Source organism: Pinus tabuliformis, chromosome 4_2, assembly GCF_031772625.1.
Source record: "Pinus tabuliformis cultivar Carrire ecotype Pingquan chromosome 4_2, CPIR1, whole genome shotgun sequence".
Taxonomy (NCBI): Eukaryota; Viridiplantae; Streptophyta; class Pinopsida; order Pinales; family Pinaceae; genus Pinus; species Pinus tabuliformis.
This window is the reverse complement of record NC_142304.1, coordinates 274,391,262-274,463,350: the sequence shown is the minus strand read 5'-3', so window position 1 is coordinate 274,463,350 and position 72,089 is coordinate 274,391,262. Positions and strand designations below refer to the sequence as shown.

The window sequence follows — 72,089 nt, the reverse complement described above, 5'->3', positions numbered from 1 at the left end:
AATACTTCCCACGATATATCTATACTTGATTACATCCTCAGCTTCACTCCCTTCTTTTGATGTGTGCTTCAAATTCTATTCCATTGTAGTGGTAGGTGGGTTACTCAACCATACCAAATTTATTTAACAATTCTCTAATGCACTTTTTTATGAAATGAATATGTACTTTGGATGTTGAGTCACTTCAATGCCCAAATAGTAATGAAGATATCCCAAATTTTCCATCTCAAATCATTTCGTCAACTCCTTTTTTAGGATGCAATATCGCTTTCAATGTTTCCTATTATGAACAGATCACCTACACACACTACAAGATATACAACAATACTTCTAAATTTCTTAACAAACAAAGTTGCATCATCAAGATTAAAGTGCCTAAAATTCAATTTCAAAATATTCTCAATTAACTTTTCATACCCGACACATGATGCTTGTTTCAAGCCATATAAGGATTTGATGAGTTTACGTATTTTTTTCTTTTGTCCCTTCACGAAAAAACCTTCTAGATGAGACTTGAAGATATTCTCTTTCAAGTATTCATTCTTCAAATTCTATTCCATTGTAGTGGTAGGCGGGTTACTCAAGTTTATTTAACAATTCTCTAATGCACTCTTTTATGAAATGAATATGTACTTTGGATGTTGAGTCACTTCAATGCCCAAATAGTAATGAAGATATCCCGAATTTTCCATCTCAAAGCCTTCTTCAACTCCTTTTTTAGGATGCAATATAGCTTTCAATGTTTCCTATTATGAACAGATCACCTACACACACTACAAGATATACAACAATACTTCTAAATTTCTTAACAAACAAAGTTGCATCATCAAGATTAAAGTGCCTAAAATTCAATTTCAAAATATTCTCAATTAACTTTTCATACCAGACGCATGATGCTTGTTTCAAGCCATATAAGGATTTGATGAGTTTACATATTTTTTTCACTTGTCCCTTCATGAAAAAACCTTCTAGATGAAACATGAAGATATTCTCTTTCAAGTATCCATTTAAGAAAGTAGTATTCACATCCATTTGATGAAATTTCATCCATTCTGTATTTCTAAGGAAAATAAAGTATGGATAGTAGCTTATTTTTGTTGAAAAGTGTAACTAGGTTCGGTCTTCATAATGACATGTGTAAATTGTGATTTTATGTATTTGATGAAAAAGAAGAAAATAAAATTATTTTTATAGTACTTCAATCATGGGTTTTATGATCAAGGAATTTTATTTTAGTTAAGGTTCCCATTATGAACCTTTAGAATTTGTCATCAAGTCATAAAATTCTATAGAGTCAATGTCAAAGATGTAAGATCCATGTGGGCATGTTGCACATTGTAAAAATAAATTTATTCGTGTCATAAACCCTCCAAGGCCTTGTGTTAGTGTGAAAATTCTTGGAAGGTGTACCAAAAACACTTCACTTAAGTCATTAGGTGAAAAGTGACCCTAACAACAAGTTGATGGCTGCCATTGGTTTAGATCTGCAATACAAATAGAAAACCTATAGTAAAATTAGATACGATCTAGAACCAAAAGCAAGAATATAAAATATCCAATATAGTAACCCCATTGGAAATACTTTTTTGAATAAATAAATATTTTATTAATAACACCTAGTGAAGGAGATCTACAAATGGGTCTGTAAGTCCCCCTACATGGGATGGGTCCTTTGATGTCCTTGATGCTTCAAAAAAATGGCTCTCTCTCTCAATATGTGAAAATCCCAGACAAAATTAGAGAACTCAAAATGTAAGCTCAAAGAAAAAAGACGATAATGTTGATGATGATTATGATCATGGTGAAGAATGAATGAAAAACCCTCCTATTTATAACAAAGTAATCAAAAAATTGACAAAATAAGGTTTAATACTATAAATACATATTGAGAGGCTAAAAATAGCTGTAGAAAATCCTGAAATTTTCTAAAACTTAAGTCACCCAAGAATGTTGTTATTACACCAGTGGACTCGCCATTTGTTAGTGTGAAAATTCTTGGAAGGTGTACCAAAAACACTTCACTTAAGTCACTAGGTGACAAGTGACCCTAACAACAAGTTGATGGTTGTTGTCGATTCAGATCTGCAACACAAATAGAAAACTTGCAGTAAAAGTAGATACAATCCAAAACATAAAGCAACAATATAAAATATCCAGTATAATAACCCAATTGGAAATACTTTTTTAAATGAATAAATCTTTTATTAATAACACCTGGTGAAGGAGATCTACATATGGGTTTGTAAGTCCCCCTCCATGGGATGCCTCCTTTGATGTCCTTGATGCTTTAGAAAAATGATTCTCTCTCTCAATATGTGAAAATCCGAGACAAAAGTAGAGAACTCAAAATGGGATCTCAAAGAAAACAAACAATAATATTGACGATGATTATGAGCATGGTGAAGAATGAATGAAAAACCATCCTATTTATAACAAAGTATAGAGTTAATCTCGAAAATGGAGAATAACAAAATAATATCAACCACATTCAGATCTAACCACTTGGAATACTTTATTATATTTATTGGAGAGGGAAAAGATATTTAAAATTGTTAAATACCTTTATTTAGAAATAATTAACAAATAAAATGATTTATTAATTATTTCGCTAGAATTAAGAAAGGCATGAAATCAAAATAATTATTAAATAGTGATTTAATATTATTCTAATAATAGAAATAAAAAAAATTAAATCAATAGTGATTTATTTAAATATTCCTAAAGGATTTAGTCAAATGTGACAAGGAATAATTATTTAATAATTGTTCATAGAAAAAACAACATAGATAATGATTTATCTATTTTTTTTTTCTAAATAAGACTAAATCTATTAAAGAGACAAAAAATAATGATACATGGAGGCACTAGCCTCTACAGAACCTATCTCAGAGTTTACCAAGTATTAACAAATAGTAACTGAAAAAGACACTGCCCTCAAGGGGAAACCAGTCCAAAAATCATGGTGTGAGCTGCCCACGCAGGGGAACCAGCCTGTAATTCCCATGTATAAGAGTTTTTTGAGCAGACAAAAAAAAAAAAAAAACAAAAAACAAAAAAAAAAAAAAAAACAAACAAAACAAAACAAAAAACAAAACAAAATTGACCCCAAATAACAGCAATTACATCAAAAAAAAAAAAAAAAACAAAACAAAACAAAAACAAAAACAAAATTGACCCCAAATAACAGCAATTACAACAAAAACTACAAAAAAGACCCCTAAGATGGTGATCGGGTGTCTAAAAACCTGAATAAAAAACCATGGCCTGCTAGGTGTCAGCATGTGGCAGAGGTTCCTCCACGATGAGACACCCGTAGGCATACATATCTTCGAAATCTTGCTGTTGTCCACTTGTCATGGCTTTTGTCTAGGTCTTGCCACCTGGAATGCTCGGCGTGGCTTCCATCTTCACATTACTACCTGGAGTGTTGTCCGTCTGGTTCAGAGCGTGATACGTCTGTTCGGTTCAGAGCATCACCAGGAGATCTGCAAGTCCCCGAGCTGCTACCATGAGTGTTCCGTCTGCTAGTGCCAGTCCTGTCCTGAATGATGCAAGCCTGGACGATAGTGCTCTGTGGCTCCTCTCTGAAGGCGACAGAAATGGTGGTGATAATACAAGGGTGCTCCAAAGTGCATCTAAACTGGAACTGGGTTGAATGATAGCGATTCATCATCGGGACAAAGTCATCAGGGGGGTGCTGGGCTTCTGCATCACGCCTAAAGCCAGTCTTCTGGGCATGCCCTTTGCCACTGCGGGTGTTGGGATACTGATCCATGCAATGACCAGCAGTCGAGGGCGAGGAGGAATCTGCAAGAGTCAGGGCAGATGGGGACAGTGAGGGAGCGCGAGTTGCTCTGCCGCTGCTGCTACCCCTTCGACTTCTCATTCTGTGCCTCAAACGAGGCATATTTTCTTGGTGAATATTGGTACGTCGGGTGCTTGGAGGAGCAGGAGAAGGGATGGAATGGATTGTGGAGGCAGGAGAGTGAGGAATTTGATTACCAGAGGTGGAACTCAGGGCCGAAGCAGCAGCTCTGTAGTAGCAAAGCAGGTTGTGTGAGAAGTGGGCACCTTCATTCATCTTAATGCAACAGAGGATCTGGCACCTTCTCCCCGTGTTCATTCGAGAGCTCGGCTCTGCAGTAGCAGGGAGGCAGTTACAAGCCAGAGGAGGTAGAATAGGGCGAAGGCAATCCGCATTCTCAATCTTAAGGATTAGAATTAGGTAGCCTCGACCCTCACCCATCATTAATGTTTTTCAGCTTTCAGATAGCATTAAAACGCCATAAATTATGGTGGTGGGCATCTTGGTTGCACCTCGAGTGGCCATGTGGCCATGCCACTTGCCCACCCGGATGAGCCGCGCTGTACCAGTGCCATTAATCACCCGCATCCGGGAACAATGATTTATCTAATTATTCTCATGGGTTTTTTTATTTAAATCAAAAAATAATTTAATAAAAGTGGTTTAATAGATTATTTTCCACAGCGAAAGAGATTTTACTATGGTAAAATTAAATCTACATGGTGTATTTCGATCCACCTAGTTAGAAATGGTTAGGTGATCACTTTTTGGTGATAACAGATTACCCCCACAAGTATGAGTGTTAGGAGAAAATCGTATGACCGAAATACGTTGTATATTACACTTCCACAAGACACCAAAAAGGAGAGTCAGAGAGAGAGAGAACTGAAGCAAGTCAAGGGGACAAATAATGGAGGGGGTGAGACCTACTAAACTGATAGAAGTGTCCTTTTATGTGGTAGCACATGATCTCAAATGAGGCGGGGGATGCATACCCATACCCGTCGAGATAAATGTGTACAAAGAATAATGATGAGCCCAACAATGTGGGACTGAGAAACAAAGTACATGATAAATTGGCATCAAAGGGCCATAAAATAATACAATGGATCCCATATACATAATGTGCCTGGAAAAACATAGGCCTAGACTGAATACAATAACATCTAAGTACATGAGACATAATTCCCCTCAAGATTACATGGGGAGGGGGGATCACAACCAAGGAAGCCCTGTTGAACAGGAAAGGGCTCTGAAGATATGAATGGATCATCTAAAGGAGATATCCATGTTGTGGGAACTGCAAGCGGTAGAAATCGAACCATCACATCTATAGAACTGCATTTGATGTTGGATCAACATCTGTGGTCATCCAGGCATGTGGGGGGATACCTAAAGGGCCACCCCCTTATGATGTCTGAAACATCTCACACACACCCGAGAATAACTAGGACAATCATCTGGATCACCGAACCATCAAGTGTATGAATCTCAATCGTGCAATAAGGAGCTAATGTCAAGCATGTGAGAAACAAACAAGTCAAAGGGAAATTGTTAGAGCTAGTATTTGCATACTGCCATCAGTGATCAAAATTTCTCTTTTCATATTCATTTTAGGTGTCCCACACAGAAATTTTTCATCATTCCACTATGTCATGCAAAAAAATTAGTCACTGATGGTAGTCCTAGTCCAAAAACATCACTCTTCCCTAAATGTGATTACTTGTTGGCATAGTTTCATATCTTGTTGACTGTACATCATCCATAAAGTTATTTTTATCATGCCATTTGTATCAGTCATGAGGTCATTATGTCATCTTGAAATTTAGTCCTTTAAGGTCTCATTAGGTCTTTTAGGGTGTTTCAAGGTTTCATTAGGTCATTAGGGTTGCCAAGGTTCCATTCCATTACATAAGACCAACAAGTAAAGGGTGATCAAATAACATCCCTTCACCATGTGAAGATGATTTGTAAAGAGAAATGCTTATTTCATTATGTAATTTTATGTCTTTCAAATGTAATAATTTCACCATCCCAAGCTGTTAACTCAGTGTTCCAAAGATTCCAGACCATTAAAAGATCAATTTTTCAAAGGAAATAGTCAAGTCAAAGGGTAAAGTTTCAAAAGTTTAAGTGCATGCCAAAGGGAGTTGTCTTGTCCCAAGGGTGTCCAAATCATCATTTTCCACAAGCACTAAACCCTAATTTCCTCACCCATTGAGTTAGGGTTGGATATGGAATCAGAGACATCTAAGTATATGAGGCATAAGGGAGATAATTTCAGCAATTATGAGGACATTCCAACTCATAAACATCATGTCTCCATCTTTTTTCAAGAAGTCATTCCAAGGGACAAATAATTTGCCACACATAGGGCCAATTTTTCTTCAAACTATGTTTTAGACTAAACAGGGATGAATTTGGAAAAAGTGAGAGATTTTTTTGTCCATAATAGGCCAAGGATGAAAAAACTCCTTCACTTTTTACACAGGTGTCATGGTTTTAGAGAAATGTCAAAAATACAGTTGCTACAAGAGAGTTGTTGCACTTTTGGAGTGACTTTGGAAAAATCACTTTTTCTTCTATCTGGAGTCTCCAAATGACTTTCTTGATGAGTCAAATGATAACTAGACAAAAATATATTTCCAATGAGCTATCATGCACTCAATTTTGAATTGAGGAAGAACTCCAAACGTTTCCTGCAAGAGAACACTTTATTTTTGCACTCTCATTCTGCACTTTTTGACCAGTCTTGGGAGAATTGACTTTTCAGGGGCTATAATTGATCATTTTCAGTGCTTGATAGGTCCATTGTGTAGCCAAGAGAGACCTTTCCAACAAGCTATCATGGGCTCAATTTGGACACCGGGAAAACCTCCAAAAGTGGCCTGCAAAAAGCGTTGCACATAAAGGAGGGAGCGTTACGCATATATACAGAGCGTTGCGCATAGGGCCTGTTTGCTAGTGCATTTTTGCACAGCGCTGCGCAAATGTACAAGGCATTGCGCATAGGGCCAGAAAACACCAAAACCACCCTATCAACCATCTAAATCGCTCTTTTTCTATCTAGAGCCTCTAAACAAGTAAGTACACTCCTTGAACTATCCTCCCGACACTCATTTCATGATTTTGAAGTTTGTTTGCTATTTAAATTTTCAAACCCTAGGTTGCCTAAAAAACCCTCCGTGCTTATCATATCCTTTATTCCCACATTTGGTTTACAAATTCCTCCACTTATCCCCTATACCCTAATTCCCTCAAACAAAATCCATCTACCTATCCTCTATACCCTAAATCCCCAAAACAAAATCCTTAAACCCCTATTTACTAAATAGTCCCTACCAAAAAATACCCTCCTTCTCACTCTCACATCATATATATCTCATCCTACATCACACAAAATCCTCTCCCCTTCCCCTATCCCTATTCACCATAACTCACTTCTTGATTATCTTCTCTAGGGTTTCTAAAGCTTCAAACTCAAAAACATGGATAAAGAGGATATAGAGGTCAAGCAAGAATTGATGCAAACCAAGTAAATCAAGGAAAAGAGGGAGGCTGAGAAGGCCAAGTTTCATCTTGATGAGGCTTTTGGAGATTATGGAGAGCCAGATGATGAACAGGGACAGAGAAAAAGACCCGGAACAAGATTTGTAACATAAGAGTCAAGCAAATGAAGACAAGGTTAAAACAAGCACTCAAAGGAAAAAAGGACGGTAATAGGCTTAGGTTGCTTGCTAAAGCTTCCTTGGCTGACCCAAACACTTGGTGGTGGTGGTCTCCTACAAATTTTGAGCAATTTTGAGCAAGTTTTGAGAATTTTTGCATTTTTGAAGAATTTAGCGATTTTTGACCTAGAAATTTTGGCTCAGTGGCGCTGCGTTTTTCCTAGGGGCATCCAATGAGGAAATGGTCAGCATTTTTGGATTCAAAATGATGATTACATGCACCCTATGCATTTTCTAAGCTTTTGGAGCAAAAATGGTCAACCAAAAGGTCAAAAAACACCCAAAAATGACCTTTCTGCCCTCTTTTTGAGCCACAGAAGCAGTCTCGGGAGAATCCGTTTTTGAGGGGTCAAATGAACTCCAAATGAAAAAATTCAAGATGTTCTGGAAATTAGACTTGAAGAGATTTCCAACAAGCTATTTTGGGCCCAATTTGGACACCGGGAAGGCCTCCAAAATGGCCCTGCAAAAAGTGTTGCGCATAGAGCTTGGGCATTGTGCATAGGACAATTTTCTGCTCAATTTGCACTTTATTATGCCATGACTGTAATTTTTGGGTTTTCTCTCATGGATGATGTTTTTACTGATGTAAATGGTGACTAGGCATGTAAATAGGATGAATATTAGTTACTGGAGGGTAGATTCATTGGATCAAAAGTTATCTTGAAGTCAAATGAATCAATTTCCTCCCTTTTAGAGGCAAGTTGTTAGGGTTGCCTAGATTCCAGTTTCTTGTTCAACCTTTGATGGATTAGTTCCTCATCTTATGGATTCAACCCCTGAGGATGGGAGGAGGTTGAATTTAGGTCTATATCTTCTTTCCCTTTCTCATTGTAAAGGGTTGGACTCAGTTGGATGTTTATGCTTTGAGTAGACATCATTTTGTATCAGTTTTCTATAGAAAATTAATGAAAAGTTGCAACTATTTCTTTGGGATCCATGTAGTATGATGTTCAGTTCAGTTTTCTCTATTGTGATCATATGTTAAAATGTTTTTTGTACTTCATCAATCATTTCATTGCTTTTAACTGGATGTTTTCAAGTTGGTAGGTAGAACCCATCATTTTATGCTCTGTTTTGGGAAAAGATTCACAGTCTATGTTTTCTTCAATTTAGGAAGAATCCATGTTTCTTGCATGCTCTTTCTAGCTCCTCACCTGCCTTGAATCACCTCACCCATCAAAACCTAGAGTGCTAAGCCTTGTGCCTACTTTTCCCCATTGAACACCCTGCAATTTTGACCTAATTTCCTTGCCCTAACTGTTTGGATCCTCTTGATCCAGCAAAACTCTTCGAAATCAAATCAAACCTTGTGCTGCTATACCTAGCCTAATATCATTTTCTTGATCCAGTCATCTTGGATGAGATCCTTACGCAGAGAGCCCTCTCCTAGCCTAGTAGATCTAGCTACTTGGCTAAGCGTGGTTTGTGGTTACCCTGGCATTGCCTTCCTTCAGCCTGAGGTTCAATCCAGGTGCTAACAAAAATAATGAGTCCCTTCGTTTGACCTGAGGCACCAAACAAAGATGAACTTGGAACCAAGGTACACCGTCCTTTAGACTATTCTTCTGGAATAAATGTGTTGTGGTCAACAGAAGATAGCCTGCCAGAGTTAAGACAATGAGGAATCCTCAACTAAGGCACGAGGGAACATAGTAGAGTGACTGATGGACTGACACTAGGGATGATGATGGAGGGAAACAAGATGGGTGGCAGACTGACGACTTCCCTTGTCAGAGCATAATAATGAGGATGGTTTGATCTGACAGCGATTGACTCGATTCCTGAGAGGATGGTCAATGAATCCAACGGGGGTGTGGAAAAGACAGAGAAGTACAAGTGGAGGCCAGATATAAGGAAAATGGGATGTATGCAACATGACGATGTATGAAACACTGTAATGGGGCTCAAGGGGACTTAGAACAAATTCCATAAGTACGAGGGTGACACATCTTGGATGCTCTGAACAAGGGTGACTTAATGATGTTGCCACATGGGGAAGGTTGGGAGGGGACCATGAAACATGAGTAAATGATGGTTACTCATGGCAAAAATCAAAACGTGAGTCAACCAATGCAAAGGTGAAGTGATACCAGATTATGGGTGGCTCAAATGAATAAATTTGGTTTTAATAGGCGTCAAAGTGAGACCTCATGGAAAAAATGGCTTCCCGATGAAGTGTCAAATTACCAAAAAAATAGAGACCCATTATAGAACTCGGTGAGAGCTTTCCAATGGTGCTGATAGTTTGTCAAACGGAGCTACGGTTTGGTCACAATGGGCAACGAAAGAACTAGGGTTTTCCTATAAAAGTGATTTTTGCCTCCAAATCCAATTCATTTGCATAATGAGCTGTGGAGAATTTGGAGAGGAGGAGAAGGCCCTAAATCTTGTGGAGATCATAACGAAAAAACTGACCATCAGAATCAGGATCTGCAAGTTGGAGGTAGGTGGCCTAATCATACTCATTATTTTTGGTGGTTTAGATTTTTCATATTAGGGATTCAACTCTATGTGGGGGACCCCTACTCATTCTCATAGTTGCAATGCACTTTTGGGGGCTTGATCTGTGCTCTGGAGCACATAAATGGGGCCCACAACTATGTCTAGCACAATTTTGAGGGAAAAAATTTCATTTTGGGCTGAGAAGATGGGTAAGATTGGTGGTCTACTGAAAGTTGAAGTTGAGTCCAGGTCATGGTTGTCTTTTACTCTTGACTGAAAAAACATAATGATATCTTGCAGGTATGGCAGAGTTAAATATATTATGGCGAGAATGATATTTTGAGGCCCTACGTGCTGAGATTCAGGGGAATCAAGCAGTGAGAGGGATGCTGGCACGATATGGCGTGCTAAAGTTCTTAGAGAACCCTTTGATGAGGGTTGGTGAGCCCTTGTTATTAAGGATAGTGAGTTACTGGGACCCAGATTAGGAGGCCTTTGTAGTACAAGGGCACAAGATCGAGCTCACGATCCAAGACATATATTTTCTGATAGGACTGCCCCCCTTAGGGGTGGTAGGGGAGATACATCCAGTGCTGCCTCTTGTGAGGCATATTGATGAGTTTGTTGAGCATCATTATGTATTGGGTAGCCATGCAAAGGGCATGACCATTTGGGTTGATGACTTGGAGAGGCATGAGACATGAGCTATAAGCTCATCAATGTTACGTATTTGTGGTAGTCATGCCTTCCACCATATCACTAGAGGGAAGATGATGCTGGTGGAGAGTGTGTTGGGAGGGACCTACTATGGGTGGGCCCAAATGATGTTGTCATTGTTGAAATGACAATTGACATTATGCAGATGGAGGACCAATGATAGTTGTTCATTTGGGATATTTTTATGCTCACTCTTCTTTGAGAAGATCCCCACTATGCGATCTCATGTTCAGATCCATTATGGGGGGCCACAAGAGCCCAGGATGCACTGCTAGGGGAAACTATTGAGATGAAGAGGTGGAGGGGGAGTCAAACGAATGTTCTGACCTAATTTTTTTACTCATTGGGACCAGATGCCACTATACATACAACGACATGAACTATCAAGGGAATCCTGACTTACCACTTCCACCAGGATGAGCATGGGGCCCATATGGTAAGTGAAAGTTGTTATATATTTGATGCATTTTTAGTTTAAGAAATATGTGTATGTGGTACTAATTTATAAATGTTGTGGTATGCAGATATAACACCGGTGAGGCCGGAAGGATATGTGGGACAAGTCACAACACTTGGGGCTACAGATTAGGGGGGACCTCATCACGACAAAGACCAAATGATGGTGCTCTACTAGAGGATCTCCGATGTAGATGCGACATATTACTGACCGGGGTGACAGAGAGCGGGTGGAATGAGCTAGAATATCGATATACATATGAGTGCACGGGTCTTCCCTCGGAGTGACGAGGAATCATGCGACGCTTGGCGATGGCCGGTCAGGGCATACAAGATCTACGAGCTGGGGGAATGGAGTTGTTGGCTTGGGAATATCCAAATGATAGTGATTAGGCATAGGGACATGTGGGTCCCCATTTTTGTTTTATGAGAACATGCTAGTGAGCATGTCAGATATAATTAGAGTAGTGGACTGAAAAAACTATATGACGATACATATTTATGACTATGTATCTTTTGTGACGATTGTGGTTCGCCATTTTTTTATGGATGTCTTCTTACATGTGATAAATGCCAATTTAGAATGTTATTTGCAATGGTATCTACATAGTGATTTTTGACTCTAGGCACGTGATTGAATGAAATGGATTCAAATTCACGCGCCAAAAGCTTAACTCGTAGATATTTTCTAAATAGGACAAGATTATGCACATGATAAATGCCATTCAATTGCATGACAAATAACAAGGAATCAAGACAAACATGAAGGTGAAGGATGCGACGGTCAAGGCCATTGGATAAAAACCTATCAGAACATCATATTCAACTTGGTTATTAGTGGCAGGTCCAATGAAAATTCCGTTGGAGTGGACTAACAAATGCAAGGGGTTGAAAATGGCCCAAGCTATCGAGGCAATATTCCTGGTGAAGCGACTTGCACAATTGGCAAAAACGATATAAGGTGTGGATGATGGATCCATCTAAAAGACATAATAAGACAATGTGTAAGAATGTGGGGGATGCAAACTACAAAAATGCAAGAAGAAAGAAAGATATATATGCATTTCGATGGGAAATATTATGGGTAAAATTTCTTAAGGTAGAGTGCATTTTGAGGATTGCGAAGGATTTCTCCTTCTGGACCCTCTAACAGGTATGCCCCCTTGCCCAAACATTGGGTGTGAATGTAATGGCAAGAAGGTGGATGTGGTTCGAATTCATGGGTTCGAAGTAAGGGGTTATTGAACCAATCAACCTCATCATGGATGAAGTCTTTGGACTCCACAACATATTGGTCATGGGTTTGTTGCGGAAGGAAGTATGCATGATGGTGCATACCATATTAAGGATAATCAAGGGTGGTCATAGCTTCCATGATGTCCTCATCAAAATGGAAGATGGGCAGACGGGAGGAAGAAGGACCAAATGATGGTGAAGAGATACCTAAAGCATATTCATGAGAGACAAGGTTCACATACAAATCATCAAGGTTGGGAGACATATGACTAGTAGATGGAATATCTACCAATGTTGAGACTAGGGTGTTCGTCAAAGAAGGGTCAACATAATCACAGTAGGAGACATCAAGGGATTTCCAAGGCATTGATCTCATGGATGATGACAGGTAGAGAATAGGAACGATACTATCTGTCATATCGACATCAGGGGGAGGGATTGTTAGTGTTCTGTAATTTTAAGTCTAAAGAAAAAACCACAGAGGCAACATCAAAACCGCTTTCGAGTTTAGGGTCTAGCCCTCCTAAACTCAAAGAGGGATCTCTCTATGAGATTTAGCTTTATTTACTGGGAATTTCAGGCTAGTTATTGGGCTCAAAGTTTTGTTTTTGAATTGGTTTGGTTGAAACAACAAGGGAAGGCCATTGGGCAATGGAGTCATAAGAGCTTAGGGTAATCAATTTTTAGAAGTATCAAGCTTAAGTGAAACAAGGCAAGCTAGGCATACTATTGGATCTTTTAGATTTAAATGAAATGAAGTAGAAGAAGGGAAATAGATTCAACTGAAGCTAAAGAGAAATTCATAATTATTTAACTTGATATCAGAGGAAAACATGTAGAATTAACAACAGCCAAAATAGGGTGCTCTAGGTAACAAATCCTATTTATCACAACTTATGTTGATTAATTCAGAATAGAGAATACATAAGCATGATAGACAGAGAAAATAAACAAAGAACAATAGATGCACTTCACCAATAGATATGACACATGAATCCTGAAACAACTTGTCTTGTATTACTACAAAAGGTCACTTGAAATCAGTGAACAACTTTACAATGAATGGTAGTCTTTCTCATTACAAATCCCAACCCTTTCTTACTTCAAATGATGAAGTATTTATACAAATTCTAAACTAAAATATCTTGATAAAAATCTCAAGATATTTTTACAAATATCCTAAATTGTTTTACACAAATAGAAATGAAATGTAGTAAATTAAAAACTAATGTATCTACTTGGCACTATCATTATGGATTTCTGTTGACAAAGAAGAGAAATTCGAATTTCATTGCAACTCTTAGTTGATGAGGTGGCTAACTATCTCTGAACATTTTCCTCCCGAAATCCTGCAAAATAGGGTCTAACTATCCCTTTGTGTATCTCAATCGAGAGGTTATTGTAGATAAATATTTTCTTGAGATAAAACTCTCTTAGTTTCCCAAAATTCAGCTCCAGTTGTTCCCAATATCCTCTGCAAAAAGGTGACTGAAACAAGACTTTTCACAGTCTAAAAAATAGGTTGTAAAGATGTAAATTTATCTCTCATTCTGTAATATCTGTGTAAAATATGAAGTAGGTTATTGTACTTTGGCATATTACGAACACACACCTCCTCCATTTTCTCAAGATTCATCTATTATTGGCCACAATATGTTATGTAAAAGTATCACTAAATAGAAAAATTTGGGAAAATGTGTCTGCAAAGCATCATATGTATGTCCGAAACCATAATAGATGTTCGAAAACTAAGAGAGGTTTTTGTACATGAGGATGTTGGAAGAAAAGCCCTCTTTCATTTTCAGAAAATTCGTCTTCATTGGTTTGGAAACAATGTTTGAAGTCAATGTGGTGTATAGGAAAAAGCATAGTTTCAACTGATCATGAGACGGATGAATGGTGTCGATGCGGGAAAGTTGCAACTGTTTAACCCCATCTCTTTTTTTCATTTTCAACCTTATAATAAAATAAAACTATAGTACCAAGGCATTTATTACAATTTTATTTAATAACATTTAAATGATGTGATTAATTTAATCTAAACATGCTTAATTATCCTCTAATGCTGCATTTCGTCTTGCAAGCATATTTTTTTATTTTTCTTAAGGTTTTGACCTTTTCTAGAAATAATTTACAATACGGAATATTATTTACAATATCCAAAATATAATAATCATTAGCTATAATCAAGCAATCCTATAAAAAATATAGGACCCTAACAGGGATCACAATTGGTGTTTGAGAAACCTCATGTTTCGGTGTAGGAGTGGGACTAGAATCCACAGGTAAAGGAGAGGTGGACTCATTACGAGCAGCCTCTAATTCGAGAAGCACTTGAAGTGTATCACGAAAATATTTGAGACAGGGACAATGATGGGAATAGTGGCCATAGTTATCACACAAAACGCAAGGGTGGTTTGTGTGTAACGATATGATCTTCTTAGATGAATTAGGTAAGGTAACATGGACCTCAGGAATGTTAGGATCAGGAAGGTATCAGGGACCACATCCTTAACATGAGGGATATCAAGACAATTATTGGTGGCATGACCAACAAGATCACACAAAGCACAAGGAGGCAGAGGCTTTGGCGGCTTAGGAGGAGATGGAGTTGCTGGGGGGGGATTTGTCTTAGGTTCCCCTTTTTCGGGATTTTCCTCCATCTCCAAATACTTTTGCAACAAGAGTAGACTCATGTTGAGGTTGTTGTAGAACTGAAGCAAAGGTAGGGGTAGGAACAACTTGTTGGATTGGGGTCAAAGTGGTGTAAGGTTTCAATTGATTGGGTGGAGTGCTTTCAGGGGGATCAATGTACCAGATTGGGTACTCAAGGCAATGTTGGGTAAGCTCAACGTAGCCATGACATGTGTAGAATAAAATCCAGGAGGTGGAAATAAGAATGGTATATGACCAGAAGGATAGTGGCCTAGAGGAACTGCTCCGGGATGGTTAAGGCCCGGGGGACCAGTTCCAGGTGCAAATGGGTTAGGAGAGACACCAGTTGAAGGAAAGGGTCATTGAGGAGTAATACCAGGAGGCACGGTTGAGTTAGGAACAACAACTTGCAGAGGTGCAGTCTGCTGTGAAGGCATATCAGACTATTTGTGGGCGATCCGCAATGCTTGGAGCATGCAAACACTAGACAAGATAGGCTCATAAGGGTTATGCGATGGACCATAGTTAGCACCAAGCAAAGTGGAATCTGTGTAGACTCCTAGAGAGACAGACGAGATGGTCTTATTTTCATCCATGGAAGAAATGTTGGATTGAGGTGAAGTCTGGGATTTGGGGTCATAGTATGTCAAATGATCAATGGTAACGATATTTCCATTATGGGGAAAGCACATATTACGATGAATCATATATGCGACAACTGACATGGAATACGTATAACTACAACCCAAAAGGATGTTATAGTCTAAGGGAGCATCAATGACTTCAATGTCAATACTAACTCTTGCCAGCAACTGTGATTGGGCAGTTGGGGTACAAGCCAAGGGGTTGTGAAGGGTGACGATCCCATGCCCGAAGAGTGATGGTGGACGAGGATAGGTCAGGGGAACCAAGTTTCTTCCAAACACTGGCAATCATCACATAGGTGGAGGCGCCTTCGTCAGTGATACACCACTATAAATTGGTGTTTCTAATGGAGACTAGCATTTCGAATGCAATAGATGAAGGTAGGGGAGGATTTTCAGACTTGTCAACATGATAGAAAATCATATGATCATCTTGAGTATCCACAACACCCAAGGTAGATAATATAGCTTTTTGTTGGGATGGGCACATCTGGAGGACTTCCAATGTTGATATGGCAGCAGAAGACTGCGCCAAGTCATCTACTATGATATATGTATGGGCGGCTTTGGAAGAAGAAACATTTTGACATAGCGGACCCTGGGGATCGTGGGAATAACCGCAACCTTAGGCTAAGGGATCTGTAAGGTACCACTGGATGATGATAGAAAGGTACCACTGGATGATGATAGAGGCTCAGTGGAAACTTTGGGTTGGGACTCAGTCACTGACTTAGTGGGTGGCTTGTCATACTGGTGCGATCGTGTTTGAAGGTTGACTTGCTCGGTATTTACCTCATCACAATTCATCATAAGAATTTGATAATCAAGGTGACCAAATGGGGGAGCTCGTTGAGCTTCCTGACCTTGTGTAGGTTGGGTAGCTATGTATCCTTGTTGAGGGAAAGGATTGGTAAGCACTGTTGGTTGAGGCGAAGTAGGAGGGGGAGGAGGGGTTGTGGATTGCTATCCTCGAGAAGTTGCTTGAGATTCCCATACTTGCTTCATATGAGGTAAAAGAGGACACTCATGGGTATAATGACCATATACGTTGTAACAAGCACACTGTTTTTTCGTATGAAGAGCCTTGTTTTTCTTGGGCTGACCACCTGGTTGTTAGGTTGCACGATTAGATTGAGGACCTTAAGGGGCATTGGGTGGATGACCTTGGTTTCCTTGATTACCTTGAGATTTGTTGATTCCTATTACCGTTCCCCTTATTCCTTTTCTTGGGGTTAGGGGGATTGGGTCCACTCTGCTGAGCATACACTTGTCCTTGTGGAGGAGGTGGTTGCTACAACGGAGGGGGAACAGGCATGGGGGGTTGGGGCGCTGGTGCCAGAGGAGCTGGAGCGCTAGGCTGTGCATATTGATAATAAGGAGATGGGGCAACATTGCTATAAATAGTTAGTGCAACAACTGGCCATGGCATCTGTTGGTGCGGATGGGGAGATGCATATGACGTGTTGGGACCTGGATAAGGGTTGCTCTGAGGAGGATTGGGGGAGGGATAATTGTAAGTGGAACTGATCCATCCCTGAGGTGGACCATAACTCATCTCAGGTGGAACATATGGTTTGGGGTGTGAAATGGTTCCAACTATGCCATCCACAACATGAGATGCCCCTGACACGTTAGCAACACTAGGCCAAGGTAGATTAGGGATGACAATGTAAACATAACCTGATTGGGCATTAATCAGGTCAAATTTTAGAGCTATTTGGAGTGTCTCTTCCTTATACTGGGGGAGGTGAGACGTGATATGTTTAGAAATGGGAGCCAACAATGATATATGGAACCAATCCATATAGACTCGGTCTTCGAAATCAGGGGCTCTACAAATACTCCTCCTTTTACGACATTCCTAAACATGGTCGGAAAGGTGAGTGGCAGAATTTTGATGAAAAGAAGTCAAAAGTTCAGTACCGGTATCATAACGGAGAGGTAACTGAAAATATGAAAGAAAGGCTATGGAAAGAGTCTCTAAAGTGGAATGGGTTGCTCTAGGTTGTTCCACATACCACTTAGCAGCAACTCCAGTGAGCGTGCATTGGAACAAACAAAGACAAATGGAGTCTTCAGTAATGGGATTTGATGAACACGACATGTGGAAGGAGTGAACATGGTTAGTTGGATCTTCTCCGGGATCACCTTCAAACTTTGGGATGTCTGAAGGGATTTTAGTAGGAATTGTTTGCCATGTGGGATTGTGGAGAAGAGGATCATTGATAAGCTGGCTAAAATCTAGGAGACTTAAACCAACCATAAAAGGAAGCAAGGGACTAGGAGTGACCACACGGGCGGGGGTTCTGCTGGTGGGGGTGCCCTGGTTAGTACCGGGGTTACCACCTTGGGTTCCCACACCCACATTGGTGCATGACATGGTGGTGATATGGGTTTGAGAAGACTCGGAATCAGAGGATGAACCAGATGAATCAGCAGAATCATAATGATGCCACGATGGAGGACTAGGAGGATGAACTCTAACTTGAAGGGGAGGAGTAATATGTCCTAATGGGAACTGAGGGTGAAGACCTCAAATTCGATGCAACAAACTCCTAGGAGGCACAATGATGTCTAGATTAAAGGGTGCTGATAGAAATAAAAGAGAAATAAACAGTAATAAAACACCTAGTGTAGTGGTGCCAAATGTAAACTCATTATTTTAATGATGTTACTCTAAGACAAGAAAACACATCATATCAAAGAAAAATACCTCTGGCCTATAGGTGATCTAAATCCTCAAACAATCCTAGATCTACTATTTCAGATGGCCTTCCAAACAACTTCTTACTTGTCGGATTCTGATCCCCACAAGAAGAGTTGTCCAAAGAAAGGTGGGGTAGAGGACCAACTGCTTCCCACAGCCAGTCCTATAAGGTGTTTTCCTAATATTGGTCACTATGGTTACCTTCATCCCATGGGGGTGGTCGAGTCTTGAGCTTCTTGGTAGTCATCCACTATACGAAATTCCCTGCCATGGGTTGGATAGTCACAAGGAGAACTGCTTGCACGATGACCTAGCCTAACCCCTTTGAATCAGGTTTCTCATGCACTCTGGCTTTAACTGTGCGATGGTGAAGGATTTGAAGCTTGCTAATATGTCAACTTCTATGCCTCAATGAAATAAATCGATGGGTTTTATTGGAAGCCTATCCCACCAATCCTACATTTACACTACAAAGATTGTCTGGCCCTAGTGCCCACATGGGCTTAATCTATTTGTGTTGATTTATTAAGGTGTAGTGTTTCAAGTCTTGGCTTGGCAGTGTTAACCAAACTCACATTTGCTTAAGGTGTGAGTGTGTGAAAATAATGCATCAAGTGGATGAGTTAATTAAGCATGTTTCATGATGCCATGTGATGCTGAAAGTAAAATGTTGAAATACTATAAATAAATTTGAAAATGACAGAAAAACAAACAGTCAATCAAGCACACAAAACCCCACCCACCAGGGCTACTAAGCAGCTAAGCAAGAGAGGGAAAACAACCTACTCAAAGACACAAAAAAGGCTAAAAATATCTAATGTCAAGGGGCTGGGGTCTAATGGGCCCTTTAAACTATTGTAAATGATGCAGACAAACAACAAAAATCAGAGGGGAAAAGTGCTGCAAAGGATACGTGTGAAGCTCTAAAATCTAGGATGCTCAAGCGAATCCTAAGGGGGAAAGGAAAACCCAAACTCTACAGGGATAAAAGGTAAAAGAAACCTATCCAACAGATCTGAAAAGTAATGGATCATATCTGACAATCAGTGACTGAAAATGTTGAAAACCCTAGACTCCTCACTCAGCAAATCTCTTCCTAACAATGTGGAGGTGTATTCTAAACCTTTGGGGGAATTTTCCTTCCTCAAAGAGATAAATGAAGTGGATATAGGCTTAAGGGAGACTAAAAATAGAAGTGAAGTACCCAAACTAGTCTGCAGACAACAATCTCGGAAATTCTGTAAAAAAATTGAAAATTTTTTGAAAAAAGTACGAAACGCATGCACTGACCTATTTCAGAGGAAAACAAATTTTTCTGGCCAAAAAGTGTGCTCTGCAACTCACTTATGGCGCTAAAAATTGAACTCTTCTCTCGGGAGTCTCGGTTGGAAAATCTTGCACATTTTTTGTCGTCTCCTGCTCGGCTGGTACCTGTGACTTGCGGAAAAGACCAGAAACCCACTAGAATCCGAAAATTTTACAAAATAGGGTTTAATACTATAAATACAAATTGAGAGGCTAAAAATAGTTGTAGAAAATCCTGAAATTTTCTGAAACTTCAGTCACCAAAGAATGTTGTTATTATACCAATGGAGTTGCCATTTGTTAGTGTGAAAATTATTGGAAGTTGTACCAAAAACACTTCACTTAAGTCACTAGGTGACAAGTGACCCTAAAAACAATTTGATGGTTGTTGTCGATTTAGATTTGCAACACAAATAGAAAACCTGTAGTAAAAGTAGATATGATCCAGAACAGTAAGCAACAATATAAAATATCGAGTATAATAACCCACTTGGAAAGACTTTTTTGAATGAATAAATCTTTTATTGATAGCAATTGGTGAAGGAGATGTACAGATGGGTCTGTAAGTCCCCCTCAGTGCGATTTGTCCTTTGATGTTCTTGATGCTTCATAAAAATGACTCTCTCTCTCAATATGTGAAAAACCCAAACAAAAATAGAGAACTCAAAATGGGAGCTCAAAGAAAAAAGATGATAATGTTGACGATGATTATGATCATGGTGACGAATGAATGAAAAACCCTCCTATTTATAACAAGGTATAGAGTTAATCTCGAAAATGTAGAATAATAAAATAATATTAACCACATTTAGATCTAACCACGTGGAATACTTTATTATATTTATTGGAGAGGGAAAATATATTTTAAATGGTTAAATACCTTTATTTAGAAATAATTAACAAATAAAATGATTTATTAATTATTTCGTTAGAATTAAGAAAAGTGTGAAATCAAAATAATTATTAAATAGTGATTTAATAATTATTCTAATAACATAAATAAGGAAAAATAAATAAATAGTGATTTATTTAAATATTCCTAAGGGATTTAGTCAAATGTGACAAGGAATAATGATTTAATAATTATTCCTAGAGAAACTTAAATAAATAATGATTTATCTAATTATTCTCATGGGTTTTTTTAATTTAAATGAGAAAATAATTTAATAAAAGTAGTTTACTAAATTATTTTCCATAGTGAAAGTGATTTTACTATGGTAAAATTAAATCTACATGGTGTATTTCGATCCACCTAGTTAGAAATGGCCATGTGATCATTTTTTGGTGATAACACCTTGTCACAAAGTCACCTTGAAGTCGGCCCTAAGATGTTTTCAGAAAGGCTTATCGGCCCAAGCACATGATCAAGTCAGCTTATTTTGGATGCACTGACTACTATAAATAGGCTACTCGTCCTTCATTTGGTGACACACAATTTCAGTCAATATGAAGTCGAAATAAGTGCAAGTAAGAATAAGGAAGACAATCATATAACCATCATTAAGAAGGAAGGAAAGAGCGAAGTATTTGACACTGTCTTTGGGCTAGTAACCTCACACATGTGGCTGAAAAGCTAGGGTTTATGTAGTGGTATCATAACAATCCAAGAGAAGGTTATCTAAAGGTCTCCAAATTAGTCCCATAACTATCCAAGTTCATCTAGAGAAGTCTCCAAATATAGAAAATAAGGGAAACACCTCCAAACTTGTACCTACTCCTCACATGTGTGAAATTATAGTAGTACGAACTGCAGATCTATGGAAAAAAAAATCCTAAGTTTCAGGGTAGCCGATAAGTACAGTGAAGGAAGAAGTTATGCGTTGACTTGTGCAAGATGGAGAAGCAACAAAGAAGGATTTTGTGACTTAGTCTTGGAGAGGTCATTTTGTCAAGGGTCTAGGTCATGGTCTTGGTGTTCATCAATTGAAGTTTCTATAAGAAGAAGAATTCGTTTAGGTTTTCCTCTCAAGTGGGAGAGGTTTTGGCCCTGGATGATAGCCTATATTCTATGTCTCTTGTCTCTCTATGGTTTATGCTTTGGTAGTTGTTTGATGAAGAATAACAATATAATAATATAAGTAAAAGAAGATCCTAATCTAAGAAGGAAAGAGCATTCACAAGCAGTTATCAATAGAAGAAAAATCACTTAATTTCGATGCCCTAGATTTCTCATCATGGTTTCAGAGCTAAGGTGACAAAGTCGAGGAAGGGAATCTCATCAAGGGATAGTCAAGGATCAAATATCGAGGAAGTCATAAAAGAAAATATAGAAGATAATATTGAAGTCAAGATCTACAAAAGAAGTATAAAAAACACTAGATCAAAGAAGAAGTCTTGGAACCCTCAAGCCATCTTAAGAGACCTCAAAGACCCTAATTCAAGTTAAAGGTATTATACATCAAGCAAGACCAAGAATGTTGTCATCAAGATTCTAAGGCAATCTCCCTCTCGTTGAAGCAAGGTCCTTACCATTGAATACATCCTCAAGAAGTCATCATTGATCTTCATCAACAAAGACTCCACCATCAAAGGATCCAAAGGAATCTCCCTCTCTATGGGATCAAGGATCATTATTGAAGAAAATTACCTTCATCAAGGAGAACTTTATATTCTCTATATCATCATCAACATCAAGGAAGAAACAAGGAGAAGGAGCATCCTATCAAGTAAGTATATTTATGTCCACATATGAATCTATCAAAATGACTTTTTGCAAGGAAAGCAAAAAATTGGTTGGGGCTTCAAACTATCTTGCATGGAAGAAAATGACAGACCTGAATCTTTTTGAAAATGAGGTTATGGAACATGTCAAAGGATCTATCACTAAATTATGAAAGGAATATGCTCAATCTCTTGCAAATTATATGAAAAGGGAAGTTAGGGCTCAAAGGATTCTCATAGAATCCATCAATGACCCTCTCATTCCATTTGTATTTAAACTCGAAACTTCAAAATAAATCTATGACAAACTGGTAGAGTTGTATTCCGTAAGCACTGCTGGAGAATTCATATCATTAAGGAAAGAACTCTACAACAATAATATGTCAAGGGAAATGAAATAGCCTCATAATTTATGAGGATATCTGAAATCATGGATGAACTTCAAGATTTGGGAGAAGTCGTGTCTCATAGAGAAATGACTACAATTGTACTAAATGCACTATCGGAGGAGTGGAGTAACTTTAGTTCAAGTATTTATGGGAAGAAAGAAGCTACTCCATTCTAGTATCTATGGTCATTGCACAAGATTGAATAATCTAGACTAAAGGTCAAATCTGACGTGGGGGCAGGTGAGAAAAATCAAACTTATGCTACAATGGCAAGAAGAAAAGGAAAATTTGGAAAGTATGGTTATTGGAAAAATAAAAGGGACATGGGTAAGATTTAATGTTATGGGTGTAAAGAATATGGGCACTACAAAAGAGATTGTCCTAAGATCAATAAGCAAAATAAAAAAAGAGGAAGAGAAGAAGCCCATATAACTGAAGAAGTGGAGGAAGCTGAAAAGAAGAAGTCCAAGAAAGAGTAAGTCAGAGATCTCTTCTATGACTAAGATAGTTTTCCTCACCTAAGTTCTTTTCATAGTTCCTGAGTCCTATGTTGTAATATATGACTATTATGATTCATTAAGAAAAATGATGGGATGCATCATGGAACCATAAAAGAATTAAAAGAAATAGCTCATAACATCATTATAGAGAAGCATGAAAAATGGTTGAAAGTGAAGTCCATGGCAGTCACCCATGGAAGGATATAGCTCGTGGAAACCTCGCTAGTAACATAAGTGATACTTATGGGATAGAAAGAAAAGGTCACCTAGTACAGGGCTCATCATAGATCTATCAAAAGGAAACATCTACTAGATTGGGATACTCTAAATCCTCAAGATTCTCTGATGGAATATTCATCGAAAGGTTCACCGATAAAGAGGGGAAGCAAGTGTTTCGTCAAGAAATACAAAATTGTGAATTTTCATGGGATGAGGGTATGATGACATAAGAGGTGAAGCATATCAAGGGATTGAATCTCTTTTCAATCAAGGAAGTTGTTTAAGGAAGTATGGATGACATAAAGAAAAATGAGGTATGTATTCTTGTATTTGATATTGTAAAGTCATTTCATATGGTTGCAGGTCACATGTATGAATGCTCTATCTTAAGAGCATACTCAAAAGTAAGGATCTTCTCCTTCAAAGGCATCCAGGAATGCATGGGTCACACATTCACTAGATGAAATAAACATAATATGTCCTCATATGTAATATGAGGTGGTTGACAACAATTGAAGGAATTCTAATTGGAAATTCTTGGGAAAGAAATGTATGAAGAAAGGAAGGAAGAGATCATGGGATATGCAATCATGAAAGAGGGTAATCAACATCCAAATACCAAGAGACCCGACTCGGATATCTCTAATAAATATATGTAGACTCTAATGAAGTCTGGAAAAGAAAGAGATCCTTGACAATATATATCTTTGGGAGATGTGTCGATATGTATGCAGGATGCTAATGAAAACTGGAAGATGTCATAATAAAAGACCATCACAAAGGAAATCTTGATTTAATGTTCATTCCTTTATTTTTTAATGATATCGAGATCGGCTTGTGCGGGGCTTCCAAGGGAAGATCTATGGATATATTCCACCCATGATGTCCATGCAGTAGGATGAAAGATCCTTAAGGAAACATGACATAAAGAAGGGAGTGTGGCATGAAGGAAGGCCAGATAGGAACTGATGGATCACTTTTCGATGAAATAAATGATAACATGACTAACTCATGGATGAAATGATTGATGGTTTGTTCCCTATGAAGAAGACCCAAACATGAAGAATCCTAAATAATGAAAATAATTTCATGACATCATGAGGAGGAGTTCTTCAAGCAGCTGGTTGTCCCATCATCTCCACCTGAGGAGTTGTTGTAGGTCCCTAATTAAGAGGAAGCCTGGAAACAAGTTTCTTACTTGGTAAAAACTTGGAAGCAAAATTCCTAAGCCAAGAAGGAGCTTTGGTACATTCCTTCCATAGGAATGAGTACATTCCGTTATTGGAATAGATACGTCCTCCCTAATTAAGAGGGAGAGATAAACACATCATTATTGTCTTCACTTGGGAAGACAAAATGGAGGATTGGGTAAACATCTGGCATCCAATGTTGTTTGAGGATGAGTTATGGAATCTAAGACAAGATTAGTCATAGAGGACCGATATTCTTTGAGGACTGGGAATCCAAGGTAAGAATAGTCCTAGTGGAACACACCCTGAGAACCTGGGTGGGGTATGTTCCGAGAGAGAAAATGATGAGGGTGTCTATACATCATTGGTCTTGCCAACATTGAGCTCAGATCTTGTGGAGAGATAGAGTTGTTAGTCAAGGCATTTCTATGTAACAATGTTGGTTGATAGGATGCTAAACATATGTGTTACCAATCCGACTCTTCTTATGAGAATTCTTCAAATTGAGAATGACCAGGTACCATTATGAATACCTCCCTAGTTAAGAGGGAGAATTGAAAAGTGTAACTAGGTTCAGTCTTCATAATGACATGTGTAAATTATGATTTTATGTAATTGATGAAAAAGAATAAAATACAATCATTTTTGTAGTACTTGAATCATGCATTTCATGATCAAGGAATTTTATTTTAGTTAAGGTTCCCATTGTGAACCTTTAGGTTTTGTCATCAAGTCATAAAAATCTATAGAGTGAATGCCAAAGATGTAAGACTCATGTGGGCATGTTACACATTGTAAAAATAAATTTATTTATTTCATAAACCCTCCAAAACCTGTCACAAAGTCACCTTGAAGTCGTCCCTAATATGTTTCCAGAAAGGCTTGTTGGATGAGGCACATGGTCAAGTCGACTTATTTTGGATGCACTGACTACTATAAATAGGCAAATCGACCTTCATTTGGTGACACATAGTTTCGGTCAATCTAAATTAGCAAGAAGTGTGAGTAAGAAGAAGGAAGACAATCATATAACCAACATTAAGAAGGAAGGAAAGTTTTAGGGTAGCCGAGAAGTACATTGAAGGAAGAAGTTCTACGTTGACTCGTGCAAGATGGAGAAGCAACAAAGAAGGATTTTGTGACTTAGTCTTGGACAGGTCATTTTGTCAAAGGTGTAGGTCATGGTCTTGGTGTTTATCAATTGAAGTTTCTATAAGAAAAATAATTCGTTTTGGTTTTCCTCTCAAGGGGGAAAGGTTTTGGCCCTAGTTGATAGCCTATATTCTGTGTATCTTATCTCTTTATGGTTTATGATTTGGCAGCTGTTTGATGAAGAATAACACTATAATAATACAAGTAAAAGAATATCCTAATATAAGAAGGAAAAAGCATTCACATGCAGTTATGAATAGAAGATAAATCACTTAATCTCGATGCCCTAGATTTCTCAACAATTTTGTCGTGGGTTAAAAAGTCTAATCATAATCAATGCCATTCTTTGTGCAAATCTTCTTTCCATAAGCCTGCTTTATAATTTTCAAGTGAGCCATCTAATTTGTACATTCTCTTGAAGACCCACTTGTGGCCAATTAATTTGGTTATGAATGGAGGGTCCTTGCAACTTCCATGTCCCATTCTTGATGAGAAAATCATACTCGTACATGACTTCTTTATATTCATCATGAGAAGTAGCTTCTTCGAAGGAATTTATATTCAAAGTTAGTAGAAAAATTCTATTCATAATCATATGAAACATCAATATCATTTACATCATATAAATTTGAAATATCTACATCAACTCCAATATTTTTTTTGGTGGAACCTTTGGTCCCTATCTTTTCGACCTCATCAAGATGAGAAATTTCAAGTGTTTTGATGAGCCACTTTGGTGGACATTTATAAGGTGGCCCGGGATAATCCACCAATTGAGATGGTGTTACATTTCCATAACGGTTTATAATTCCAATCCTCCCAATCACATCGTCCAATGGTTCTTTTTATTTGATGAAGGGTCCAACAAGAACTTCATGAGGGGGAGATGGTGATTTGAAAGGAGATTCCAAATATTGATCCAACATACAAATCCCCCCTTCAAACTGTGAATCTCACCATAAAATTTGTGAAGTATTTACCTAAGTGAATTTATCTAGATGGTAAAATTGTCACTCAATTTTCTTTTCATTCTTGGAAGATTCAAGAAAAATTACGTCACTAGAAATAATGAACTTCTTGGTTACCTCATTATAAACATGATATTCTTAGTGGTATTAAAGTACCCCAAGAAGATGCACTTCCAACTCCTTGCATCAATCTTGTTTCTTTGCTTCCTATGAATCAAAACATAGTAGGTGGAACCAAAGACCTTGAGATGACTCATTGAGGGAAGGCATCCATACCACATTTCATATGGAATCTTATTTCCAAAAGGATGAGAAGGACACTTTTTTTTCACATATTTTGCACATAGAACTTCATCATGTTGGAAAACAAGATAATACTGAGAGGAGGGGGTTGTGGGGGGGGTGGGTGTGGGTGGTGGGGGGGCGGTGGGGGTGAATTTGTATTATGACCAAATTTAACAATTAATAATAATATTTGAACATACAACAATTTACCATATAAGAAACACATAACTCACATAGTAACACCATAAGCAACACACACATATGAAACACATAGAGACACCAGATGTAGATGGAAACCCATAAAGGGAGAAAACCACCAATCTTCTTTTTAGTTATTTTATGCAAATGCCAGCTCCAACCTATTGTTACACTATGTTTGTTGGAACCCACAAGAAGGAAGCAACCACTCCCTGATTTGCAAGCACCCACTTACAGGTGGCACCACCCCCCAATTGTTTTATAGGAACCAACATATAGGGAGCACCAACTCAAGTTTATTTTGCTGGCACCAACCAATAAAAAGCTCCAACTCCATGTTTTGCAAGCACCCACTTGTAGGAGGCATTGACCCCCAAGATATTTTTTAGGTACCCATATAAAGGAAGCATCGAATCCCTCATGTGTAGGAACCAACCCGGAGTACCTAGAAGATCCCAATTTCATAACATTTTCATACTCAAATCTACAGGTACTATGTTATATTAAACTTCATATTCATATTTGTTGCTCTCTATACTACAACTCTCACTCAACAAATATCTCACAATACAATCAACGTCCTAAAACTTTTTTCTTTGTTATGCAAATCACTTCTCACACTCAAATTTTATCACAACTCTTCATATTTTCTTAAACAACTCTTTTATCACATCCATATTTGATCACAACTTTTCAAATTTTCTCAACAATTTTTCTAACAACCTCAAATATGATATAAGCACTCAATTCTACTCTTTTTATCAATTTGCAACAACTCAAATCTCATATATTCATACATATTTGATCTAGACTCTTCTTCCCAACTTAACCTTCTTCAACATCCTTTAAAATATATCAGTCTCGTCCCATTCATAAACTCAACCTTCTTAAATCAATATTCAAAAACTCTCAGCCTCTAATAGTCTTGATACCTTCACTAACTTATCCCTCTTAGTTCTTTTATTCATTTTCAAATTTAGCATTGTATCAGGCTCAAATTTTCAATAAGGATCACCTTGAAATGTTCATCAATCACTCTGTCTTTTATAGATAATACATGTCAAATACCATGGTCATTCAGACCCCTTATTTTACCCTTGGTAAGATATTCTCATTGACTATGTCAGTTGGCCTACGTACACATGGTCATAACTATCATCTTCAGGTTTAATTTTCTTTAACCAAACTTGGCATTTAATTGACTCTAACTAAATTTGGCTTTTAACTATCTTTTAACCAAATTTGGTGCTCATAATGCCAAAAATAATTAGCGGAGTGCCTCAACCTTTAACCCTATACACATATGAATAAAACCTTAAAAACATGCCCCTAATTCTTGGAGGATAAAAGAGCACCTCACCCATTGGCTCTCTACCTCACACGTTCTTGAGCTAGGACCAATGGCTTAAGCGCGAAATGCACTTATCGACCTTTCTCGCTTAATCCAGTATCTGGGTGCTTTTGATTTAATTGTGTAGCCTCATTGACTTTCACCTTGCTTTATATGCCCAAAGACTAGAAGCACACCTTGCCACTTAAAGCGCTTATAACTATAATATGGTATCTAAGTGTTTTCAATGCTCTAGAATTTGTGCAACATTCTTGGAGACCTGAATGCCCAGATACTTTTCTTTGCGAAACCATTACAAAAACAAACCCTTGATGTGAATCCCAAGGATATTCTAGGTCACATGTTGATGCCATCATTTCCACATGGCAGTCTTTATGTGGTCCCACACCATCTCTTGTCCACATCATTGCCACATGTCTTTACTTCCATTCCTCAACACATCATGAATTTGTACATCAAATAATGGACACATTCCTGTCCATAAAAACTATCAATCGCAACATTCTCCAATTTTGAACCTCTATGAACCTTTTTACTTTCAACTCTACATGCTAATGACGTGTTAGATTTGCCATTTTGTCCTGCCAACCGTTATCCCATGTCATCACATTTCCATGTGTCACCTTATGATTGGTTCCATGTGTCACCCAAGAAATGGATACTGGGGAATCTAAAAGTGCTAAATTTGCATGCCATGTGTTTGTGCCACACCATTCCATGTCATCATCGACTGACCTGTCTTGCTAACTAGCTACCACATCATCTGTGTGCTCTAATTCTATTTCTTCACCTGTCACAACCGCCACCTCATCTAGTATGGAAGAAGGAATCAGGGTCTAGTTGTTTTTCAATGTTCTTCCTTGTTAAATTCAAAAGGCCGAGGGAGCTAAGTTTCACATTACTTACCAGTTATTGGAAATACCTTTTGTCTAGAAAATTCTATCTTGCACAAAGCCATCCACCAGGTCTTCATAACCTTTTGTAGCCTAACCTTTGTGGTGCAGCATGAATTTGGACATCATGTAACATACCGGTTTCTTTCCCTTGGAATCTGTTAACAACATAATCTGCCAACCATGGCCTCTCGTCATCCACAAATTCCATCAATTGTAGATCTATCAGGTCCAATTGGAATCATGCACCTTAAAACCCTGCCAAAACTTCAAACAAGGTTATCTCCTAATGCAACATGCAATAACCAGGTGCCATATATCATTAGAAAGGTCTCTGAGAGGACTATCCAACCAAACATGCAATATCCTTATTTTCATTGAGGCATTGAGGAATAAATTTCTTCAAATATATAACCTCCATCGCTGACCACAGCTAGGTAGCAACATCCATCAATACTCTTACCAAGGCTCCACACTCACCAAGCTCCGACTAAGCAGGAAACACACTCAACTGCAAAATATCAACAATTACAATACTTAAAATCATATAATCCTATGATTATCATCACTGAGGTTGACATCAATGTCAACATAACTATGCCAACAATCTCCCCCTTTGGCATTAATGGCAGTCTCAGCCACCAAATCACCTGTTAAAACCAACTGATATTGATTATGTTTGTGGTTGATATCTCTCTTTCCCTTTGACATCAATGGCAAAGGGTAACAATTTATGCATACCAAGCTAACCACATCTCTCTAGTGAGACACTTGAATGCTACTATCTATTCTCAGCTACAACCTAAATGACCTGTAATATTGGCTAAAAACACATGCAAACCAATCATTAGTAATCATATCTCTTGCTATTAGATTTTCTTTTCAATTCTACAAGTGAATGATGCCACTATCACTTCTACCAAAGTTGCTACTAACTCTTCTATCTCTTGCAAATTGTGGCTAAGAAAAATCTCTCCCTTTTTTACATCAATTTCATGGGATAACAATGGTTATTAATTAAAACACTCAAATGTCCTTGTGGCTTCTTATAGTTGTTGATTCTCTCTTTTATTAGGTACTAGATTACTTGATATGCTCCCCCTGTACATATATTATCTATCTTTATTATTCATTTAGTTCTTGACATTGTGTGGCTACTAGCATTACTCCCCCTAAGAGAATATAATATGTTGTTGATGCTACTTCCTTGGACTAACAACAATTTCCACCGTCAACCTTTGGTCCCTTCTCCATTGTTGTTGTAAGCTCATGCTCCCAATGGCTTATCACTCTCCCTTTTGATGATTCACTAGTGTAGGGATTCTGAGATCTAAAGACTAATTAATGTCCCTCTTTGACCATGCTCCCATCAAAAGGGTTTCCCATCACACATGAGGCTACTACTACTGAAACAAGTAATATCACTTGAAAAAAATAGTAAACATGCGAAGTAATACACTTGCTCCCCCTAAACACTTTACATTGTTGAGACAAACATCTACCAAACACTGAAGATCTTTCTAAAACTAATTGATGACGCATACTATTGTTGATTGTGCAACTCCCCCTGGGCTTATGCATTATTTTTCTCTTTTACCTCCTTCCATATAACTTACTTTAACATTACTAGATATCTGCCTTTTTACTTATGCTTGAGAGCTATTCCTATGGACCGGACTCTACTTTTGGGCTTTTTAACACACCACTCTTTTGTTGCAGCTCATCTTCATTGATTATTATCTTCTTCATGTGACTTGATATGTTGTCATTTACTGCCCCCGAGACTATGTTGGCTTCATTCTCTCTTTCTTATGCAATGCACCTTCAAGAGTTTTTGTCTTTTTGATATGACTTGAGGTGCTACTATTTCTTGCTTATATATTTCTAATAAGCTCAGAGAGATAGCATTCTTATGATGCAACCTTTTAATTTACCTTTATTAAGAACATATGCATTGAATGAGGTCCTTGTTGCTATTTCTACTATTATGCTAGTTTCTTCCTTATTTTGCATCCTTTAGAAGAAAATATGACCTCATTTCCATTATCAACCATTTGAATTATACTTAAAATATTTTTATTTAAACCTTCAACAAATAGGACATCTTTAGTCTTCATTTTCTTATTGTCAAGGCCAACTAGTCCTTTGCCTAATATTTTGGATGATGTATTATTTCCAAGATTGACACTACCTATTTTGACTTCCTTTAGTGAGATAAATTTGTTTATATCTCATGTCATATTATTCTATCATCTCATGTCAATATACCATTGGCCATATGTTTCTTTTGCACACAGGGCCATATCACATTTCTCTTGCTACTTTTTCTTTCTATACCATATCTTCACACTTTATTTTTTGCTTGATCTACATTGGAGAATTAATTGGGTTTCATATACTATCACTTGCTTGATGTCCATGATTATCACATTTGAATTTTTCAGGGAGATTCATTAAGGGAGAAAAGAGGCTGTATCTTTTAATCTTACTCTGATTGTCCTTATGGAAAAAATCTGATATTTGTTGATTTCTTGCTCCTTTTAGCATGTTGCTCTTATTGTTCATATGAATATATCCTTGTTGGTCCTTAATATGGTCAGTGCCTCTATTTACATTTTTATAAGAAGGAGGTATGTTCTTTCCATGTCTACACTCAACTGCTTTGTGCCCATAATTCTTACAATTATAACATTCTATGTATTTGAACAATGGAGAAAAAGAGTTATTGCTTCTAAGGTTACTCCTATGAATTTTTCTAGATATGTCATCCCTAACTCTTGAGCACTAATAATAATCATTTCTAGCATGATTTCTATAGGATTTACAATGGTTATCCTTATGACCAAAGATATTACAAGAAAAACAATAGCCATTAAAAAAACTTTGATACCTAGGGGTATTTTTCTTTTGAGAAGAAAATATTTTGATTCCTTGATGCCTTTTTCTTTGAGGGAGATCGAATTTTTGATGATTTATTGTCTAAACTTATTGATTGTTTGATTTTTTGTAGGTTGTCCTCTTTTTCCGCTGCTGATTTATATTATGTTATTTTCCTTTCTCTTGTTGATTTATCGTTCTATTTCTTTGTTGTTGTTGATCTATATCTTCATTCTTTATCTTTCTTTCTTGTTGTTGCATTCCTTGTTGCTATTGTTGTCCACCTTTAACTCACTTGATAACATTAGCATTGATTTTTTCTCTGTCTTCATCCTTCTTGGTTCTTGACTCTCCTTCATAACCTAGTCTAGTATTAATGTGAGGAGATTTATGGTTGTTGAGAATATCATCCAAGATATTAGTACGCTTTTGAAGCCTGTGATATTGAAATAGCTAGTCATTTACCTTCTCTAGATAATTTCTCAAAAAGAAACTTCAACTTCTAATCTCTCACAGTGACCTTCTTTTTCTTTTAGCTACATGCCCATTACTTAAACTATTTTGGCTTCTTCTTGCTCAATTCTCATCATAACAATAGTCTTTCTCATTTCACCATTCTCAAGTTCCTTATATTCATATTCTTGTAGTTGTTCCTTTTGCTTTATATTTATTTCTGAAATCTTATTGATCTCTTCTAAAGTAGAGATGTGTTTTCTTATAAAATAGATCTTCTCATCAAGATATTCCTCTATCTCATCAGAGAAGCTAAAAAATTAACATTCAACTTTTTTTTCACTTTCGAAATCCAGAATCTCTTCCATTTACATAAGGAGCGTTCCTTCTTCATCACTACTAGATGTGCACTCATTATCTTTTTTAGATGAATAATCATGGGATCTTTCGTTATTTTCCTCATGGGGTGCTTTCTCAACTTCTAGTACTCCTTTATTACAACTATTTTGTGAACTTGCATTTGAAGAATTAAGAGCAATATGACCTATTATTTATGACCTATTCTTTTACATTTACAATAAAACAAATTACATGTCAATTGCTTCTCATTAGTACTCCCTTTACGTCCAACTTCGTTCTCTAGTTGATCAAAATATTGAGCATTTATGAAAAAATGATTTGATTCATTACTTGAGCAACCATGGTCTTCAATCTTTACTGGTGCCTTTTGATTTTCTCCATATATATATATATATATATATATATATATATATATATATATATATATATATATATATGTATGTATGTATGTATGTATGTATGTATGTATGTATGTATGTATATATATATGTATATATATATATATATATATGTATGTGTATATATATACACATACATACATACATATATATCTATCTATATATATATATATATATATATATCACAACTTATCTGGCATTTCTTTTGCAATCTCACAATGCCTCACTTTATTAGCGTCTAAATTTGATAGTCATTTCAAGGCAACCTTATTTACTTCTATATCATATCCATTCTTTACTCCATGATCTACATACAACTATACTTTACAAATCAAGAGCCATTAAATAGGATTCCATTCTTACCTTAAGAATACATAACCTAATTTGTTCAAAAATGGTATATCCTTTGGGGTAAGCCAATCTTGATTAGCCATGGTCTCTTTTGATCTACTTTCTAGAGTGGTTTGTGCTACATATGATTTCTCTTCTTTATCCATGATCAGGGATAGATTAACTTCCATTAGAGAAATTTTGAGGTCTAAAATGGGCATCAAAACAAAAATTTACAACCAAAATCAACTTTATAAGAACTAATAGGAATCAAGACGATAATGTTAACCATGGGGGATGATTCACCATTTTTGGATTTAAAAAGTACAAAGATTAAAAAATAAAAAATAAATAAAAAACTATTTTTCAACTCGTATTTTCAACTTATCTCCCTACGGTTGTATTCAAAGTTTGAGCAGGAGAAAACATTGGATGCGTAATTTAATTCCTCATCCATGGAGTACCCATGTTGCATACTTTTCATGGACCCTACTACACGAAAAATCAGAAATACATGAAAAACATTATTGCAATCACGCTTTTCATGTATTCCTCATAGTTTGTGTAGAAGGGTCCATCGAAAGTATGCAACATGGGTACTCCTTAGATCAAGATTTAAATTCCACAACCAACAAGTGCTCCCGCTCGAAATTTGAGTAAAACCATAGGGAGATAAGTTGAAAATACGAGTTGAAATAGTAGTTTTTTCTTTTTTCCCTCTAAATTTTGATGATGTAATGTAATATTATTTTATTATTTCCATTATTATTTTATAATATTCCTTAGGAGGCCCATTTCAGACCTCAAAATTTCTCTAATGATTGGCATCTCCTAGCACTTTTACGGCATCTGGTACATTTCTTGTACAATAACAACCTTTGATATGAATTATCTTCTTTTGGGATGGCTTATTTTTATTCTTGCTTCTATTGACAATGATTCCTTGGATCAACCTTCCAGTGGTTAAAATTTTCTTGAAAGAATCAGCTCTAATATTAATTACTGGAAACCAAGATAATACTAAGAGGGGGGTTGAATCATTATTATGACCAAATTTAACCATTAATAACAATATTTAAACATTCAACAATTTACCATATAAGACAATCACAACTCACACAACAACACCATAAACAACACACATATCAAACACATAGAGACACCAAATATATGTGGAAACCCATAAAGGGATAAAACCATCGATCTTCTTTTTAGTTCTTTTTATGCAAATGCAAGCTCCAACATGTTGTTACATTATGTTTATTGGAACCCATTGAAAGGAAGCAACCACTCCCTTATTTGCAAGCACCCACTTGTAGGAAGCACCAACCCCCAATCGTTTTACAGATACCAACCTATAGGAAGTGCCAACTCCCTTTGTTTTGTTTTACCGAAACCAACAAGTAGGAAGCTCCAACTCCTTGATTTTCAAGCACCCACTTGCAGGAGGCTTCGACCCCCAAGTTTTTTTCAGGAACCCACCTAAAGGAAGCACTGACTCCCTCATGTGTAGGAACCAACTTGCAAATACCTAGCAAATCCCCTTTTCATAACATTTGCATACTCAAATCTACATGTGCTCTATTACATTAAACTTTAGATTGATATTTTCTACTTCACTCACTTAGCTAGATATCTAACAATATAATCAACATCCTTAGGCTTTGTATCTTCTATGCAAATCACTCCTCACACTCAGATATGATTACAAATATTTAGATCTACTTCAGCAATTCTTTTCTCACATTAAAATCTGATCACCACTTTTCCTATTTTCTCAAAAATTCTTCTAACAACCTTAGATCTAATATCAAATGATCCAGGTGGATATTGGTGGCCACCCACCTATTCCACTTGGACCTCCACCATTGTCCTTTCAGTTTTTCATTTTCCTTATTTGTAGCACAATTTACTATTTTTGGCAATTTTTCGGGTCCTGAAATTCTGGAGTCGTTTTGAGGCCCTAAACGATGTTTTTTGGGAAAACTAGGAGCAACATGGGTCCATGGACTGATGTTTCTCACTGAAAAGTTGTATTCCTTGGATAGATGTTTCTAACAAGGTATTGTGCGCGTCAAACAAAGATCATATGCCAAAGTTACGACCCCGGGAAATTGATGTACCAATTTACCCAAACAGGGCCCATAGTTTGGCGCTTCATCTCCTAAGGTTAGGTTTGGATATTTAGGGTTTTCCATTGTTTCTCAACAATAAATAGGCCTTTGAGTCTCATTTTAAGACAGTTCAGAGGCATGTAGTTGCAACATCTCTTCTCAGAGATAAGCTACCATTGCCCGAGCTAGTTTATTTCCATTTATGTTTGTAAGCATATTTCAGTGTTTTACATCAATGAAATGAAGTGTTATTTATGTTGCATCTCTGTATTTATGGTTATATATGTAATTTGTTGCATTCCTGTTTAAATCCGGATCATCAAAACTCATATATGCTCTTTTTATCAATCTACAACAACTCATATATTATATCTTCATACATATCTGATCTAGGCTCTTCTTCCCAGCATAACCTTCTTCAACATCCTTTAGACTCTATCGACCTCCATTAGTCTCAGCCCATTCACAAAATCGACCTTCTTAATGTAATATTCAAACTCTCTCACCCTCTAACAATATTGACACCTTCACTAACTCAACCCTCTTAGTTTTTTTTAATTCATTTTCAAAATTTGCGTTGTCTCGGCCTCAAATTTTCAATAAGGATCACATTGAAATTTTCATCAATTTCTATCTTGATAGTCGCTATACATCAAATACCATGGGAATTTAGACCCCTTGTTTTACCCCTAGTAAAATATTCTCATTGATTGTATCAAATGGGTTGAGTCTACACAGTCATATCTTCCATCTTCACATTTAATTGTCTTTAACCAAACTTAGTGTTTAACTGACTCTAACTAAATTTGGCATTTGATTGTCTTTCAACCAAATCTGGTGCTCAAAATGCCAAACTTCATTAGCAGAGCACCTCAACCTTTAGCCCTTTACACATATCACTAAGACATCAAAATTTTGCCTTTAACTATCAGAGGATAGCAGAGTGCCTCACCTGTTGGCACTCTACTTCACATGTTCTTAACCCAGGATCAATGGCCTAAGCATGAACGATGCTTATTGGCCTTTCTCATTTAATCCGATATCCAAGTGGCTTTTATTTAATTTTGTAGGATCGTCGACTGACACCCTGCTTTATATGCCCGAAGACTAGAACCACACCTTGCCACATAAAATTCTTAAACTTGTAAGCCAGTGTCCAGGTGCTTTTGTGCTCTGGCATTTGTGAAAATGATCGGAGTGCTAGATTCCCAAATACTTTTCTTTGTGGAAGACTTACAAAAACAAACCCTTGATGCAAATCCTGAGGATATTCCATGTCACCTTCTGATGTCATCATTGCCACATGGAAGTCTATGTGTGGTGCCATGTCATATCTTGTCCACTTGTCTTTACTTCCACTCCTTGACACATCATGAATTTGTACATCATATAACATACATGTTTCCATCTACGGAAATTTTCAATCGTGACATCCTCCAATTCTGAACCTCCACAAACCTTTTTATTTTCAACTCTGTGTTTCGATGACATCTCAGCTTTTCCATGTTGTTATCCCACGTCATCATACTACCATGTGTCACTTGAGAAAGAACCACTTGGGAACCTGAAATTCGCAAATGTGCATGCCACATCATTGCACATCATCATCCACTAACTTGTACTACCAAATTCTTCCACATCATCTATGTGCTCCAATATTATTTCATCACTTGCCACAACCACCACCTTATCTAGTACAAAAGAAGTGCCCAGGGTCTAGTTGTTTTTCAACATTCTTCTTTATTAAATTCAAAAGGTCCGAGGAGCTAAGTTTCACATTAATTATTAGTGCTTGGAAAGACTTTTATCTAGTGTCTTTTGATCTACGTGGTGTCATCCACCAGTTCTTCATAACCTTCCATAGCCTAACCTCTACGGTGCAACATGAATTTGGACATCAAGTAATGGAGTAGTTTCCATCCCTCGAAATATGTTAACAAGGAAATTTGTCAATCACAACCTCTCACCATTTGTGAAGTCCGTAAACCGTGGAGCTGTCCAATGTGGGTTATATTCTTACCCCGCGGAATCTGTTAGTAGCAAAATTTGTCAACCACGAAGTTGTCATGTCCAAGTGGAACCATGCACCTTTAAACCCTGCCAAAATTTCAAACAAGGCTATGTCTTGATCTTTTAGGAGTTATACCAAGTGCCATATATTGTTGGAAATGTCTCTCAAATGAATATCCAACCAAACATGTAGTGTCCTTATTTGAGCTGAGAAACTAAGGCATAAATGCCTTCAAATCTATAACCTCCATATTTGACCTTAGCTAGGTAGTGACATCCATCAATACTCTTACCAAGTTTCCACACTCCCCAAGCTCCAACTGAGCAGTAACACACTCAACTACAAAGTATCTCAATAATGCAAATACTAACATGTATAAATTCCTTGTAGATTCAAACTGCTTATGTAATATGCTAAAGCAAAAGACTTGAATCTACTCTACTCATCAGCGGAAACAAGTAATCAATCGAAAAATCACAACATAAACATGAGACAAGATTCAATCACATATGCTCAGAGATTTGTCTAGGGGAAAGAAAATTCTCAAAACCCCTTCCTATCTGTATTATATTAGTTAAAAAATAAAGAATACATACAATGCTTGTTCAAGCCTGAACAATCTCTGCACAAGTATAATCTATCTCACTTGCTTGACAAACTGGCTCTGGTCAATACTTAACCAATTCTACTGCCTACCAAGCTCCTATTTCCTTGCACTGTTTCTCAAGGAATTATCCCCTTATTAATTAGGGAAATCCCAGTCTTGAATTGCGCAATCCCTATAGGTCCTTCTCTGACTGCATGCACCACATGTACAACTTAGAAAATTATACAACTGATAGTACACTGCCCTTGAACTCAAATCTCAACTAGGTAACTTGAATTCTCTGCATGCATGAGTTCATTTAGGCTAATTGATTAGTTAACTGGTTAAGCATTGAAGTTGCACCCCACTGCTAGACCTCCAACTAGTTCCTCCAACAATTGGAACTAGTTTAACTAACCATAACTCAATTTAACTGAATTAAATTGTTACAACTGAAATTAAATTAGCCTAGGATCCTAAAATTTAGGAATCATTGTACACAACTCAAGTTATCCCTCCAACTCGAATTAATTAAGCTAACTGAGTGATAATAACTCAGTTAACTCATTCAAGTTGTCTCCTATTGTGCAGTTTCGATTTTATCCTAATTTAACTAAGGAAAAAATTAAATTAGGAATTTCTTGCTACAATTTTAACACTCCCTCTCTAAAATAAAGGGATCCACATCTACCCTGATCCATCACCTTTGGAATGTACTGCATGCAAAACTTCTCATTGTTGTTGTTGCTACTGGAACATCTGCAACTAAAAAGCATCCAAAAAAAAATTTGAATCAGCTGTGTCTGCAACTTCCTACTATGAAAGTTCTGCTACTACTGAGTCTACTATTGAGCCTCTTGCTCTGCTGTCAACACTCCTTTGCACTCCTCAGTATCTAACTGAAATCGATCTTCCTGCTACTTAATATTATGGGCCCCCGTAGCAAGGTAATGATCCATGAGACAAAAAAACACCTCAATGGACCCTTCCCAAATTTTTGCAACTCTTGGACTAAGGATCTACATCGCTCCACCTTGCTCCTCAAGGTATAGTTGCATGTGCTCCCTCTGCCCACTTGGCTCAAACTCTCCTCCTACTGGAGTTCTCTGACTAGTCCTCTTCATCATCATCCTCCTAGTTAGCCCAACTGCCAACTTACTGAGGCTTCCTCTTGATATTTAAATGATGCTTCCTCTCAACCACAACATCTATAATCCCTGACTTTCTCCTCAAGGTTATGTATGCATCTTCCTCTAATGTGTAGAGAATCTCAATCCTGACACCAAATTGCTTGATTTGACATGAAGCAAGATGTTTGAAGTAGGCCTTCCCATCTCCGAAGACTACCTCATACCCTTTGTCTTCAATCCTCAATTTCTTCATCGGTTCAAGTTTCTTGGCTTCATTGCTATTTTCGAATAGCTCACTGAGAGTCTTCCACATAGAAAATGGAGTATCTTTCCCATGTAGTTTCAAGACTATGTGGTCCCTCACACCCTCCAAGATGATCCTCCTAGATCTAGCTACAGACTCCTTCCAATCTGCGAAATTATGAGCTTTAACTGCTCCCGGTTTCTGGATATCATTATCAATGAATTCCTTCAACCCATTATCTTCCAGCACTTTCTCCATGCGACCCTTCCAAGCAACATAATTCTAGCTTCCCTCAAGGGCATACTTGAGTCTTAGTCCATAGAAACCCATCCTGCTAGCTCTGAAGAAATGATCTTGCAAGTTCGTTCCTCCTACAATAACAAGTTTGAAATCTTTGTTCTATTGTGAAACCTGCTTTATAGTGATTCCAGCTCTGATACCATGTAGAAATTCCTTGTAGATTCAAACTAATTATGTAATATGCTAAAACAAAAGACTTGAATCTACTCTACTCATCAATGGAAACAATTAATGGAACGATAAATCACAACATAAACATGAGACAAGATTCAATCACATATGCTCAGAGATTTATCTAAGGGGAAAGAAACCGCTCAAAACCCATTTCCTATCTATATTACATTAGTAAGAAAATAGAGAAGAAATACAATGCTTGTTCAAGCTTGAACAATCTCTGCACAATTATAATCTATCTCACTTGTTTCACAAGATGTCTCTGGTTAATACTTCACCAATTTTGTTGGCTGGCAAACTCCTATTTCCTTGTGTTATTTCTCAAGGAATTATCCCCCTATTAATTAGGGAAATCCCCATCTTGATTTGTTGAATCCCTATAGGTCCTTCTCTGACTGCATGCACCACATGTACAACTCGGAAAATTATACAACTGATAGTACATTGCCTTTGAACTCCAATATCAACTGGGTAACTCGAATTCTCTACATGCATGAGTTAATTTAGGTTGATTGATCAGTTAACTAGTTAAACACTAAAGTTACACCCCACTGCTAGACCTCCAACGAATTCCTCCAATAGTTGGAACTAGTTTAACTAACCATAAATCAATTTAATTGAATTAAATTGTTACAACTGAAATTAACTCAAGCCTATGCTCCTAAAATTTAGGAATAATTGTACACAACTCAATTTCTCCCTCCAACTCGAATTAACTAAGCTAACTAAGTGATAATAACTCAATTAACTCATTCAAGTTGTTTGCTGATGTGGAATTTTGGTTTTCTCTTAATTTAATTAAGCACAAAATTAAATTAGGAATTTCTTGCCTCTTAACATATTATATCAATACTTAGGGCATATGTTTTCTTGCCTTTGTTCTTCCATTTGCTAGCTCCTTGTTTGATGTAGGCTTCTTAGATCCACTATCCTCCTCTCCTTTGTTAATTTCAACTTCTGCTTCATAGATGCCATCCCACAAATCATTAAAGATCAAAGTATGTTTCATTTTTTTGGACCATTTTGAATCATTTTTCTTGCCAATAAATACCACAAAAATAATTGAAATGAGAAAATGGAACTTTGCTAGTAAATGCTCCTTGTCATACCTCTTATTTCCTCTTAATTTATAAATACAAGAAATTAAATCAAGGTTAAAATTTCAATTTATGCATGCATTTAAACCTTGGAAATAACACCAATGGAAAACTTTGAAAAAAAATACATTGTAATATAATTGATGACAATTGCAAAATCAATGTCGTCTCTACTAAAATTTAGTTATATTGAGTGGTATGAGAGCCAAGGTGATTAGACCATCAAAATGTGTGCATGCAAGATTTCGATGTGACTTAGATAAGCTAGGAATTCGACAAGTCCATTAGAAATTTCTTTGACCATGTAGTATTATAAAATTGCTTCGGTTGCTCATATTGGAAACCTCAAGAGTTTTCCATGGGTCGAGAGAATGAGAAGAGCCACTTTGGCCTCAAAAACCAAAGACAGTTTGATGTTAGGTGAAATTTACTTATCGATTCATATGTTTCACGATCCTTTTTATCTCAATTTTCCATGACCCATTAGACATAGATTCGAAAACCCCCCATCAAAGTCATTCATCCGCTAGGGTGTTATGGTTATAATTGAATGATAAGAGACATGCTTAAGCCATTCTTATTTTAGTTGTAGATTTTAGCAATATTCTAAATTCAAATGGATAAGAGTGAAGTCAAAAAATTGACCTCACTTTTATCTCAGTTAAATTAAGCAGGTCGAGATTGCTTAAGGGTAGGGCTTAAACTAGCATATTAGAGGCACAACTTATAGGCAGAGAGAAATAGACGTTTCTAAACTAGAATCATTTAGTTATAACCATATCTAATACCAATGTTGGGCATAGGAATTAAATCCATGACTAAGACATACATTAATATGAGAGAATGACCTTTGGTTTCATCTTCCAATTTCTGAATGATGTTTCTTATCCACCTATGACTCATCATATTCCTTCACAATTTTATTTACAAGAATATTCTCAAATTTTACCTCAATCCCTAAGGATTAGGTATCTAACAATTAGATTCTCCTCCTAACCCATGCACACTTGATTCTAACTTGATTTGTTAGAAAGGATTAGAAATAAGAACTTGACTAATCTCTTAGCCATCATTTCCTTGTCAACCCTTTTGTTCCTTCAAATAAGATTTGTTTTCACAAGTCCAATATCATAAAAGCCATATTCCACTAGTGTCCCCAATAAAAAACAATTGGGAATGGCTTAGCCTAGGTAATTAGACCCCAAATCTTAGCTCTTCTTAAAGAAAACTTAAGATCTTAGTGCACACCCCTCTCCACCCATGATGAACAAGGACAAATTTAAAAACCTTTCCCAAAAGACAACCCTCTCAAATGAAATCTCATAAATGTTTATCACTAACTAGAGAATATAATACTTGTTAGAAAATTGAGAGAGATCAAAGAGATGTTAATTGCACGCAATATATCACACTTAAAATGCTATTATCGATCACCACAGGTACAAATATATAGGACATAATACACTGACTTTGACACATCTAGATCATGACTCCAACTCATTACATAGGAATCAACACCTTCTAGAGTGACGCCTAGGAACTCACAATGACAACTACACATGACATGGAAGCATTACTTCCAACACCCTCCCTTAATGCTTACATGGAAAACACATATTACAACAACAATATGATATATGTCTGACTCGTCTTCATCAGCACCCACATCCACTATGGAATCTCACAAACACCGCTCTTTCTTCACCACCACATCTTCGAGCTATCACTTGACCTCCATTTAAAACATAACCGCTTCACACCATATCTTTGACATACTTTGTAAAATTGACGCTTCTTGACCTCCCAAAACACCACGAATCAATTTCAATATTGAACCATCCTATTGCCATACCTCCATCTATTAAACACATTAGTGATATATTCTTGTGTCACCTTATACATAAAAACCACCAATTTTAAAATATGCTAATTTATTCTATAATTAATTGTTCACAATAACACACCACATAATAAACTCACCATAAAAAAAAAATATTTCATCAACATTTTATTTTAATAAAATTATATAAAACACCACCATCTTCAACGATCGCTGAATATGGAGCTGACCGTCGAAACCTCTATGACACTAGATCTAACAGCGTAGATACCAATTTGGAGGTGGGCGCCATCTCTTTCGTTAACAAGCCATCCAACACCACGGCCAACCATTTCGTGACCTTTAAAGGCTGTCATTCTCGGTCACACAGCTAGCGAAATTCACTCACATTAAGACACAACTGCACCCACTGCGGCATTTGCATTCCGCTTTCTTTTTAAATTTGAAATCTGAGTTCCAAATATATGAAAACCCTTGTGACTCTTGCACCGTTGTTCGAATCGATCTGCCTGCGGCGAGAAGCAATCTAAATTTTGGTTTGTTATTACGTGCAGATTTATCGCTACATCTGCCCACACGATATTCATTGTTCATACTATAAAAAATCGATGTCGCCACCGTTTAGATTTTCATCTTCTCTCACACGATGACACCACTATGAATATTGGATCCAATATTGAGCGAAAATTGATCTCGATCTCTTCACATAGTTGTAGTGGTCTCTAGCGATCCTACAACGGTTGACTATTCCTTCACGCAAGTAGGAAAATGACGATTCCCACACAACTATGCGCATCCCTCGAAGCAGCCAATGATTAAATCAAAACATACACGACCCACTATAATTTAGGTAGTCCTTGCTTGATCGAGTATATTCTGCAAAATGATGACGGACTGCGGAAAGGCTTGGCCGGCACGCTGCAAAATACAGTCGCAATACACCCAAAATTCATAAATCCCGGAGCTCATCTAAATTTTGGATGTGTTCTGCCACAAATGCCTTATCTGTCACTTCCTGTGCCACATGCAATGATACGCAGCGCTCTTTAGGTTTCTGAAGTTGTGGATCTTCTAAAGAAAACGGAGCAGAACTCTCACTTAATATCAAATCTAGATCTATAAAACCACTCAAATAAAGCTCACAACAGAAATCAACTATCATACATTTGCATTAATCTATTTATGTACAAAACAATAACAGTCAAGACTCTCTCACATTTTCTTCGCTTTCCCGTGAGGTAATCAAGCCAGATCTACTTCTGATACCATGTTAGAAAATTGAGAGAGATCAGAGAGATTAATTGCACACAACAGATCACACTTAAAATATTATTATTGATCACCACATATACAAATATATAAGAGATAAACCATTCACACATTTGCTCCCTTACCCCATCAATCCTTGCAATAATAATACATCAAGTCTATGTGCATCCATAAGTTATTTCAAGGGAAGTATTTTTGAAGTGTTTCCCAAGTCTCTATAATTCAAGGAGAGAAGAATCATGGCTCACCATAAATAGGGCATTTGCTCTAAGGACTCCAAAGAACAAGTGTTGTTTACTAGCAATAACTTCATTAGTTATTTTTTGTTGAACTAATGACAAATAGGATTTTTTGCTTCTTCCAAATCGTTTGCGCCTAATATCCATATTCATTCCCAAACCTCCTTCAATCTCTCTTCCCTAAGGGGACAAAGGAAATAACATGGTGGTCCCTCCTTCGAGATGTCATCCTCAATTATAGATTTTGAAACACCTAAAGGTTTTCAAAAACTGCTAGAAGAGGGAAACCCTCTTCCTCCATTCCATCCGAAGGCTCGAGGCAAGAAATTGAAGATAAATTGGGTATCTTCCAAACCCCCAAAACCCTAAATGAGACAAAACAACATTTGTTGTTACCATTTCGAATGGAACCACGAAATATTTAACAACCTTCTTAATCAGAGATGTAGGCAAATTTAAGGGACCATAATCATTTATTGACTTACCTCTCGATATCTTCAAAATCTCCTATGGCAATGCACATTTAGATCCATTATAGCTAAACATCGAAGAACTAATAATAATATTTCATTATGCATAAGGAATATAACCTAATTAACCATTGTCTCATAGCTCCAACCCCAATGTAGTGCCATCACAACCCTTAAAAGTTCCATCTCCTATTCCCATTCCACCTCCTCGTCCTTTTGCTCCAAACCCTTTTCACTAGCTTTTCAAACCCATGTTTTCTTCTTGAAAGACATGTTACACTATGCTATTGGATGATCATAGCAAGGACAGTAATCACATTTAAAAGGAACCCTTGAATAGTCCAATTGTTGATTGATACTTTTATGACTCTTTTGCAACATCATATACATGGCTAAACCCTCCCATGAAACTCATATTCACCTCTATAAAAATTGACCAAGGGAATTGACCAAGGGAGTTTCCAGATTCCCAAAATTCAATTAGTAGGCCTAGGGGCTTCACCACACTAAGGTTAGTGCCACTCTCCCCATCCAAGCATTAAAAAGGGGCAACAGATAAAATAAGCAATGACGACTCCCACCACTGAGTGCCTTTTATTTTCTCAACATCCTCCTTAAAACAAAACATGAATGCCACCCACCCCTTGGCCCAAATGTAATGAGTAGGGATATAATCTAATCTAGGTTCCCATTCCCTTGTAGCAATTTTCAAATTGATACTTCACAAATATTACTCCCAAGAAATTTACCAGCCAAAGTTTGAGAAATTGATTCACTACTTCAATCATCTTGTCATCCTCACATAGACCTAATTTCATCGGTTCAAGCTTTTGTTTTAACACATTTTCTTTTCCTTTTCTTGTTTGTAATATCCCTACCACCAAGTTAGATAACCTCGTTTATGCCTCCTCCTCATAAATCAATATTAAATATCTTTTCTTTGCACCCCTTAAATACTTACACCTCACACCTCCAAAACATATCCTCCTTAGGTTGCAACTCACCAACACAACTAAGCACTAGCCTCATTCTCACCTCCCTCTCACAGATTAAGCTTCATATCTTTTCTTTAGACCCCTTAGATACCCACAACTCACAACTCCAAAACATATCTGCCTTTGGTTGCAGCCCACCACACAACCAAGCACTAGCAAGGACTCCACCAATGAATCATGAGAAAACCTTAATATTGTCACACTATTATTCCCAACTACACTCAAAATATCAATCCTTTTTACCGTTTTGTGGATAGGAATTAGGATGAACCTTAGCAAAATGATGGTCACATTAGGATTTACCTCTAGCAACAACATTTGCTTCCACCTTACCCTTCTCATCACAAATGATAAACTCCATCCCTTGCTCAACTCAGAGATGAAGTGGAGTAAATTCAATATTGGACAATTAAATGTTGCACATGAAAAGATTCCCTTTTGGGCCTATATTCCCCTCGGTCACCACATGCTCTAATGTAACCTCCCAAGAGTTGTCACCTAGTTATTATTTGGAGCAAAAAGTGCTTTAAAACATTGTTTGGAATAGTGCTTCCAACCAAATCTATTAACATACCAAAAGAAAATTCCTTGAGAATTTTGATATGTACCCCAAAGATGTCCTTGAGAACTTTGATATGTACTCCAAAGATTTCGACAATTCATTTGCTAGGTAGTACACCTCAATCTCCATTCAAGTTTCTAAAAAAAACCTAAATCTATAATAGAATCATTAAGAATAATCACCCAATCAAGTTCCATTGTAAAAATTTCGGTCAAATACATCATCTCAATATCTCATATCTCCCTATTATACTTGTTGTATAAAATATATTAGATATCATATTGATATTTATATTAATAAAATCAATGAGATATATTTCATGACAATTTACTTTGTATGATGAAATTTCCATGACTATTCAAATACAAATTTATTTAAATAATATATTATTTAAAATTTAAAATCACTAAAATTAACACATATAAAATTGGCTTAGTCTAACTCATAAACGAAATACCTTTTTTCCCTAGAATTCACCAAAATCCTACAAAAATCTACGTCTTTTAAAATCTGTGAGGTTTTGATTAAATTAAGTAGAAAAATGATGGTGAAAAAAATCATTTTATAAGTCAAACTACGCTTATAAATTTTTTTAATAATTTATTTAAATAATATATATATATATATGAATGAAAATGTTGTGCATAACTTGATATGCTTTGCTAGGGGTCGTGTATTATGAATAGTTATTTATATTTATATGAATATTTATCTTATTGCGTACCATAAACATTAATTAAGACAAAATAATATATTTTATTAAACTACCGTCATAAAAGTGGTTGTACGTGAATCACTATAATTAATTTATTTTAGTGCTCCACTATTACTTGCAATAATTATTATTCACAAAATTTAAACTTTAAATTATTATTCATGAACTTTAAAAATTTAAACCGTGATTATGATTTAAGGTTTAAAACTAGTTTGATTTAAGGTTTAAAACTTGTTTCATCTCCAAGTAGGATGCAAACTTTCCATTTTATTTTTTTCATAAACTTAAAATGTTAAACAATTGACTCCATTTAGGTTTAAAACTAATTTCATTTCGAAGTACGATGCTAAACTTTCCACTTTATTTGTTTTGATGAACTTAAAAAAGCTAAACAACAATGACGGTATTAAAGGCTTAAAATTAATTTCATCTCCAAGTAGGATGCTAATTTTTTTTAAACAGATTCAGTAACACTAAGATAAAAAAAATCCACACTACTTAATCTCAATGTTAAGATAATAACATTGAGATAAGAGCTTATCACAATTTTGATAAAATAAAATAAGTGTAAAAAATTCCCAACACAGGAGAAAAGGTATATATAATTAATTAATTAATGTAAAAATATATATTTTTTATCAACACTTACTGTTAATGTTGAATAAATTACAGGGTAGCACAAAGATACAAGAACTGGCAACAATTCTGATAAAGTAATGAAGCCCCGTCGCCTTGTATACATTGGTCAAGGGCAGAAAACATGTATTTATTTATTTAATTATTTTATATCCAGCTAACACCTTATACGATTGCATAGCCTGCACCTATAGATAGTATCATTAACATAATAGTTCTGAAAACCGAGAGTAAACAGTTCGGTCATGGAAGCATGAGGCATCCTGCATTCATATGCATAGGGGCATTATGGTTATTCTTCAATGATTCACAAAGAATAACCACATCTTCTACAACATCAGCTTCTTTTACTTCTTCTGTCTGTACTTCCCACTAGTTGCTGCTTCCAAAATATAATCTTTAACTTCTTTAAATCTTTCTTCTGATAAAGAGACTTCTGCAAGTAATTTCCATGCATAGTCCTCAGAAGCATGGTCAAAGTCCTGCTTCCGCTTCAAAACGATATGTCCACTAATTTCCCAAACAGCAGGATTAACATGAGTGTCTAATATCTCTTGGTCCACTTCTCCCAAAGCCTGTTTTTCTGCATAGCACTAGTTACATACACAATTCGAAGATGTTTAGTAATATAAAAAAGGATTCTACACTTTATTAAAAAAAACAAGTCTCAACATAACCATCAATCTCAACTAGACTGTTGCATGAGGGAGGAACAAATATTGCTAATATGTTACTGCACTATACCTGAGGAAACAAAAACACCTTTTTGCCACAATTTGCAATGAGAACATTGTATGGTATGTTGTTATCTTGAAGACAAATGCAAGCACTACCAACAACATTGGAGAGATCCTCCAAAGTATTACCCCCTTCAAAAACCAGGCCCCTCACAGGATAGTCGAGAAGCTCCAAGATATTGACCCCGCATTTCTCAGACTTCCATGGTACTCTTTTTGTGGGTGCTTTTTCGATGGGGAAAGGAATGTTAAGGTAATAAGCCTTCCACATTGATTCATCATGCCAATTTGCACAATTTTCAGGTATCACGGTTGTAATAAAAAAGAAGTCTTCTTTAACTTCTTATTTCTGTTCAAAAGGTGCATAGAAACAGTTTTAATGAGCAAAGAATCAAATGTTGCTATAAAACAGTGGCCTTACCTGGAAGTGCAGGTGGTTTATAGTGGCAAAAGCTCCCAGGCTGTTGTACCCAAGACGAAAAGACGGGTTGCCAACCTCGGCAGCTAAATGCAATGCTAACAACAAGCTATCATGGTCAATGCGTTGGGGCAAGCAGTCCAATACTCTAGGCACAAGAAGCACATGCCCATATTCAATTGGACTCACCTGCAGTATAAAAAAGAATAACATCAGAAGTGCATCAAAGTATAGTCAAAAACCTCAAACACTGCATCAAAGTACATTCAAAAACCTCAAGCACTGCATCAAAAGGTGCTGCCATCATCGTTATTTCTGCTTACATTTATGGAAATCACATTTGGACTGTCAAAGACAGGGGATTTTTCCAAGTACTGAACTTTGTTTTCCTCACTTTCTTCAAAATGGAAAAACACCTCTTCCTGGCCTACTTTGGTGAAGTTGAATTTACTAGGGTCGAAGCCCTGCAGCACCTTGTCCACTCAAAATTCAGTAGGACGTTTCTTAATATGACGCCCTTCATTCAGCTGAGCAATGAAACCATATTTTCCAGGGATGATCTGCAATTTATTACCCCACACAGTTTGTGGATATAATCCATGTCAAACCATACCCAAATTAGAATTGACCGAACATAACTTGATGATAAAATAAACTGTAAATTGGGTCTGGTCAGAGTGTTTGTGTAATGGAATGTTATTCTCCCCACCCAGGTTCTATTTTCATTAGTCACATGACAAAGCTCAGAGCTTAACCGAGTTTATTTTGGGTAACATCCATTCCGAAGGGAACTGCCCAGTGGGTTACCCCAATACACAGGAAGAAAAAAAATTACGACTAGAATATTCTACAAAGGGTACTGTTGAAACAACTGATAATTGAAAAATGAGTTAAATATAATTCTCACCTTGGTTTCACAAATAGTAACATCATATCGGAACAGACCCCTCTGCATCCTTTCCTCCCACTGCGAGTTCATTATGGAAAAGAAGATATCAATATTAATGTAATGTCTGTTTCTTATAAGGACATACTCCCTTATAGTGTATTTCCCCCAAAGCCAGCAATAAGAAATGATTCTCACCTGCCTAACAAGGACAGCATCAAGTAGAGTAATATCTTCCACGTTGGCATCTTTAACTGCATCTTTGTCTCCAGCAATGGTAAGCCTTCTCTTGAAGGTGTACAAAGGCAATTTGGAGCCTGAAATCAAATGGAAGCATAAAAATCACTGATAAGAAGCAATAATCGTATAATCATGTTGGGGATATGTTGCTGTGATTTTAATAGGTTTGCATTTAAAAATGCATGGTAAAGGTGACAATCTCAAGCAATATCTTTTTGAGCAATATATCAACAAACTTTTTCGAAATATAATTGGAAAAAATTATCGGAAAAAAAAACAGCAAATTATAAATATGGACCCGAAAATGTAGGAAAACTCATAAAATCAACAACCTTAAATATTCGAAACTAGAGCAAAGTAATGTCAAAAAAGGGCAATTAGACAACAAACCAAGTGCACCATAAGGTCCACGAGTAAGCAGACATGTAGAAAATTAGCATGGAAAAAGATACATTCTCTAACCGAATTTTGAGGACAACTAACCACAACAATTTTGAAATTCAACAGAGAATCAGCAGCCAAACATACATTGAAAGCAAAATATCCTTCGATGGATCTCAAGTCACAAACATAAGAGTGGAATTGTTTGACAGCAAAATATCCTTTGATGGATCTCAAGTCACAAACATAAGAGTGGAATTGTTTGACAGTTTTTTGAATAAAATGAAAACTGACAATAGATATTGACTGTTCATTGAAGAAATGTAGACCTGAACTACACGCACAGAGATTGCCCTTGAAGAAATGTATACCTGAACCACAAGAACAGAGATTGCCCTCGGAATTATGCAGAAATTGTAATCAAAGACTTAATGCTCAAGAAGGTATTGTCCTATTCTTCATTGCCCTAAAATAAACCGCAATAACATGCCATCAAATTATACCCCATTAACATGCCAGATAATATTAAAAGTCAATAAGTCGAACGAACCAAAACTGTGCTTAGGGAATTTTATAGCATAACGAACTGGGATAAGCTAAGCGTGTAGAAAACAGAGCCCCTCCTTTCCAGTCATTTTTTTCATAAAGCCAGCAGAAACTTTCCCTTAATATTGGAATTGCTGAAATCGCAACATTGAGGCGGGAATACGGTTTTTAACGTCCAATATGATAACGGAAGTGAGGATTTTTCTGAAATGTCAGAATATGCATTAAACAGTTCTTCATTGCTAAGATTAAGATTTTTCTGTGTCAGGTTACAGCACATATCCTAGACTAAAGGCAGGGACAGAAACCACTATTGAAGAATACAATATCCGAGATTCATAAAATTAATAGATTTGACAGGCTGAATAATCATACAAAAAGCTGCCAAAGTCGGAATCAACGTTGCAAATCAAGAAACTTCATTATAAATCCACATACTTCCAGATTTCGCATTGCAAAATATAAAACTGCTATTCATTGCCAACTCTGAAAACTCAATGGAAACGCTACGCTAGTTTGACAAGCAAAAGCTGCTACGTTGACAGAGGGGGGCTGACAGAGGGGGGCGCTGCGGGTCAAATAAAATTAAAAACTAAAAAAAAGAAATTGAATGGCCATGGCTCAAACTTCGGCAAATTTTTAGCCCAAAACTAGCGATCAGTAAACAATTCTTGGATAGAGTAGATTTGTAGGATTAAATGAACCAAACTAAAATCCCAAAAATGCAAAACAGAAGAGAAAATAGCAGATTTTGTTTTAAGCGGCCAAGAATCAAATATGCAAAACAGAGGAGAAAATAACAGATTTTGTTTTAAGCGGCCAAAAGTGATTATTGGAAAGATAAAAAGGGAATTAAAAGATTTACCTGGAACACAGCACTGGCCTAAACAGTTGCGGCCGCAGCCAAGCCCTTCGGAGCCCTCCTGGTAGTTAGGTAGAATAGTGGGACACCTCTTTATGGTCAACATGGTTGTGGTTAATATGAGCGATTAATTAGCGCCCAAATTAAGATAAACGACCTCTACCTCTCCCAAATTATTTCTTCTTTGCTCAGAAGAAATGGATGGGCGGGGCAGCAAAGGGCTTGGTCACGGCCACCTCCTGCGAGAAAGAGGAGATCAGAGGGGCTGCCGCCTTCCGAGGGCAAGGCTCCTCTCCCACCGTGAGGCGACGGGGTACTCTCTACTGCACCACAACCGTTCCTGCTCCGCAGAATTCTTCTGCAATCATGGGGATGGAACCGCAAAATACGTTTAATAGCCGTGTTGCCACAACTTGACAGACCTTGCTTTCCCTTCTTCAATGGTCTTATTTTCGTCTCCTGGCACGAGTTCCCGAAATTGTATCCTCCACAGCTGCACCGGATTCAATCCCCTCCCCTGTCTTCACAAACTATGAACATAGATTTCTTTCCGCCAAGAAAGTAAACTCTGAAATTCAGAAGATCCTGCTTTCAAAAAGATTCAAATTCAGATGACGGTTAATGCCAGAAAATATGTGTAACGCTGAAGAGATATCAGAGGGATGGCTGAACGAGCGTGAACAACAAAGAAACTTTGCGAATTCTTTACTAATGGCTCAGACAATCCCCTCGCCTCCTTTTATAGCCGCCTTCACGGTGAGCCCGGGAAGACAAAAAAACATTCAACTCCGGACCACGGCCGTCGGTTCCTGCTTCGAATCTAAATTTAAATTTGTTATTATAGTAATCTTATTATAGAAATTATGAAGGTGGTACGTTATAATTTGAATAAAAAGTTATTTGTTTTTTTAAGATAGATTTTTTGGGCATAAATTATGGGTTTTAAATTAATCAGTGTGGTTCATCGTCAAGACAAATTAGTGTATAGTAATTTAAACAAATAACCAAATCAATAAAAAGCATATATAGTAATTTAAACAAATAACCAAATCAATGAGGAAAAGAGATTTAATTATTTTATATTATCATAATATTTATATCAAAATTATTTAAAAATAAATAAATATTTTTTAAACCAATTTAATAGATTTGGATATTAATTTCAATCTATTTAGATTTTAAGGAGAAAATTTTAGTTATTTAGTTAGATTATAATAATTTTTTTTATCTATTTAGTTATATTATAATTTTTTATTTAAATATTTAATTAATTAATAATTTTTTAACATTTTCAACTAGATAGATAAATTTAAACTGCTAATAAATATTAAATAATTTTGATACAATAAATTATATTAAATTATAATCATTTAAAATATATTATGTACTAGTAGTATATTGCATGTGAAGCCAAACTTTGTTTAAGTTGTCCATTCTAACTGATGTGAAGCAAACATATAGATTTTGCTAAACCCAAGGAATCTCTATCACTTATGCATTATTGTTGATTTTATCGAAAACTTTGTTGCATTACGTAATTCTCATCAGGGACCTTTATATTTTAACAATTCATGGTTGAATAATTTATAAATAAAATATTTATTTTTTTATTATTATTTTAAAAGTTTTTTTAATGTTCGTTTGAGGTAGTTTAAGTGGGGATTCCTGTGGAATGAAGTTTCACTGAACTATAGATTTTGGGTTCCAATTTTGTGTTACCCTCCTCTTCTAATAGGGTGAATCATAGACATGTAAACTTGAAAATTAAAGAGTCTTATCAAATTTAACCAAAAAAATAGTTTTTTATAAAAATAGTAATATAACTTTAAAAATTAATTTAATCAATTAAATAATTTATTAAAAAATGTTATTACATCAAATAGTTTAGAATGGGAAAGATGTATTAGGTTGAAAAGTGCTTTAGCCTAGTCATGACTTAGAGTCACCTTAATTATTAAATAAAATAAAATAAATATATTCATGTTATATATTTTAATTAATAAAATTATCGCAATTAAAATTACCCAATATAATATAATATGTAAATTATATATATAGATATATATATAAATGAGATGAAGAAAGTATATACACTTATTACAATAAAAAAAAATTGGAAATTTTACTATATTTACTTCAATGTAATTTATCACAAAGTTTACTAGAGAGCTTCAATGTACTTTATGGGAAAGTTTCATTTACCATAGAGCTTTAGTTACATGTACCATTGATTAAATTATTATAAAGTTTAATTATCAATACCATTTTGAGTATGATATTCCCGAGTGTGAGAAAAATCTTCTTTAAATCTTCTTTTGCATATGCTTAATTTCCTTTGCATTTACTTAGATTTCTTTAATTGAATGATCACAGTATGTAGATAATTTTGCCAAATTTTCTATATACCAGAAAGAAAGAAGCAACATTTAAACCATGTCATCATGAAAATAATTTTAAAATCTTAAAACAAAGTATCTCAAAAAAGTGCTATGGTTTATTAAATTATTATTAATATAACTTATTACAATATTAGATAATATTATTAAGTTAATATCCTTGTATTAATAAAACTGTCATAATATTAATATCAATATTATTAATGTTAATATTATTACTAATAAAATAATATTAACCACGATGGGGTGACAGATCAATAGACAATAGGGGACCGTGGAAAGAGTTTGCCACCCTAAAACTCCCCTTGACATAACGTAAGGCTTTATGCGGAAGTTGGGCAACATGCACGCCTATGCAAGCTCGAAGCCACTAGAAGCAATTAATGGTTTTAACTTGGGTTATTTAGCTCATTGATTTCCTATACTAGTGGATAGGACATTGGCATGCCTGAAGATGGATGAGGTATCAAAGTAAAAGAGGAGAGAGAATGGTTGGAAAACAATTTGTTTGGACGCTAAAGTATGAGGATAAGTTCGAGAAGAAGGTTCTCTACTTCAGCTCAAGGGAGGAAGGCAAATTCCTAAGAGGAATTGGCAGGGAGAACAACAAGGAAAAGGAGCTTCAGGGAGTAGAGAGCTAGATATATGCAACTGCATTGCAAGGTGGGAGAACTCTCAAGAAGCAAAAAGATTCCAATATTGAAGTCAACTCTCTGGTTGAGTTCACATAGTTGTTGTGGGTTATTCATTTCAAGTTGAAAACTTTGTTCTTGTTTGTTCTATTTCCATTGGTCAAGTGTGTGTTCATTATCTTTTATTGCACTAGGTTTATCGGGATGACCGAATGAGTAGTAAGGGGAGCTTTGGTTTGTGTTATTTGGCTACAATGGGGAAGTTGGGGCATTACCACCAACGCTTGAGTCCCTTGGTTTCGGGTTATTTATGGTTTAGTTGTCTATGAGTCAGTTAGAATTTTGTTCAACTAGTTTCCAATGTGGCCGTGGGAATCCTAGGTGTATGTTGTACCCAATTTGCATCCTCTTCGACCCTCTTGGGGAGATTGGTGGGTATACCCATTATAGGAGTTGGACAGGGGTTTAGCATTTTTCCTTCTACATGTCGAAGTGCTTTTTGTGGGAGATTGCGGGGATCCTTTTTATAAGAGGCATTTGTTTTGGCGATCACGACTCTTTGTGTTCTCTATGAGATTAAAAGACCAAAATTAGGAGCTAAATAAGCCTTTGTAGCGAGGTTGGGGGCATCGAGGATGGAGGGAAGGGGCCCTTAAGGATGGCAGTAGCATCACAAGTAGAGTCAAGGTGAAACTGTCGACCCGTCGCTTTCTCAACATTTTATATTTATGAAGAATGCCTTTGCGTTAGATGAAAATGGTAGGTCCATTTTGCAACTGAGAAATTCCCTAGACCATCACAACCGAGGTAGGCAAGATGACCACAATGATACTATGGATTTCATGAATCATATTCAATGAAACACGCAGGAGATGCATGATAGGATGGTCAGTGTTTGGAGAGGATAACAACACATCCAAGACTAACTTAACCATTTGGGAACCCAATTGGCTCACATAGAGGGGAATGTGCATTGTGAATTCAAACCTTGATGGGGATGACAAATCAGTAGACATTGGGGGAACATGGAAGGGGTTTGCCACCCTAAAACTCCCCTTCACATAACATAAGGCTTTAGGCGGAGGTTGGGCAACATGCACGCATATGTGAAGCCCCAAGCCACTAAAGGGTGGCAATTAATGGTCTTAACTTGGGTTATTCAGCTCACTGATTTCCTATACCAGTGGATAGGACATTGGCATGACTGAAGATGGATGAGGTATCAAAGTAAAAGAGGAGAGAGAATTTTTGGCAAACAATTTGTTTGGAAGCCAAAGTATGAGGAGAAGTTCAAGAGGAAGGTTCTCTGCCTCAGCTCAAGGGAGGAAGGCAGATTCCTAAGAGGAATTGGCAGGGAGAACAAAAAGGATAAGGAGCTCCAGGGAGCATAGTGGTGGATATATGGAACCACACTGTGAGGTGGGAGAACTCTCAAGAAGCAAAAAGATTCCAATATTGAAGTCAACTCTCTGCCTGAGTTCACATAGTTGTTGTGGGTTATTCATTTCAGATTGAAATCTTTGTTCTTGTTTGCTCTATTTCCATTGCTCAAGTGTGTGTTCATTATCTTTTATTGCACTGGGTTTATCGGGGATGATCGAATGAATAGCAAGGGGAGCTCTGGTTTGTGTTATTTTGCTACATTGGGGAAGTTGGGGCATTACCACCAATGATTGAGTGCATTGGTTTCGGGCTATTTATGGTTTAGTTGTTTATGAGTCAGGGAGAATTTTGTTTGAATAGTTTCCAATGTGGCCATGGGAATCATAGGTGTATTTTGTACCCAATTTGCATCCTCTTCGACCCTCTCAGGGAGATTGGTGGGTATACCCATTATAGGGGTTGGATAGGGGTTTAGCATTTTTCCTTCTGCATGTCGAAGTGCTTTTTGTGGGAGATTGCAGGGATCTTTTTTATAAGAGGCATTTGTTTTGGGGATCAGGACTCTTTGTGTTCTCTATCAGATTAAAAGACCAAAATTAGGAGCTAAATAAGCCTTCGCAGCGAGGTTGGGGGCATCGAGGATGGAGGGAAGAGGACCTTAAGGATGGCAGTAGCATCACAAGAAAAGTCAAGGTGAAACTGTCGACTCGCCGCTTTCTAAACATTTTCTATTTATGAAGAATTCCTTTGCGTTAGATGACAATGGTAGGTTCATTCTGCAACTAAGAAATTTCCTAGACCATCACAACCGAGGTAGGCAAGATTACCACAATGATACTGTGGATTTCATGAATCATATTCAATGAAACACACAGGAGATGCATGATAGGATGGTCAATGTTTGGAGAGGATAATGACGCATCCAAGACTAACTTAACCATTTGGGAACCCAATTGGATCACGTGGAGGGGAATGTGCATTGTGAATTCAAACCTCGATGGGGGTGACAAATGAGTATACATTGGGGGACCGTGGAAGGGGATTGCCACCCTAAACTCCCCTTCACATAACGTAAGGCTTTAGGCGGAAGTTGGGAAACATGCATGCATATGTGAAGCCCCAAGCCACTAGAGGGTGGAAATTAATGGTCTTAACTTGGGTTATTCAACTCATTGATTTCCTATACCAGTGGATAGGACATTGGCAAGCCTGAAGATGGATGAGGTATCAAAGTAAAAGAGGAGAGAGAATGTTTGGCAAACAATTTGTTTGCAAGCCAAAGTATGAGGAGAAGTTTGAGAGGAAGGTTCTTTGCCTCAGCTCAAGGGAGGAAGGTAAATTCCTAAGAGGAATTGGCAAGGAGAACAACAAGGATAAGGAGCTCCAGGGAGCATAGTGGTGGATATATGGAACCACACTGCGAGGTCGGAGAACTCTCAAGAAGCAAAAAGATTCCAATATTGAAGTCAACTCTCTGGCTGAGTTCACACAGTTGTTGTGGGTTAGTCCTTTCAGATTGAAATATTTGTTCTTGTTTGCTCTATTTCCATTGGTCAAGTGTTGTTCATTATCTTTAATTGCACTGGTTTTATTGGGGATGACTGAATGAGTAGCAAGGGGAGCACTGGTTTGTGTTATTCGGCTACATTGGGGAAGTTGGGGCATTACCACCAACACTTGAGTGCCTTGGTTTCAAGTTATTTATGGTTTAGTTGTGTATGAGTAAGGGAGAAGTTTTTTTGACTAGTTTCCAATGTGGCCATGGGAATCCTAGGTGTATGTTGTACCCAATTTGCATCCTCTTCGACCCTCTCGGGGAGATTGGTGGGTATACACATTACAGGAGTTGGACAGGGGTGTGGTAAAGCGTTTTTCCTTCTGCATGTCGAAGTGATTTTTTTGGGAGATTGCGGGGATCTTTTTTATAAGAGGCATTTGTTTTGGGGATCACGACCCTTTGTGTTCTCTATGAGATTAAAAGACCAAAATTAGGAGCTAAATAAGCCTTCACAACGAGGTTGGGGGCATCGAGGATGGAGGGAAGGGGCCCTTAAGGATGGAGGTAGCATCATGAGCAGAGTCAAGGTGAAACTGTCGACCCGCTGCTTTCTCAACATTTTCTCTTTATGAAGAATTCCTTTGCATTAGATGACAATGGTAGGTTCATTCAACAACTAAGCGATTCCCTGGACCATCACAACTAAGGTAGGCAAGATGACCATAATGACACTGTGGATTTCATGAATCATATTCAATGAAACACACAGGAGATGCACGATAGAATGGTCAGTGTTTGGAGAGGACAACGACGCATCCAATACTAACTTGACCATTTGGGAACCCAATTGGCTCACATGGAGGGGCATGTGCATTGTGAATTCAAACCTCCACCATCCCCTGGCTTGGTCCCATATTACCCTGTTTCGATAGATTTTGATGAGGTCTAACGTTAGTTGGTTGTCTTTTGGTCTTTTGGGTGTTTTTGCATTTCTTTTTTGTTAACTTATGTAAATCTCTATCATTTTAGAAGTATGCCTTGTATTTGGGCATGCAGATGTTGGCCAATAAATCTAGTAAGAGTGAGGCCAACCGACTTGTGAGAAACACCATAAGAAAATGTAACTTTTGAATTAATAGAAATCCTTAATTGGAAAAAAAAAAAAAATACAATAATATAAATAACATTATTAAAATATATTTTTCCTTGGAACATTAATAAAATATATTACCACCTAAAAAATAATAATAACATAACATTATATATAGTATTGCAACATTAGATTTAATGTAATATAATAATATAATATTAAATATTAATTAATAATAAATAAATATTTACATTATTATAATATATATTATAATATTATATTAAATATAGTATAATATTTTACATAATACTATAATATTAATATTGTATAATTTGAACATTATTAACACCAGTTTAAATTCATTTTAAGTGTGGACCTATTAAGCGTTGATAGGAATCAAATCTATTTTCACTTTAAAAGAGGTTTGCACTTCAAGAGATTTGATCCCTCTAAACACTTGGTAAATCTAGAGTTAAGAGGGATCTAGACTGTTTTAATTATTAATTATAACTAATTATAATTATAATATAATTATTAATTTTAGGTTTTTATTTTATTTTATTTTTATGTAATTGACTGAGCGAAAAATTTTAACATGACAAGACAAGACATTACGACATATCTTTCGTACTAGGATGAAGGTAGTCTCTCAATGCAATTAAGGTATGGGTATTAATTTCTTTGGGTTGCAGAAAATCAAGTAAGGTTGGACAATTGCTAGATTATCCAGGGGCGAGTAAGAAGTTAAAGCTAGTCAAGTCAGATATCAATGATGATAAAGTTTTTTTTATAGTGTTGTTAGTGATTATAAAAGACTTTTTCATGTGGTTATTTTGGTTAAATTGAATGCAAATACTCTATCAATAATACAACAACAAAATTTAAAGTTATTATAACTATATACTCAATATGAATTTAACATGTTTAATTGTGGGAATTGAATTTAGGTCTGAAGGATAACCAATCTAGGTCCATCTGAACTTTGAATCTACCAACCATTAGGAGGGATCAAATCTCTTTTCATTGTAAAAGATGTTTGCACCTCAAGATATTTGATCCCTCTCGGCGCTTGGTAGATCCAGAGTTAAATGGATCTACATTGGTTTAATTATTAATTATAATTATAACTGTTATTTTATTTTATTTTTGTTTTTGTTTTTATTTTTATGTAATTTGATTGAATCTAAATGCTTTATTAATAATTATAATTACTATTTTTAATTTTAATTTTATTTCTTTTTTTTAATGTAATTTAACCAAATCAAATTGTTTAACAGGAATAGAACATTACAACGTCTCTTCCACATTGGGCTCGAGAGCGCCTTTCAACTCAATAAAAGGAAGATGAAGTAAGGCATTTACACAAAGTAAAAGAAGTTGAACTTATAAAGCCATCAAAGTCTCAAAATCAAATTAAAATCAAGATACCAAAAATTATTGAAAATTTAACCAAATTAAAATGATAGAGGGATATATAAGGTCCTAACTTTAGTTTAGATTACCTTGACATTAATATGTTATTCTTTTACTAAAATAGATGGCACATTGATTTCAGTCCACATGTTAATTTGTAATCCTATTTTATTTATTGTACTAGATGTATTGATTTCAATGTACATGTTGATTTCTAACCTTACTTGATTATCTGCACTAGATGCATTGATTTTAGTGTAGATATTAATTTATAATTTGATGTGAATAGATTGATGATGTGCATTTCTTTCAAAGTAATTAGATTAATAATGTGTGTTGATTTCGATGTATGCAAAAAGTAATTATTGCAACATGCATTGAAGTTTGTTACAATATTTCAAGTTACCATATCGTCTCATAATAACCAACTAGATGATAGGCATATTGAGGATGTAAAAATGCAAACACGTGAACATGTTAGATGATGACAATAACAAAAGAGAGAGAATTTAGATAAAATAAGTAACAAACAAAGGGAAGATCAAAGAAAGAATAAAATAAGAACAAAGATCATATAAAAAAACATATCAACGAAGAAAGACTCAACAAATGACAATTCAAGGGCATGAAGAACAAATGATAAATATAAATAAACCAAAAAGAGCAAGTTGATAAAAAAAAGACAAAAGGAATGACAATTGAGGAGTGTCGACATCAAAGGGAGAAGGAAAGAGTCAATCAACAAAGACGGTCATAACAAATCACAATTGAACAATAACAAGAACATATGAAAGAAAAAATAGAATGACAAAGAATGTATCAAAGAGAGTATCAACAAACAAGGGCACAACAAATAACAACTAAAGAGTGTCAAATGCAAAGAATACAAGAAAACACACAACAAAGAGGAAATCAACAAAAAAGACAGAGTAAATAATAGTTGAAGAGCATGAAGAACAAAGGAAATGAAAAGTTGAACAACAGAGAGCATATCAACAAAAAAACAGTGTTCAACCAACTCAAACATAGTACAAAACGCAAAAGAAAATCCTACAAAAAAAAGATGTTCAAAATATATCTATGCCCACGCTAACCATGAAAACTGCACATAAAAAATTTCATGATAGGATTGATTAATTAGCTCAAGTTCAAATATCTCATGTGTGCGAGGAGTCACATGTTGGAATTCAGGTATTTAATACAATCAATCGATCAATCTTAAGCCCAAATCTACCAAGCGCCAAGAGGGATCAAATTTTTTTCACTCTAAAAGAGGTTTGCACCTCAATAGATTTGCTCCATCTCAATGCTTGGTAGATCCGGAGTTAAGATGGATCTAGGTTGGTTTTATAACAACGACTATGAAATGTATATATGTTATTATTAAAATAATTGAAATAATAAAATTAAGGTTAGAGTTTAATGTGATCGACTAAAAATAATTAAAAATATACCATCTTTATTAAATTTCATCCATCTACATAATTCCTTTTATTAAAAAAAAATCTTAAAACCCTATTAAGACACAACATAATATAATAATATTAGGTTGAAATAAATAATTAAAAATATTTTAATTAAAAAAATAAAAAAATAGATTATATTTAAATAAATAATAAAAATAAAACTATGTTAAATAAAAGAAAATAATAAAAATAATGTTAGATTGAAATAAATAACTAAAAATATTTTAATTAGAAAAATTCAATGAAATAAGAATGGATTATATTTAAATAAATAATAAAACTAAGAATATGTTAAATTAAAGAAAATAATAAAAATAAGTGTAAATTATTATCACTGTGGCTTCAATAAATCTGCGAGTATAGATTTGTTTTATCAAAACCCTAAATTGATAGAACACGATAATTTTTTCCTCTCTCCGTCGAGAAATTGATAAAACACGATAATTTTTTTACTCTCTCCGTCGAGAGGGATTTGATCTCTATGGCTAATTCAAACAAATTTACTCAAAACCCACCATAGATAATTGTTTGCGCTATTATTACTATGTAACTCGTGATTTGGATCTCTGAACTCTTGAACGTGGCATTATTTAGGAAAAAATTGATTAGGTTAATCAAATCTAGGATAAGATTAGAAGTATGCAATTACAAGACAAGTATCTAATTTTTAGATATCTAAATTAAAAACAAATAAATAAATATTGATAATATGCCATAATTATTTCTAAATAAATTATTCATTTATGCATTCATTAGACACAAATAACCATGAAATTAGTTGTTGAAGTAGTTGCTTTGTGTTCTCACACCATTCAAAAGACAAAGGACATTGAATTTAATTTATTTCGTAAAGCATTTGGTTAGGTTTCAGTTAAATGTAGTTTAAGCTTTTATAATGGCAAGAAGAAATGGAAAAATTTTAGTCATAAAGGTAAGAATCTCAATCAGATTTACACCATTCAAATTTAGCCCATCAAAATTTTAACGAAATTAAGTAAATAAAACAAATTTAGATACAAAATAAAATGAAGTATTCAAACCAAAGTTTGTTATAAAATTATGTATAGAGATATTTCTCAATAGAGCATATGAAAACTAAAAATACTACCAATTTACTGGGTACTTCACATGATATTATACAAATTCTTACGGTTCAGTTCTCATAAATGAATTTGATATCTGTAAACAAATAACGTGATTTCAAATATTGTAAATAACTCATATCTTCGGCAACTCAGTTATTTAAAAAGTAAATTCCTAAGAAGATTTTGGTGGCAGTCATATCATAAAAAAATTAAGACTCCCCCAATGTAAATATTCTATCATCACCCTCAACTTTGAACCCATAAACCGTAGGAAAGGAAAAAAGTAAATGGCCATAAGTGAGATCACCATTGCTAAGAATCCACTCTTCTGTAACAGGGAGCAACGATTTCTCAAAAGGTTGTCATCTTTTGAGGCATACCCTCCATTAAGGGACAATTTCCATTTTAGATCAGCTATTGTCATCTTCAGAATTTCCATTACTAGGGTCAAGGTCTAGTTGGAATAGACAATCTACAAATCAAACCTTTATAACTTCCACAAAACCTAAGGGAAACTATTTCAAATTGTGATATGGAACTAGTTTAAAAATGTGTTTGAAGAGCAAACAAATCAAAGATTTATGAGAAGAAATAATGTTGGAGTTGTGACATGCTATGATTTGGATTTAAAGGGCGGCCACACTAGTGGGTCACATGTGTGGCTTAACTATGAAGATAAGATCCTAGAGATGATTTGATCTATATCTCCTTGCACAATTGATGTTCTATCCTATTAATATTAATATGTTGAATTAATATTAATATTCTTGACATCCTACAAATTCAAAATATTGAGACAATGTTTAAAAAAGGTTGACATACTATCTTTCTTACATTACATTACACCTACACATCTCCCCTATATTGGGTTGTAGAGTGCCTCTCGACACAAATACAGGTCCAATGTGCATGAGATGTATACGATACACAACTCATCATATATTTTTAGTTGATAACCATATGAATCTAGGAAAACAACCTTGAGTTCTTGGAGTGCTCACACAACTTGAGAGATGTTAATAACACATGCAGATCCAATCTTGCGGGTTATGCATTCAATAGGTGGACAGTAGAACTATAGAGGACATACCATTATTTTTCTACAAGAGGTAGCAAACTTGCCATGAGATTACCCCGACATACTAAAGACTTGGTTTCTTTTAGGAACTATACTAAGAGGTGCATGTGTGCTTATTGGAAAAAGTGTCATGTTGAGTTATCTGACTTGGTTTAATAGATTGGGTGTCCTGCGATATTCATTACATTAAGTGGGGTAAATATGTGTTAGGTAAATTTGACTCGACAAAAGAGTAATAGATTGGGTGTCCTGCGATATTCATTACATTAAGTGGGGTAAATATGTGTTAGGTAAATTTGACTCGACAAAAGAGTCAAAGTTACTCGATGAGGGAAAATTTTAAGAACCCCCCTCAAAATTATATGTATAATAAATGGGCGAATCCCCATGGTACATATAAAAATGTACAAGCTATTTTTTCAATTATATAATATGTATATATAATTTTTTGGCAAATCTTTTATTGAATTATATTTTTTTGTTAAATCTTGGTGAATTTTTCACTAAATTATAAAACATTGTAAAGTCATTGCAAATAGTGTTACTTCTCAACATAGTGTTTTGGTGGCTAAGTCAGTGATGCTATGTTCAAAGTGTTCAACACCTTCACAAGTTATATTTTGGCACTGGGTGAGATCAATGCAACATCTTGGAAAAGTTCAAAGGACCATTAATCTATGTGACATTATTTCCCTACCCACTTGTTTCATGTTTTGGGCTTGCTCATTTTTAAGAGCATTTTCTCCACTTGGTGAGTTGTAATAGGGTTGGCTTGGTGGCATTTGGGGGGCAATTAGATTGGTTAGAGTGTTTTTTAAGATAAATCTCAAACCCTTATTGTGACTAGTACTAAAAATTAGTGTAGGTCAAATTGTTCCACCAAATAACTACTAATAATTAAATTAAAATTTTAAAAACCTTATTTAAAAAAATACATCTATAAAAATAATAATTAATAAATAATATTAAAAATATTTATTATTATTATTTAAATAATAAAAAATATTTATTATTATTTTGTGTTTATTATTTTTTAATATTTACAACAATAGATAGAATGTTATATGATACATGTAATTTTTACATTAAAACATAAATTAAAATAAATAATCTTTTCTATATAAATATTTTTAATTAAAATTTAATAATAATTATTATAGTTATATAATGATTTTTTTGATTAATTATATAAAGTATTACTTATATTTTATAGGTTTTTATTTATATTTTATAGGTTTTTATTTTTATTTTTATTTTATATTGATTTATATAAAGAATATAGTTAGAATGTCAAAATAATATTTTGAGTTATATTAAAATACTATTATAATAATATTTAGTGTATTTAGATAAAAACTTAAAGATAGTAAATATAAATATTATATTTTATATAGATTCATTTTCTATAATAATAAAATAGTTTCATTGTATCTCTACATCCATTATCTTTAAGCATTATACGTTTATATGAATTTGAGTCAATTAAAAGTGTTATGGAAAATTTTGTTAGAAGAAAATATACATAGATATAAAAGTTTTTGTAAAACCAATAATGTTTTAATTTTTGTTATATATATATATATATATATATATATATATATATATATATATATATAACATTGACATTTCCTGTATCTTTTTCACTTTGACTAAGAGATATATGTATGTGTGTGTGATAGTCATATAAATATAATTTTAAGTGCATATATCTATATCTATATATAGATATTTCTTGTAATTCTTAACGTGATCAAAATATAAGTTATATTATTGATCTTTTATATATATGTATTTTTAATTACTTATGAATTATAAAAAAATTATAATCTAATCAAAATATAAATTATATTATCAGTATTTTTTAAATTCATTTTTATATTACTTGTCTTTTTAATTATAAAATTAATCAAATAAATATGTGCAATTACATTTTTTAACTAATGGTATAATACAAAGAAAATTAGACAAGCCAATTTAGAAGATGACATTGAAACATATTTAGATATATAATTTATTTTTTTTTGATTGAGATTGTTTAATTAATATTTAAAAAAAAAAAAAACTTACCTTACTAGGTGTTTTCAAATTTACAAAATTATTAATTTTAAATGAAAAAATTAGTGAAACCCTTGCTTCTTTACTCAAAATAGTTTAGATGATGATGATAATAATAATAATAATAATAATAATATGGTTGGTGGTGTGAATGATATTGCTTGTTCACGAAATTCAGAACCAGGAAGGAGAAGAGCTAGGGTTTGCAGCAAAAGTTAAGCAATGGGCACCATGGAGAGGTGAGAGGGGGGGAGTTCCACTCCCTCCTATAGTCAGGCAGTCTCCAATTGATTCAAGAAACCTCTGGAGGCTGAAACCAGAATTTTAGGAGGAGGGAAACAGGACAACAGAGGTACACAGGGGTAGGAAAATACGCAGGAAGAAGTCAGAAGAGAAAATCAAATAGAAGGAGAAAATCAGAATGCGGACACTAGAAATTGAACTAGACCGTGTAAGCCTAGGGCAACCATCACACCTAGAGTGGTGTTAAGTGATCCAGCGCTACAGGCGCATAGGGAACACATGGCGACTTACGCAGTCATTTGTAAATTCATGGGGTTATGGCCAACGGAGAAGGCTTTATAGGCATGGATAAAGAATCATTGGAAACCTAAGGGGGATATAGATCTGCACCTTGGATCAAAGGGTTTCTTCACTGTAGTTTTTACTAACATTGAGGATAAAGACAGGGTGTTTGAAGGAGGGCCCTACTTCTATGCTGCTGCAGGCCTCTATATGCGGCCTTGGGTGATGAATTTTGTCCCGGAGCGCGAGACATTCACTTCGGTCCCGGTTTGGGTAAGGCTCTACTCCTTACCACTGGATTATTGGCAGCTAGAATCATTAAAAGCAATAGGAAATAAACTAGGGCACTTTGTAAAAATATCAGAGGCCACTAGGCGGGGAAAGTATACCTCCTTTGCCCGTATATGCATAGAGATGGACCTCTCTAGAGCTCTACTGGATGAAGTAATTCTGGAATTTTTTTATGAAGAATGGGTACAAGCAGTGGACAATGAGCATGTTCCTTTCAGATGCCGCAAATGCCATGAACATGGGCATCTATTCAGGGATTTCCCCTTAAACAAAATGGAAAGCGGAACTAAAGCTACCTCAGGGAAAGAAACTAAAAGCTTTAACAAAGTGAGAAACATAGATAAAGGAGGGAGAAAGTGTCAAAAGAAAATCAATGAGGAAAAGAAGCCAAATCAAAATAGGTACAAGGTACTAGAAGAAGAAGAGGTGTACGATAAAACAAATCAAACTCTGGAGGATAGCCCTATGGAGAAGGAAAAGGAAGAGAATATGGAGGACACACATGACAAAAACCAACAAAAGGAGGATCTACCGAACACTATGGAACTTGATAGGGACTAAGAGATGACCCCGAGTGAGGTGGGAACAGAGGATCATGAACTACAAGATATTCTTGATAGGGAGCGTATAGATCTGGAAAAATTCTTGGAGCAGGGAACCACCAAAGGAATGGATTCGCTACCACAAGAGGAGTTCAATAAAGTGCAACAACTGTTCCTATGGAGAACTCAAGCAAAGGGTTCAGGAGTCAAAAGAAACCATGAAAGTCAGGACAACGAAGGGGTGAAAACAATGAAGGCAACATCGGGACTAGCTCCTAGGAACCCAAGCAGGAAAAGAGGTAGGAAAAAACAGAACAAGCTGCTGATAGAGTGTGGAAAACTCATGATTGATTCAGGTAAGATGAAAGACCTAACCAGTCACTCATTTACAAACCTTTCTTAATGAAGCTCACAACATGGAATATTGTGGGTCTAGGGAGTAAAAGGAAACAAAGGAATCTTAGCAATAGAATGAAAGAAGAAAAACCAGATATGATTTTCATCCAGGAAACTAAATGTTCAGTAGAAAAAATAAGAGAAATACACAAAAAATGGCTGACTAAATATGAATATCTAGAAGTTAAAGCAGACAAAATAGTAGGAGGAATTCTCACACTTTGGAACCCTCAGAAACTAGGAATCCTAGATGTTGAAGCATCTAGGAACTACTTATCAGTGGTTATTCAACCTTTGGGGGACAAGGAAGTTTATTTAATCACAAATGTTTATGGTCCGTAGAAGCTTAAAGACAAACTAAGGCTTCTTACTTCACTTGAGGATCTAAGAGACAGACATTCAGGCATCCCCTGGATTTTGGGAGGGGACTTTAACATGATCAGGTCCCTGTCAGAAAAAAAAAGGTGGAACCAGATCATTGGGCAGAGACTCTATAGCATTTCAGAATTTTATTAACAATATGAGGCTAGTAGACACAGAGACAAGTAATGGCATCTTTACCTGCAATAACAAAAGGGGAGGAGAGTCACAGGTGGCCTCAAAACTAGACATATTTACTATCTCGGAGGACCTTATCCTAACAGGCCTTGACTTGTCAGTGATGATACTCCCTTTTGGTGGCTCGGACCATTGGCCTATTTAGCTTGAAGCGTCCTTTATAAGAACTCCAAGAAACAGACCTTTCAGGCTTGAAAACATTTGGCTCACCCATCTGAACTTTATCAGCAATATTGAAAAATGGTGGACAGAGGATATGCAAGTTCAAGGCACTAAAATGTTCCTCCTGCATAAAATATTGAAACATATCAAAATTAGGCTTAAATATTGGAATAAGAAGGAGTTTGGCAACATTTTTGAAGCCAAAAAAGTGGTTGAACGGAAGCTACATGAAATTAACCAGATCCTCATTATAGATGGCTTCAGCGAGGGAAGAAAGGAACAAGCTGACTACCATCAACAGAAATGGGAAGAATTATGCAAACAAGAGGAAATATTCTGGAAATAGAAATCAAGGGTACAATGGTTAAAGGAAGGAGAAAGGAACACAATTTTTTTTCACAAATATACCATGGATCACAGGTCTCATAACAGGATCTCAAAAATCAAAGATTCTCAAGTAAACCAACTCAATACCCACAAAGAAATAGAAGCGGCGCTGGTTCAACATTTCCAAGGCATAGCAAAGGAACCTCTCTTAGACAGATCACAATTCATTAATGACTTTAAAAAGCACATTCCTAAGCTTGTGACAAGAGAAGACAATTATAATCTAAACAGGCCTATGAATGAAGAGGAGGTCGGCGAAGTCATCAAGGAAATGAAAAATGGGAAGGCACCAGGTCCGGATGGTTTTAATGTTGACTTCTTTAAAGCATGTTGGGGAATAATCAAGTAGGATATCCTCGATGTGGTGGATGAATCTTGGAAAAATAGAACTATTTTGAAGGCACTCAATACCTCTTTCATATCCTTAATTCTGAAACAGGATAATGATATGACACCGGACAGATTCAGACCAATAGCATTATGCAATATGGTGTACAAAATAATTTCCAAAATAATTGCCAACAGGCTTAAACCCCTTCTTCCAACTCTCATATCTGAGGAACAAACTGGGTATGTGGAAGGCAGAAAAATTCTCAACAATATCATTCAAGCACATGAGGTGGTTCACTCACTTATAAGCAATAGGCAGGTGGGAATGATTATGCAATTTGACCTAGAAAAGGCTTATGATAAGCTAAGTTGGGTTTACATAAGGAGAGTTCTTATAGCATATGGATTTGACCATAACTAGGTTAGATGGGTAATGGCCCTTGTAACTACCTCTAGTTTTTCAATCCTATTAAATGGTTCACCATCCAAGCTGTTTAATCCCATGAGAGGTCTCAGACAAGGAGATCCTCTCACACCCTTCCTCTTTATTCTCATGATGGAAGGGCTAGGAAAAGTTATCAAATCTGCCAAAGCAGAAGGCAAAATCCAGGGTCTCAAACTCACCATGAACGGAGATGCTTTGACCCATCAACAATTTGTGGATGATACTATGCTACAGGGTACACCTACGGTTAGGGAAGCTCTAGCCTACAAACAAATCCTGAAAGACTTTGCAATGGTTGCGGGCACAGAGGTAAGCCTTACCAAATCAAAGATTTTCTTTTTTAATACTGACATTTATAGAGAAATATATCCAAAATTCTAAGCTTTCAAAGAGATATGCTACCCTCCAAATATTTGGGAGTACCGCTAATAGACAAACCTCTGAGCAAGACAGTTTGGGAGCCTGTGATTAATAAGCTACAGGAAAAAATATGGAAATGGACAAGTAGGTCTTTGAACTTAGCAGGACGACTAGTGCTCACAAAAGTTGTCCTACAAACTATCCCCATCTTTATGTTTTCAGCCCTTCCAGCTCCTAAAGGAGTCATGCAACTATGCAGAAATATCCAAAGAGATTTTCTTTGGGGCAAAGGGGAAGAGAAAAAAAATGGGCCTTGGTAGCCTGGGAAAAAATCTATAAACCTAAGACACATGGAGGTTTGGGACTGGATGATCCTGAAATGCTAAACAAAGTTTTGGGGGCAAAACTATGGTGGAGATGGCTAAAAGATTCAGCTTCCCCTTGGGCCCAAATTTGGAAACAGAAATATGAAAACAATTGGCAAGACATGGATCACATCAGAATGTCTAGGATCATCAAAGGCTCCCACATTTGGAACAAAGCATGGGAGAATAGAGCCATTGTTCAGAAACACAGTTTCTAGGAAATTAGAGATGGAAACCTTGCATGGTTTTGGGAGGATAAGTGGCAACAGGAACCTATATTGTTAAGAGAAGAATTTGCAAATATCAAGAACGATACTGACAAAAAAATGTTACTCAGCATAAATCACTTCTGGGTTCAGGAAAGAAGTGAGGGAAAATGGACGATATGGAAGAGCCTAGTATACAGTGATGACTCCCCCTTGAAAGCACAGGCAGAAGCTCTAACAACCATCCTGGAACAGAGAAAGATTCTGAGATCAGCAGATACAGACTAGCTGAGATGGGGCAATAAAAATTAAGGCACCTTTAACCTCAAAGAGGCCAAGCGCATAGCCCTTGGGCTTGACTTTCCAAACCGTGATTGGGTAGGAAGGACCTATGGCAGAACCAAAGCCGGATGAAGATCAAACTGTTCATGTGGTTAGTGCAGCATAAAAAAATTCTAACTAGGGAAAACCTTAGGAAAAGAGGGGTAGCTGGTCCATCCAAATGCCTGCTATGTGAATTACAAGAAGGAACTATGGATCACCTTTTCAACCTCTGCCCATTCACATCCACATTATGGAATTGGATTGCTTCAATTTTTAGACCAACTGACAGGGACATGGGTAGCATTACCAGCACCTTAAAGAAGTCGAGGAAAAATTTCTCTGATAATGAAACTGTCAACAAAGCTTGGGCTTTAGCTCCAAGCTTTCTAATCTGGGATTTATGGAAAGAACACAACAACAGAATTTTCAAAAACAGAAAAGGTTCTTCCCATAGCATCATGGCACAGATTTTAAGACAGCTCAATGAGACGGTACGAACCCTCATTAAAAACCCCCCTGAGAACCAACCTAAAGATACTGATATGCAGGTACTAATACAGTTGGGTCTGCAAGGGCTAATCCCAAAGGGAAAAAAAAATTGCAAATCACATAATTGCTAATAAGGATTTTTGGCAACCTCCCCCTCAAGGTTTTATGAAATGCAATATAGATGGGACCTCAAAAGGAAACTCGGGCATGGTTGGTTATGGAGGAGTGATAAGGGATGA

The 72,089-nt window shown here is 36.0% G+C and overlaps 1 pseudogene across 1 annotated transcript; it reads right to left on the bottom strand.

The window, feature by feature from the left end:
• Window positions 1-48,396: 48,396 nt before the first annotated feature.
• Window positions 48,397-53,060, bottom strand: LOC149169048 (GDP-L-galactose phosphorylase 1-like; annotated as a pseudogene). Its single transcript, XR_016259773.1, has 7 exons — window positions 52,378-53,060; window positions 50,544-50,662; window positions 50,367-50,426; window positions 49,783-50,019; window positions 49,463-49,648; window positions 49,049-49,303; window positions 48,397-48,897 (listed from the first exon to the last, which is right to left on the bottom strand). The product of XR_016259773.1 is annotated as a GDP-L-galactose phosphorylase 1-like (transcript).
• Between the last annotated feature and the right edge of the window lie 19,029 nt (window positions 53,061-72,089).